This window comes from Lactuca saligna, chromosome 3 (genome assembly GCF_052625555.1).
Source record: "Lactuca saligna cultivar CGN05327 chromosome 3, ASM5262555v1, whole genome shotgun sequence".
Taxonomy (NCBI): domain Eukaryota; kingdom Viridiplantae; phylum Streptophyta; class Magnoliopsida; order Asterales; family Asteraceae; genus Lactuca; species Lactuca saligna.
Window position 1 is genome coordinate 20,175,117 of NC_136419.1, and position 72,089 is coordinate 20,247,205.

Genomic DNA, 72,089 nt, shown 5'->3' on the forward strand with positions numbered 1-72,089 from the left:
GAACAAAATTGACATTCTGTTCAATGAACTTGTCGAGTTGTTCTTAGAACTCATCGAGTTTGGTCCTCCAACTTGTCGAGTTGGTGCGTCTAATCTGATTTCAGATTTTATTTCCTAACTTGATTTTCTAGGTTTATATTTGGTAATTATCTTTTGTTTATTCTGCCATAATCTGTTTTTGGTAATATAAGATAATTCAATAAAAACCCTAAATGTTAAGAGATAATTATGAATTAGATAATGATGATTTATTTGATTATAATTATCCTTATGAATATGGTTAATAATTTAATTAATTGATTAATTAAAGGATAATTAATATATCCATAATTGGCTACTAGATAATTATTAATTGGATTAAATAATTAATATTTTTTGGGTTGTTAGAAGTTTAAAATTAAAAGGATTAATTTTGGAAATTTAAATGAGAAACCCTAAAATGTATCCTTATGGATTTTATAAATCCATATGTGGTTTAAATTTAATTAAATTAAAAGTTTAATGTACTAAAAGATTAAACCCTTAGTATTTTAAAATGTATAAAATACACCCTATACTATATGTAAGATTAAATATTTAATATTACATATATGTATAAGAAAAGTCAGTCAAATTGCCAGTACACCTTATTCACAAAGCCTTTCTATAAAGGGAGTTTAAGGAAGTGGCCTTGTAAGTCCCAAAAATTGCTTGTGTATCAATCAGATCCAATTGATGGTGCAGAATCTCAATCAATTGGATGATGTCAGACCAATATAGAAGAGAAGGAGAAGAAGAAGAAGATGAATCTATGATGTATTGATGATATTGAGTGATGCTCCTTACAATAGATTTTCTCTCACACATACTTCTTCTCTCTAACTTTCTCTTTCTACACTAGCCTTCTCTCCTCCAACCGTACACTCACATGTACTCCTCACCCTATATATATGAGACATGGGCCACCGGCAGCACACAAGTGTACAGTTGCACACGCGTGTGCGGTCGTACACAGGATGTGCGGCCGCACACACATGTTCAGCCGTACACAGTCACAATATTACATATTATATTATAGAAAATATATTTTCCTAGAAAAGCAAAGTATAAACCAATAATTATGACCCAAAAATCTCCCCCTTGGTTTATAGCTTTCTTTTCTAATTGGCCCAACAAACTCCCCCTAAAAAGTAGCTGGCTTTTCTTGTTAATCTTCATTGGGAACTTGGCTTCAGCATTAATCTTGAAATTCTTCACAGCTTCAAGATGAACTTGATGAATCTTCAATAAATGACTTCATCTTGAGCAGTTGGGCATTTCTTCAAGATTTTACTCTGAACGCATATTGGTTGAGGAGGCTTGATGTACTGATTCTTGAAAGATAGCGCTTTCAGAATGAGAATCTTCAGAGAGAATAGAGAGAACGAATCTTCTGGATCACTTCAGCAGGTTCATAGATAGCATCAGATTGATCGAGGAGGCTTGAATGCAAACTGTGACATAATCTTCAAGTACATCTTCACCATGCTTCTGGGGTTGACAGATTGAATGTTTAAAGAATAATCTTCATTTCTTGCTCCTCCGAATGTGAATTCTTCGATGATCACGGATGAAGCCTTGAGTCATAAAATCTCGATATAGCCTCCATGAGTCTTATCTATACCTAAAATCACTTTTCAAGACAAAACAAAACTAAAAGAAAAAATTAGCGCACACAAAAAAAATATTTTTGGATTTTCTGATTTTTCTGAACAAGAAATAACACTATTTTTGGATTTTAATTTTCTGATTTTTGTTTAATTTTTGAATTATTTTTTATTCTCCCCCTAAAATTTGTGCATAGAGAAAAACTATGAACAAATTTAACAAAAGTAAAATGATATCTAACTTTAAGAATGATTTGGGATCAAAGTTTTTAGACAGCCTTTATCCGTTTGTCGGTACCTTCTATCTTCACGTCTTTGTCTGGTCGATCGCCAGTATTGTTGTCCACTTAAACACAAAAAATTGTGACAAAATTAGGATATACTATAAGTGACAAGACAATGTGATCCTAAGTTCCTAGATATTATATCTGAAGGACCATTCAGCTGACGACGACCAGGGATATTGTTGTCCACCTAAATTGAGCAGCGATATCTATAGACAATCTTTGAGTGTTCAATTTTAATTGTACTGGAACATGTTTCCCGCTTCCAGATATGCCCCCGTAATCAAAGACTTCTAGAGTACTCCTTATATCGGGTGAGCAGACAATCATTAAGAGAGAAGATAGATTTAGATTATTATCACTTATAGTTTTAGAGGGATTGAGAAGTAGAAGGTTGCATATGCTGTGTACCAGGTCGGATTGTTAGTCACGCAAAGGAGACAACATATGGCTAACAGATAAGAGGAATTTCATATATATAATATGCAGAGAAATAGATTTGCATATGTTGCAGTCCAGGTCGGATCTCTTCCAATCACGCAGAGGAGGCAACATATGACTAACAGTAAGAAAGAAAGAAAATAATTTTCTACAGACCTAATTCATCGGAATTTACCAGTCGCCCCATCAATACCGGAATTAAGGACAAAATCCGCACATCGATGAAAAGTTAAACCACGGTTCCAGATACGGGTTCATTTAATGTGACGAGTAGATTCCCATATATATCTCCTTGCTCAACCTATCCGAACGTCGTATTGTCAGGCTAAAGAGAACTAACTAGGTCAAGATTTATCAAGTCTCTAGATTCCTTAAGTTCATCTACACCTAGTCAAGTCCGTTAAATTCTTCGTGCCTACCGACGCATCAAACCAGAGCATAGACCCTTCAACTTTGGGTACGTTACGCAGATGGGAATGGATTGTCATGGTTAGTACCTTCATCCTACGACCTGATTACTCCTTTCCACTAAGGGCATCCACCACTACATTGGCTTTACCGGGATGATAGCGAATTTCACACTCGTAATCATTGAGTAGCTCTACCCATCGTCGCTGCCTCATGTTAAGTTTTTTCTGATCGAAGATATGTTGAAGGCTTTTGTGATCGGTGAAGATAGTGCACTTGATACCATAAAGGTAATGTCTCCAGAATTTTAGAGCAGAGAACACTGATCCCAAATCAAGATCGTGAGTTTTGTAGTTGACTTCGTGTGGCTTAAGTTGGCTCGAGGCATAAGCAATAACTTTTCCCCACTGCATAAGCACATAGCCTAGCCCATGATTGAATGCATCACAATATAAAACGAAATCCTCTGTCCCTTTTGGAAGGTACAAGAAAGGTGCGCTACACAGGGCTCGCTTCAGTGTCTGAAACGCAATGTCTTTTTTCTCCCAAACTAAAATTTACGCCCTTCTGAGTCAGGGTAGTAAGTGGTTTAGCGATTCTGGAGAAATTTTGTATGAACCTACGATAGTAGCCAACAAGACCCAAGAATTGTCAGATTTTTGTGGGTGTTCTCGGTGCTGACCAATTCTCGATTGCCTTTATTTTGGAAGGGTCCACATGTATTCCTTCTTCACTAACCACGTGACTAGGGAAATTTACTTTCATAATCCAAATTTCGCACTTTGAGAATTTCACATATAGCTTCTCCGTCAATAACATTTCTAAAACTTGTCTCAAGTTTTGACTGTGTTCTTCCTCGCTTCATGAATAGATAAGTATATCATATATGGATACTATCACGAATTTTTCTAGGAAGGGACAGCACTCCAGATTCATTAAGTCCATAAACAGGGCGGGTGCGTTGGTTACACCAAAGGGCATCACTAGAAATTCATTGTGACCATATCGGGTTCGGAATGATGTCTTGGGATCATCACTCTCCTGGACTTGTAATTGGTGGTGCCCTGATCTCAAGTCTATCTTTGAAAAGTAGCTCGCTCCTTGAAGTTGATCAAATAGATCGTCTATTCTTGGTAGTGGGTAGCGATTTTTAATAGTGAGTTTGTTTAGCTCGCGATAATATATGCATATTCGGAAAGATCCATCCTTCTTCTTCACAAATGAGACTTGTGCTCCCTAGGGTGAGAAGCTTGGTCTAATGAATCCCTTACTGAGCAGTTTGTTTAATTGGCTGGATAATTCATGCATTTTTGTTGGTGCTTGATGGTACGAGGATTTGGCTATGGGGGTAGCTCCGGGGATTAAGTCGATTTGGAAGTCGACTTAGCGTTCAGGAGGAACTCCTGGAAGATCTTCAGGGAAGATATTAGGAAATTTGCAGACTTCAGGGATGCTCTCGAGGTCTTTAACTTCTTGTATTTCGTTAACTATATGAGCTAGGAATGCGTGACACTCATTTCGCGGGTATTTTTGAGCTTTGATGCACGAAATGATACGAAGGTTCGTGTTGAGTTTTTCGCCATAGATTACGAGGGCTTCGCCATTTGGCAGATTATGGAATGTACTCGTGACTACGGTAGGATCTGCTACTACCTCCTCTTGGCCCATTGCTAGCACCCTCCCCGCGATGCCATCATTTGTTGCTTTAGGGCAGTCCCTCTTATAGTACCATGTTTCGCCACATCCATGGCAAGCTTGGCTTACTCATCCGATAGGGTTTTGTTTGGTTGGCTGCACGGGCGTCCTACAGAAACGGGCGGTGTGCCCCTTTTATGTTGTCGTTTCTTGCAAAGCATTTCTCTGCAAACTCCCACGTGGTGGTAGTTACATTTGTTAGATAACGGGAGGTTTCCAGCATATTGGTTGGGAGGGGTAGGAGTAGTGGGAACAGTAGTAGGAAGGGTAGCAGCATGGGCTGCCACTATTTGTCGTTTCTTTGAGGGCTCCTGCGAAGATTGGCCATTTCGCTTGTTCCAGATTTTCTTTTTACTGCCGCTCTCCTTGGGTTGTTCTAGAATAACTATCACAGTGTCTTGGTGATCCATGTGATCTATCAGTGTTTGTGCCAGATGTTTGGCATTGTTAAAGGTAAGGGGATTGGCGGCTAGGACATTTCCTTGAGTCGGGGGAGTTAATCCCCATATATACCTCTCTACCTTCTTGCTCTCCAGGGTGACCATCCTGAGACACAGATGAGTCAGGTCACTGAACCTAGTAGTGTAAGCAGCGACATCAGAGCCCTTCATCTTCAGACTCCAAAGCTCTTGCTCTAGTTTTTGCATTTCGCCATGTGGACAGTATTCGGCTAACATCAATTCTTTCAAATCACCCCAACTCATAGCGTTGGCTATTGGGAGAGTCATCGACTTAACTTGGCTATTCCACCAAGTGAGAGCTCTGTTTGCGAAGGTGCATGCTACAAATTTCACTTTGTTGGTCTCAAATATTAATTAGGTCTTCTCGAACCAACGCGTTAAGGCAATGACTCCTCCAGTGCCATCGAAGGAACGAGGTTTGGCATTGGTTAAGTCCTTGTATGAACACTCCCTCGGGTGTCCATGACTGTCTCCTTGATTAGAAGGGTGGGTGCCACTACCGGCCCTACTAGTGCCACTTGCGTTTATTTGTGTCATAACTGTTGCCACTGCAGTGGTTACTGCTGCTTGGAACACAACAGGGTCGTACTGAGGAGGTGGCGGCGGTGGTGGATTCGTTGGAGGGTTGTTGTTCTTTCTGTTGGACTTCTTCAGAGGCATCTTTCTCTAAAATAATTTACAAGAAAAATTATGATAAGTCCTCTATGGCCGTTATGATTTGGGTGATATTAAACAAGGTATATCTTATCCTGACAATTACAGTGTTCTATTATGCAATTTACAGTAAGTCTATTAATACAAGTAAACAATCGCCATTAATTAATAGCAACACTTGAAATGAAATTGTACAATGCGATTTGTGCCTGATTCCCTCTATAACCACATAGTCTACATAAATTATATATAACTAAGACCAAATAGACATTCGATTAAATTATCCTACTCTAAATCCACAACAAAACAAGGAACATTAAGTAAAGTTAAATCACCTATTCTAAATCTATAAAATATTATTTATATATAACTTATACGTATAAACTTAGCAATTATAGATCTATCAGTAAGAGCTCTTCGTTTTCATGTGTTTGGATCTAGTATTATTGTGCTATAAAATACTCCTATAGTATTTTAATTAAACGTTCAGTTCTATTGTTCACTTTGTATAGAGTTTGATAAGTTTTAGACTTGTTGCAACACCACTATCACTTCACTTATGGATTTTGGTATTTTGTAGGTTGAAAAAATATAAAACCTCTTTTGTACCTTTTAATTTATATTTCTGAATTGAACTACTATGAGGTGGTAGTAATGATAAAGCAAAAGATCCTGTTGCATCTATAGAGATACAGTTTCACATGATTGATGTCAAACCTATTAAAAGAAATGCTACACGAATCAATCTTTGTAAATTTAATATAAAATCTTGAAACGATCTCAAATGATTTTGCTTTATCTTATAAGGGTTCTGATTGATATCTACTCATACCATTTGACATTTGCTAAGACCCTAGTAGGTTTATTGCATCCTAGAAAGCTTATCTATATAAATGAGTTGACAATGGTGTACTTTGATTTTTACAGATTCATAATCAATGTGTCTAAAAATTAAACTTTATGTTTTGAATATAAGTTTTATAATCATATATCATACATTAACTATTTATAAATTTTTAATCGAATAAATAATAATGTTGATAGATCAATTTAGACCCACCTTGCCTGACCCATTAATAAACCACCCAGCCACCCTTTTGTCACATATAATTTAAATCTAGTGAACCCTAAAAAGTAAAAAGAGCATAAACTGAAAGATTCATGTCCTATAGCATCTATCTTTTGAGTTAAAAAATTGCTGAATTTTTTAAGTGAACCAAACACGAAAGCATAAACTGAAAGATTTAGACGAATTTTTTTGGCCAATGATATATCTCTTTAAGTTAAAGAAAATATTCAATCGTCATGTGGGTATGCTCTATATCATAGGATCATGATCCTTTTTTTCATTAAAAATAGTAGATTATAAATTTGCTCCTTATGTTTTCCCGAAAATCTTGTGTCCACTTCAAATAAATCTAATGTCCATTTCAAATTTTGAGACCATATTGGATCTGAAATTCAGATTGTTTGATATAATAATTAAAAGCATTTGATTTGGTCATATAATCTTTGATACGTTTATTAATGGGTCTGATAAGATGTTAAGTCTGACTCAATCAGATCTATTCAATAACTATAAAAAAAAACTTTTAATTTCTTTACGGATATAATATTTTACTAATACAAGATAACTTCAAAATTTTAATTGAACTTGTATTTTTAAGTAAATGATAAGAATAATATCCGCAATAAAATGCAAACTTGAGGGCAACATTAGAATAATTTCAAACTTTTAAACGCATAATCTATTCATGAAACTTTATCATATGGTTTGATACGAATGTGCATTTAAATATTTTTATCTTTAAGAAGATTTTTCTTTGGTTTATTTCTTTTGACAACTATAATATTTGATTTTTAATCAACGAGATTCATAAAATCTATAACCAAATAGTAACATATACTTAAACACTGTATAGAATATCACCTACTACGATATTAACGGACCCCATAAACAAAACGGATGTCATCGATTGAAATTAAGCTCGAAATATCTCGGTTTCATAATATAATATTAGGTGGGGGTAGTGGGGTGACGTGGAGGAGAATGACATGTCAGCAAAAGAAGGGCCTAGAGATGAAGATCTTGTTTAGGGACAACACAACCCACAAAATCACGCGTGGTAAGTTGGGGTTCATTATTTCCTTTAGTTGCATTCCCACTTCAAGTCAGTATTAATAAACAAATGTGTTATATATTTTACATTTATTTATTAGAGTACCACACTTTATTGGTTATAATTTAATTTGGTTTCAAGAGTATAAATATTAAGGGTGTGTTCGGTAAAATTAGCTGGTAGCAGGTAGCTTGTAACGAGTAGTGACTAATTTGTAGCTTGTAGCGTATTGTTAAACACTACATGAAGTAACATTTGAATATGAAGCGTTTTGTTTAAACTAAACGTTAGAAGGTTGTAGTGCCGAACGAGACTTTATGTTCAAAATGAAGCGTTTTGTCAAACATTAAAAGTTAGAAGCTCTTGAATACTCTCAAACGCTCTGTGCTGAACACGCCATAAATAGATATATATTTTGAAGATAATCGATAAGACTAAAGGGTGTGTTATTTTTATCTATGAAAAATGTGTGTCACATAAGCATCATGTAAGCATCTCTCTTTCTTAACAATTTTTACCTACAATAAAGGTGATAAATTTTTTACCTATGAAATTTAAAAATAAAAAAATAGTTTCCAATGGACCATTCGACAGCCAAAATGAAAACAAAACTCAAGTTTACCACCACTGGAACTATACTGACAGTTTAATACCAAAAAAAAAAAAAAAAAAAAAAAAAAAAGGTGAAAAGCGGTGTTATCGTCGGTAAAATTTGACAACTCAGTTTACCGCCAGTAAGCATTTTATGAAACCTTATAACCTAATGGTAATGTCATTCTATGGACACCCCTTTGATTTAGAGAAAAAAAATTAAAACATATTTTTACATTAGGACATTTTAAATTTTATACAGACACCTCTATATTTATTATTTGTTAGATACATATCAAGTCTCTAAACCTTAAGTTAACAAATCGTGTGTATGTGTGCACTCGCACTTTATCCGTGGGAATTGACGGATGCGAATAGTTTTTCTGAATTTATTTTCTAGAAGCATTTATTTATTTTGTGTAAATAGTTTATAACACCAAAACAATTATTAATAAGAGATGTTAGCAAATACAAAATCAGTAAGAAAAAAAATGAAGAGTTAGGATCGTTTACAAATATGTAAGAACACATGATTGATGGATTGTTTTCCAAAGAATAATATCCTATGTCGATTAATTGTATTGCCGTCAGGAGTACTCTTATTCTTTATCTTAGAACAGTCTACACACGCATACACTACTCTACTCCTAAATCTACATCTTTCTACTTGAAGTTCAACCTCTTACTAAAGAGCAACTATTCGTCAACTTATGATACTGTTAGGTTAAAAACCCTTTAAGAAGGATGAGAGATTACAGCTGCTCGCGGTAGCTAAGGGGTTCACAGAATAATAGCCACACACTGCGGACGGAATAATGGCCTCTAACAAAATGATTAAAAGAATGAAAACATCTAACACATTTTTAAGGTTGGATGATATTATATATTGAATTTTATTGATTCGCAACTTACAAAAATCATTACTTTATTTCAAATGGACTTTATAGGAGCATAACCAGAAACTTTATTTTCCTAGTTAATCACAAAAATGATCAGCGGGAATGTATTATTAAGAAAAAAATCATAATTTCTAAATTTATTAAAAAATGAATACTCAGTTCAAATATAGGAGCGCGTGAGGCAAATGGATTTATTTTCGGCCAATTCAGTGTTAGATTATAATTTTTACTGGAATATGATTGTTTAGTAAAGATCCTCTCTTGAAACCAAAAAAAATCCATTTTTCAATGTTTAGTTAGACTTGAGTTTTGTTTTTATTTTTATAAAAAGTGAAAACAATGCAATTTCAACCAATAAAAATATTTCAAACATTAATTAGGATTGTCTAAATGGTAAAATATGGTATCTTTTTAGCCAACCCCTTTCTAAACACATTTCCAAATAATTTTTTGTTATATTTTGTCATTAAAATGTAAAAATCCACGAATTGTGAAGCAAAAAGTTGAGTCAAATCTCAAAAAATATGGACCAAAATTCGCCTCAAAATGAACAGTGATTATGTTATTATTTAGAAATTCATAACATTTGTTATTAATAATTTTGATAGTGCTATGAGAACTTTACGTGTGTTCAAACTTAGAATGTATCATTATCACTAACTGTCCAATTTTATATTTTTTGTTTTCACAGGGAAATTATTTTGTTAAGTTTATGGATTGTTATTATCGTCAGGATTTGCAAGCACAGTTTAATATAATTTAAACGAAATTATTTTGTTAAGTTTATGGATTGTTATTATCGTCAGGATTTGCAAGCACAGTTTAATATAATTTAAACTATTAGACCATTGACATAAATAAAACGCTTTTAGTTGATCAAAGCGTTTAGGGTTTAGAGTTTATAGTTTAATAATATCATACACCCCTCTCAATCAAAAGTTGAGAATTCAAGTTTTGTTGGAGACAAAATGTACAAATTAAAAATAAAATAGTGGGTGTGTGGTGTTCTAAAAAGCATTTTCAATTCTCTCACATAACGATGTAATATCAACAATCTTCCAAAAACCGTACATGCCACCAAATCACCAAAAGCTGTATAATTTATAACAAATACATATTAGTTATCTATATTAATAATTATTAATTTTTAACAATATCATAAGATACGTACCCAAGACCATCCTTAGTACATATTAAAAGCTATTAAACGAAAATATATCAACCACTTCATTTTTAATTTAGCACATATGGATCAAGTGCTTGAATAAAATTTATATAAAAGTTTGGTCTCCAACAGCCTCCTCACGAGCTTGATGTAAAAAGAGAAATTGGTAATAATTTAAACAACAAAAGGATGGCATTAAAATCATTCTATTTAACCAAAAAAAATTTGATAAAACCTTATAGAAAAAATGCATTTGCTAGCTTACCGGAATGTGCAAAATATTTATTTTATAAGAAGCTCATAATATTTATTCTTCAGTATTTGTTCAAGTGGAAGAAAAACAGCTGTTTGTTTTATGGCACCATGTAAATTGAAGAAATAGAATGATTTTCCAATTCTTCACCATGAAATAGCAGTTTTGACTTTGGAATCTAAAGCAAATTGTTTTGAGATGTAAAATTGCTTTTGTTGTTAATTGTTAACATAAAACTATTACTTTGGGGGCATTTGGGTTGTAAACTGATTAGTATATAATATGAACAAAATATGATATTAAAAGAGCATTTGGTTTGTAGAATGATTATGAAAAGAATATAATATGTCAAAATTGGAATCTAAAGACATGTTGTGTTCACGTGTCTAGTTATATGAAACAAAATTAATAATAAGATTTCTATAGATATAAAGTTTTCATTTGTGAATAAATTCTTTATTTTTATTCATTCCAATAAATATATAAAAGATATTTTGGTCTTACCAATAAAAAAAAGAATTGAATTGAATTCCTTGGCTTCCACCCATCCCTAACAATGGTGAATTCAATCCATCAAACATGGAATTTGAAAGAATTGGATTCCTTCCATTTGGCAACCAAACTAACCATGAAATGGAATCAGGAATTTCAATTTCATCATATTCCAACTGCAATAATAATAATAATAATAATAATATGATATGTTGCTAATCAAACCTCATTCATGAATAACAACGATTGTGCTAAACACTTTTGACCACATGCATATGCATATTGATCTCTAACCCATAAAACATAGGCCACATGTTAATAACAATACACCTAAAATTTATATATTTACTTTGTATTATTCTTAAAACATATTCCAAATATTATAGTTTAATGCATAAACTAATAAACCTCATGGACATCAGTCCAATGCATCTTCCAATTTAATTTGACCAACATTTAGCCATGTTGAGTAAGTGCCAACCTACAAAATCAGCAAATAGTGTTCAAGGGAGAAATGGTAAATGCTTATATTGATCTACAACTTTAAAAAACAAAGAGAACAAACCCAGGGTCTAAACTTGATAACTTGAAGCTATCACTACCAGTTAATTGACCATCATATTCAAGAAAAACAATCATGATTTGATCTTTCTACACTAATTTCCTGAAAATTGTTCGACAAAAATATGGCGCTGGGAAATAAAAAAAATTTAAAAATAGAAAGACGAAGATGAATATTGTCTAATCATATTCAATTCCTCCAAAATCAAACCATCCCTTCAAAACTGATTTAGTAAACGAAATCAAATTATGAAACAACCTACATCAAGATATGGCATCGGCCGTCGGTGAAGGTGGGCAATGACTGGCGTCAGTCATGTGTGAAGGAGAAGGAGAAAAATTTTGTAGGCAGAGAAGATGAAGTGGATGATTAGAACAATGAATCTGAGAAGGAGTTACAGGGAACGCGATGATAGGTTTAGGAGGCGAGAAAAGTGTGATTGAGGGAGACTTTCAAACGTAAGATTTTGGTGACATATTTCCATATTCGGGCCTTGATTGGTGGGCTTAATTAAGGAAACCACCTAAGGATTTAATTTTTTTTTATGATGGTATTTTCTTTGCATGTGATATTGTACGTGATGTTTTATAAGTGGTAACTTTTAAATTTCAAGAAAAAATGAATATGTTATATATATATATATATATATATATATATATATATATATATATATATATATATATATATAAGCCGTTTACCCGCACCAAGTGTCGGGTGCGAAGGTGGCGGTGATGATGATGCTCGTTGATGATTCTAGTGGTTACTGCTAACTCTTTTCAATGAGTTTGTTTTTCGATGAAGGTGTACGGTGGTACAGAATACGGTACAATCATTTAGTTAAAATTAAGAGTTTGTTGTTGTTTTGGGTCTAACAATGTACTATTTGTGTTGACAATAGATCGTTTTTAAAATAATTATAACATATTTGAAAAAAAAATCATTTTCTTCATTGAAGTAACCATATCCTCCAACGAATAGTATATAAGCGACAATTAGTTTCCAGATGATGATTAGTTTTCTTTTGAAATATATTTGATACTTTTTATATAATATAATTGTTTATTTATTATATTCGATAAATATTACAAGCTTTTAGTTGTTTAGTAAAATGTTGTTTGATAGTTTTTTAAATGTAACATTTGTGCTTAAAAGAATTTGAATTCTGGATTCCAATTCTAAAGTCTGGAAATCATGTTTGATACCAACCATTACAAGAAATGATACCCATGTGTACATGTCAATATAAAAGACAAAGATAAAGATGTCATGTACTTCCAACATGTCGAGTTATTGCTTGAAATGGTATAAAAATAAGAGCTAAAAACTACAAATAACCACAAGGAGATCAAATGTAAACATGTCATGTATTTCAAAAAAATATTGTAGCATTGCTCTTCTAACAGTGTATCCGTACAAAACAGTAGTGTCATATAGATTTAATATGACATGTTTCCGAAAGGGAGAATAATTGTAGAAATGAAATTATCCATCAAATGAACTAATTACCGAAACAATCTATATGACAATCTATAAAGAACACATTGTATGTTATTTTGGAAAATAATTTTCTTAAGGGTTTCGGGTTTTTGATTTTCCGTTTTAGGTTTAGAGTTTGAGCAAAATTAGTGATATAGTTGTTAAAGGTGTGATCCTATGTGGGTGTTCATTATGGAGATGGTATGGTCAACATTAAGTGAGGAAAGGAATGATTTGTATAGTTGTTAGAGGTGTGATCCTATGTGGGTGTTCCTATGCGGGTGTTCATTATGGAGATGGTATGGTCAACATATAGTTGTTAGAGGTGTAATATTAATAATATATGTTACTTAAAATATTCGTTGATGTTAATTTATCGAAAGCTTAAGTAACTATGTTAAGAAAAGTTTACCATTTTTTAAAACGAAATATGTTTTAAAAATAGATATTTTAAAATTCATTTTTGGACTTAACCTACTAAAATTGAAATATTGTTATTTGCTATTTTTTTCCATAATTTGTAACTTTTAATCCATGTTTTTTTAAAAGTCTTGAAGACATATGATCCAACATCCAATGTATACTAAAAAAACATGGTGATAAAAAATCTCATTATCTACTCACTCGACATTAATAATCGGGGTTTGATTAGAGATTTTCAACTCATCTAGAGAAACATATAGACACAACAACAACAAAAAAAGTATATGATTAAAGTTGGGGTAAATTTGTTTTCGACCGTGTAGTGTTTAACACAACACTAAACAAAAACGTTCACAATGTCCAAATGTGAAACTGAGATGAAATCGATATGAAGTAAAATGGTTTAAGTAAGAGATTTTATTTACATAAACGTGTTAACATAACACAATACAGAAATCTTAGGGTTAAGGTTATGATCAAATTGTTTCAACACGTTTTATATTTCAATTTGATACAATTCCATAACACTAAACGTTTACCAGATATATTTAAAGTTGAACAATATTTTCCTTAATCTCAATTTAAATATATTATATATTATATCATCATACTCACTTATTAAAACATTACATTATAAATCATATCATAAAATTGAACTTTTTACCTACTTTCACGTAAAAAAACGTAATATCGGGAAGTCATTATAATCCCCTCCATTTTGTTAATATATTAGATATATTAAAATAATAATAATAATAATAAACTGTAAAATTAGAAGGAGGATTACATAGTTGTCAAGGATGGGAAATAACCACCAATATAAACTATATTTCTTTATATTTAAAATTATTTTCGTATGCTCTTATTCTTTATTGATGCTAACTAATACACTTTATAATATATTTTGTATTTGCTTGATAATATAAAAAGTTAGATAAGATAAATGAAATGAATTTTATCAAGCAATCAGTTATAACCATTCCATCATTTTTGGGGTATAAGGGTGAAGCATATCATCAATATCTGCATATGTATATTGGTGTATAGATAAGGTCAGAAATGCATTTTATATTTCATCCGCCATTGGTAGATTAAAACCTTTAAGTGCATAGACAATGTCTAAAGATGTTTTATGCCTTATTTTAATACCAATAATAATCAATGTTTACACAGTATGTCAATAAATTTAAAGAGTGACTGTACCACCTGAGGATAAGCAAGGATAATGCCTAGGAAACAAAATATTGAATTGCTAAATTAAACTAATACACATAAAAAAGGAAAAAGAATTATTATTTAGACACTGAATAAGGTAAACAGAAGGAGTATTTGTAATCCAAAAACTCTAAACCAAGCAGCACCAAGAAGATCAACAAACAAAGTCGGCTACACATAGTAGGCAAATACAACCACCATGGGCAATAAATGGTTAAGCCACTGACAAAAGTTGAAAAAGGGCTTCAAATCCAACAATTGAAATTTGTATAAGACTCCATGAATCCATCTAAAGCAACAGAGAAATAGCATCAATAGCTATAGTATGGCATGGAAAACCAAAAATCAGCACCAAGGGCAAAATGGTCAAAATTTGTATATGCAGCAAGGTGCCAAGAAAATTTCAGGGAATTGCTCTGCAGACAATTAAAGACGTTCTTTAAACACCGTACAATGAAAAAAGGTAGCAAAAGAAGGCTTAATATATTAAGTGTAGTTCTAATCACCATACGATAACAATGTGCTTCAGAAGAGCATCCAATAATAGCAACAAACTTAACCAACTTAATCAACAACCCCTGATATGATTCTTGTTTCTATCTAACATCGTATTCTTAGATTCCAAAGCTTGACCTTTCCCCTCCCTTTTAGATTAATGACATTAGTTTTCTTCAGACACTTGCAAAAGCATATGAATGAAGGAAATCTTGTTATTATTAATTCATGATTATAAAAACAAACATATAGAAGATTTATATAACTTTCAAATATTTGGGTACCTTAAGGTTGTCTATTTTATGCTCCTTTAAGTAACCAAAAGGTACTTTTTCAACAGGCATGCTTTAACAATGTATTTTTAAACATTTAAACCCAAAATATAACTGAACATTGCCCAAAGTGAAAAGTGATAACAAAATATAACTCACCTAATTGACCCCCACTTAATCCGTTTCCAACTTATCCGGTATTCAACATAGGGATTATATGGGACTTAGTCAAAAGCCATGAAAATAACCTAATAAACTGTCCTATCATGAATCTATATGAATACCAAATTTAAACAAATAAAATTATTAGAAAGCAACTTATAAAGAAACGTTACTAAAGAAAGAAAGAAAGAAAAGGTAGAATCAAAACAGTAAACACAAGAAATGCATACCAAACACTTTGTTTCACATAATAAACAACATAGATATGTTAAAGTTCATAGTATCATCATAAATTTTCTATCATCGCAGGATAAGTTAAGAAACAAAACTTTTTCATTTTCTAGAAAAACTTAATTTCCTTATATTTACGTGTTCATAACATGCCAAGAATCAAAACTATATGAGTCCCTTTAAGCACAAATCACAGAATGGATGAGGATGGGGCGAATGAGGAGAGAGGGGGAACTAAAAAGCAAATAATAAGAAAAAGAAGAGGAACGGGGTTACCATGGTTGCTCAACAGTGAGGATGTGGTAGTGAGTTTGATGGTGGTGAAAAACAGAGGAGAGGGGTTAGGATTTCCGGTAGGTCTGATAGCGATGGTGCAATGTTCTTGAGTGGTAGGAGGTATGTGGCCGTGTTACGGAGTGAGGCCATGGTGCCGGTGGGGAGTTTCCAGGCGACGGTGAGTAGGCTGATGGCTAGTTAGGGTTACAGATAAGGAGAGATGGTAAAGATAAGGGTGAGAGGATCAGATTCACAAAAGGGGAGCTGTGAGGTTTACCAAGTGGTTGTTAGCGGCATGACCGTCGAGAGTGGTGGTTGCTAGTGGCGAAAATAAGCGGGGGTGATCGTTGGTGATGGATACAATGAGCAGGAGTGGGCTTATGGTTATTATAAGGGAGATTGTGTTGTGGTTGTGATGAAGGACGAAGATAGCTTTGTGGTTGTGGTGTGATGGTTTTAAGAGACGAAGAAGGAGGAAGAGAGACGGTGATGCGATCGGTTATATATATACCAAAGCTGATAATGACAGCAAATGTGTGATACAACAATAATTTGTTTGGAGATGAATGGTTTGTACCTTTGTGGTATTAACTCAATATATATAAGGAAGGCATACCCAAATCACAATTTTTTAGGAGAGATCTTGTGATTTACTGGATTCCACATTGACTCGATCAAGGATTAAAGGGCTCAGTCAAAGCCCGGTTTGAAGGAATTAGAAGTAGTAGGCAATAAACCGGGGATATTGTTGGGCGTACAGGGGTGTTATTGGATGAAAACATTGCATAAACTGGTTGTACATATTTCAATTGGGTTTATACCTCTTAAAATTCAGCAAAAGCAAAATCTTGTAAATGCTTTTTAAGGTATATATATATATATATATATATATATATATATATATATATATATATATATATATATATATATATATTTATCTTTACTACTTATAAAAGAAATTTAATTATTTCTATAAATAGATTGAATATAATAATATTATTTTTTTAAGACGTACAAACGATTAAGCTAATATTACAAACAACCATTAATAAAATAATATTAAATTTTAAATTTGTTTTGATTCCTTATATTTCTCAGCAAAATCCTAATTTCATGGTCATTCAAAATTTAAAACCTTTTCATCCTAATACGCTTCAACAAATATCCTTTAAATGTTGCATTTGCAGCTGATTAAAATATCTCATAGCAGACGTGTGTTTGTTCACTCCACCTTATAAACCCTGCTATAAATCCCACTGCCATGAAGTATTTCCCTTATAAACCCTAATCGTTTTTCTCCCTCTCTTAGACGAAGACAATGTGTTTTTTTTAAGAAAAAAAGTTTGAAAATATTCCAATTTCTCAAAAAAATTTACCCCAAATGCGAAACTGGGTAAAATTTTCCATTTTGCGAAGACTACAGGGATGCGAAATGAAAATTCTGCACTTTTGTCTTTTTATGACCCCATTTTGCGAAGTTGGACCACTTATATTATTTCTTGAAAAGATCAGGTGCCAAATGCGAAACTCTAAGCTTTCTTCCCCAATTCGCATTTATACATTAAAAACTTCGCATTTTCATTCAAATTCTTCGCATCTTGCATCCATCCGTCTTTGAGTTCATTCGCATTTCATCGCATTAACTGAGAAATTAATCAGTTGTCTCATATTCGCATTTCAGTTGTTTGAGAAACCCAGATACGAACCCAAATGCGAAACCCACTGATTTCAAATGCGAACCAACCAAAAATCATCAACCACGTACTTGTGTCACCAAATGCGAACTGAATATCACCATTAAATTCTCCTCGCATTCCATAGATGCGAACACAATCCAGATCTCCGACTCCAAGCTTGCGAAATCAAAATCAATTAACCTCAAACAAATCGTGAACTTCTTATGCGAACTGTTTTGACCCACAAAACCAAATGCGAACTCAATTGATGTCATATGCGAACTGATTTCATAGATGCGAACACAATTGATTTCATATGCGAATCCACATCCATCGATATGAAACCAATACCAGTTACAAGCAATTAGTAGCAACAACCATCGATCCTCTAATTTTCAATTACTCAGCCTTCGCTTTTCATACAACCCGTCGACCCTGAAAAATCGATAAACACCAAATGTCTCATTTTTAGATCGATTTTCTGATTAAATGTCATATTTGAAGAATGATCGATTTTCTGATTAAATGACCCCATTTTGCGAAGTTGGACCACTTATATTATTTCTTGAAAAGATCAGGTGCCAAATGCGAAACTCTAAGCTTTCTTCCCCAATTCGCATTTATACATTAAAAACTTCGCATTTTCATTCAAATTCTTCGCATCTTGCATCCATCCGTCTTTGAGTTCATTCGCATTTCATCGCATTAACTGAGAAATTAATCAATTGTCTCATATTCGCATTTCAGTTGTTTGAGAAACCCAGATACGAACCCAAATGCGAAACCCACTGATTTCAAATGCGAACCAACCAAAAATCATCAACCACGTACTTGTGTCACCAAATGCGAACTGAATATCACCATTAAATTCTCCTCGCATTCCATAGATGCGAACACAATCCAGATCTCCGACTCCAAGCTTGCGAAATCAAAATCAATTAACCTCAAACAAATCGTGAACTTCTTATGCGAACTGTTTTGACCCACAAAACCAAATGCGAACTCAATTGATGTCATATGCGAACTGATTTCATAGATGCGAACACAATTGATTTCATATGCGAATCCACATCCATCGATATGAAACCAATACCAGTTGCAAGCAATTAGTGGCAACCATCGATCCTCTAATTTTCAATTACTCAGCCTTCGCTTTTCATACAACCCGTCGACCCTGAAAAATCGATAAACACCAAATGTCTCATTTTTAGATCGATTTTCTGATTAAATGTCATATTTGAAGAATGATCGATTTTCTGATTAAATGACCCCATTTTGCGAAGTTGGACCACTTATATTATTTCTTGAAAAGATCAGGTGCCAAATGCGAAACTCTAAGCTTTCTTCCCCAATTCGCATTTATACATTAAAAACTTCGCATTTTCATTCAAATTCTTCGCATCTTGCATCCATCCGTCTTTGAGTTCATTCGCATTTCATCGCATTAACTGAGAAATTAATCAATTGTCTCATATTCGCATTTCAGTTGTTTGAGAAACCCAGATACGAAGCCAAATGCGAAACCCACTAATTTCAAATGCGAACCAACCAAAAATCATCAACCACGTACTTGTGTCACCAAATGCGAACTGAATATCACCATTAAATTCTCCTCGCATTCTATAGATGCGAACACAATCCAGATCTCCGACTCCAAGCTTGCGAAATCAAAATCAATTAACCTCAAACAAATCGTGAACTTCTTATGCGAACTGTTTTGACCCACAAAACCAAATGCGAACTCAATTGATGTCATATGCGAACTGATTTCATAGATGCGAACACAATTGATTTCATATGCGAATCCACATCCATCGATATGAAACCAATACCAGTTACAAGCAATTAGTAGCAACCATCGATCCTCTAATGAGGAAACAGTTTCCTATTCGATTGTGCTTTGCAATGACAATCAATAAAGCTCAGGGACAAACAATTCCATATGTAGGTATCTATCTTCCAGAACCAGTATTCTCGCATGGACAACTTTATGTTGCATTGTCCAGAGGGGTTTCACGTTGCAATACAAAAGTATTAGTAAAGCCTAACGAAAATTCAAAAGGTGATGGGGTTTATACAGCAAATGTGGTGTATAAAGAAGTATTGCACGATTAATATTTTGTGTCGTCTTGACTGGTTGCTTTTTATTGGTTATTTGATGCATGATGTAACAAATAACACCATAGTTTGATTATATTGTCTTCAACATGTACTTTTTTTTAACATAACAATTTTGTAATGGAAACATATCACCGAAAGAACTCACGTGCCCCGCCGCTTTGCGCGGGTAGACGGCTAGTATATATATATATATATATATATATATATATATATATATATATATATATATATATATATATATATATATATATATAAGTTCAAATGAGAACCATAAAAAATTAAGAACCATAAGAACCATTATTTTTACCTTATAACTTAAATCATATGATATATTTGATCAATATAATCTCACAAGAAAACTTTTCTCTCACCTCTCTCTCATCTCTCTCTTACCTTCTACCGCTGCCGACCACCACCACCAACGTCGGCACCACTGCCGACACCGTTGTCGTCGCCGGAATACAACAATCTTCAGATTGAGAGTCGCCGTCTTCAGATCTGAAGCATTTACCTTCAGATCTGGTGCATTCGCCTTCATATCTACAACCCCCCGACTTTAGATCTGCCATCACCACCGAGCGCCGCATCCAGATGTCCGACCACCTCTAGATAAATTCAGATCTGATGTAGATCTAAGAATTTGGTGTTATTATAGAAATGTTTTGTTCCAGAACACTTGAACTTATTTTTTTCTCTGAAATGTTCCATCACCGACGAAAATGTTTGTCAAATTTGTAGCAGATCTGTTATGTGTCACCTCTTTCCCATGTATAACTCATTTTCGTCTTTTTCTCTCTTATTTTTGGTCAAAACACCACCAAATTGACATCTGATCTGATGTTTTTGTCCATTTTCAGGTTAGATCTGGTGTGTGTATGGAGTTTACATTGATGGTGTTTACGAAAGGAAGTTCTAAAAAAAAAGATGCGCATAAGGTGTTTAATGAAATGCCTCAATGAAATTTGGTAAGTTATTAAGCTGTGAATTAAGCTGTGAATACATATTTTTTGTATATTAAAATATGAAGTTTGTGTATTTAGCTGTGATATTTGTGTTTTAAAATTGCGAATTGAATGCATTAAGCTGTGAATTTGTTGTTTAAACTGTAAATTGACTATATTAAGGTGTGAGTTTTGTATATTTAACTATGAATTAATTGTATTAAACTGTGAATTTATTGTATTAAATTTTTTAGTTGAAAATATGCTTTTGAATGCATTTTTTTTGGTATTAAACAGTGAATTTTCTATATTTAACTATGAATTAAAAGTTTTAAGTTGATATTATGTTTTTCTACTTGCATTTGTTGTAGATCTCTATTATATTTTGGTTTTTTTTCTGTTAATGTGTGAATTTGATATTTTAATCTCTCATTTGTCATATAATTTTATTAATCTTAGTTTTAACTGCTATTAAATTGTGAATATATATATATATATATATATATATATATATATATATATATATATATATATATATATATATATTTTGAATTAAACTTTAAATTTATTATAGTAGTTTGTGAATTTTATATATTAAATTGTGTATTAATTGTAATAAGTGTTTTAAGTTGATAATATGGATGTGAATACTACTTTTTGTGTATTAAAATGTGAATTTAGTCTACTAAGCTATCATTTTTGTGTTTTAAACTGTGAATTGATTACATTAAGCTTTAAATTTTCTTTGTAAACTACGAATTGACTATATTAAGCTGTGAATTTTCTGTTTGAGCTGTAAATTGACTAGATTAAGTTGTGAATTATGTTTACGAAACTATGAAGTTACTTGTATTAAGCTATGAATTTTGTGTATAAACTCTGTATTGACTATCTAAAGAGTGTTAAGCTGAAAATATGGTTATGGATGCATACTTTTTGTGTATTAAACTTTGAATTATGTGTATTAAACTATGACTTTTGTGTTTTAAACTATGAATTGACTGCATTAAACTGTATATTTTCTTCCTAGACTATGAATTAACTATATTAAGCTGTAAATTTTGTGTATTAAATTATGAGTTGATTGTATAAAGCTATGAATGAATTAACATTAAGCTGTGATTATTTTATAATTTTTTTTTTGCTTTTGAAATAATGTAAATTTTATTCACGACTTAATATATTAAATTCACAATTTAAAATATGAATGATTTATGTATAAATTTTTTTGTTAATTTTTTTTCTGAATATGTTTACTTGTTGTGTTATATAAGTATATAAGAATATATTAGTTTTAATAATAATTTTGCATTAAATTCAAAATGAGTGAAATAAATGGTTTTATTAAACTGTGAATGCAATATTTATGTTATTAATGCATGACTTTGTTTATAGATCTAATTTAGAAGAAAATAATGGTTGCAATGCTGGTATAGGTGGTTGGTGGCAACGTGTGGTGGTGGTAGTAGTAGGGTTTGAAATTTTGATTTCTTTAAATTTGTGAATTAGTATAAAATGGTTTGTATTAAATTGTGAATTTTGTGAATTAACTTACGAATGGACTATATAAACTTGTAATTCATATAAGTTTTGTGTTCAAATATGATAGCATATAAGAATGAAAATAGTATACTGCAAAAATTACAATTTTGCCCTTTTTGTATCGAAAAGAGAAAAAAAAGGATTTTCACATGCTTAACAAGAATATCATGTAAATATTTATTAACTAATGGGGTTCTTAGGTTCTTAATATTTTATGGTTCTCATTTGAACCACTCCCTATATATATATATATATATATATATATATATATATATATATATATATATATATATATATATATATATATATATATATATATATATATATATATAGGTAGAGGTTCATTTGAGACGATGAGTTTTTTGTGAGACATGGGGACAACATATTAGCCTTTGATCAAAATTGATCCTATGGCTCATAAAAAAACGTGATTAAGACTTATTAATGTACCTGATTTGTTAAGTAAGGGCATATTAGTCATTGTTAGGTTAAACAGATCATCAACATACCTATTACAAAAATTAGCTTCATATTCACGTAATCAAGATCTTTATCTCCTTCGATCTTCAAATCTCACACCAGATCATCGTTATGTCGAATAGATATTCATTGATTGATCAATTATCCTTCATATCAAAATCATGACATTCAGGAAATCAAGATCTTCATCGCCTTGAATAGGTATGTATTTATACCAGATCAACGTGATTTTGAGATTGACATTCATTGATTTATCAATTATCATCTCCTATCAAAATCTCAGTTATTAAATTCACGATTTTAGTGATTTGCTAGTTCATCTTCTTTATTCTTTATCTGATGATTGTTTGAGTTGGATTCGTTCAATTGTAATTGCAAATATGAGTCAATATCTTCATGATTTTCTTAATCAGTTTTGTTCAATCGCAAATTGCAAACCACAGAAGGATAAGTAAGGATTGATTTTCTTCAATTCATCATTAAGAAGGAACAATTTCTCCATTATAGAACAATTTCAACAACTCATCATTAGTAGCAATTGATGTACCATCTATTTGAGGACAAAAGAATTGGAGAAGTATTATTTGATACGCTAACTGTTTGATGAAATGCCTAAGAGAATAATCATAACTTAAGTTCTAATGCATTTAAACTCTAGACATGCTCCTAATTAATTGCTATCTAGTAGCAATTTATGGCACTAAAGTGTGAACTTTACATATATAGGTTGAAGATAATCACAATAGAACAAAATAGTTACATCAAGTCAAGTGATTATGCACATTCACTAACTTTGAAATGGAAATGGATACTTATCAAAAGTTTTTTTTTTCCTTTGGTTTGCCTCTAAATGATTAAATCATATTCTTGTTGATATAAATGTTATTCTTTTTCCATCATATTTAGACAATTACACAAAATGGTGCATATATGAAAGATTAGTGTAATCATTATAGGGAAATCTCAGATCATGTTGATGCTTGAAGCTTGAAGATTGAAGCTTGAAACATGTTTCCTCGTTGTTTTTATTATTTTGATTATCTGAGTGAAAGGTTTAGATTAGTTACTATCCTGCTTATCAGTAGCATGTAAAGTAAATGATGAATTTGGATCAGTTTAGCATGAAGCAGAAGTGGTACTTGGTCTCATTTCATCATATTTTTTTTATTACATTACATAATACATGGTATATTATTCTGATTAGAATAATTGAAAAACATTACTCATACGTCCTTACATATTCAGAAAATTAAGTTTAGAATACAATTTTGTAAATATTTATACAATAATAAATATTAATGGAATACTTTTTTGTAGGTCAAATTAATGATGGTGCTGACGAATCGCACTCAAAGCAATGAACTCATTTCAACAAATGATTATTTAGTTTGGATTCTAGATATTCTACATGTACAAATATATAATGTTATAGTCCACTATGAATTTTATTTGTTGAACTACTCAATTAGTTCCATATTTCGTTTAGAATATGATACATGATATAGTGCACATATTTAATGATATAGTCTATTATTATATGTTCTATATTGATGATACCGATATCTTATTGAAGTTTATAATTTTATTTCTAATAATTTATAGGTGTAATATTCTAATACACATTTATAAATGATGATGTAATTGAATGTGTTTTCTTACTATGACTAATATTCTATATCTGATTATTGTTATGTGTTATATTATACATTGATATTTGTGGTTGATATAATCAAGTAGTGTTATATTTTAAAAAGCTAGAATAACAACATATAACATTAGTCTAATAGAATGTTCTACACATACTACAAAATATTTTCATGTAATAAATTAACTTATTTATTTAAAAACCTATAACATAATTCTATTAGAATATTCTACATATACATTTATAAAAACAAATAACATATAACATTATTCTATTTGAATATTCTACATATAGATATTATTTTTATAAAATAAACGAAATTATTTAACAAGAAACTTATAAAAAAATTCAATTAGATTATTAACATCATACATAATGCATTAGATTCAAATAAGACGACCTTAATATTGTGAGGCCGCGAGACCATGAGACCATTTTTTTCTCGTGAAATATTCTAATATTTTAGTGTTCATAAAAATATAATATATGTAATATTCTAATTTTCTAAAACATATAACATTATTCCAAAAGAATTACTATACATGGATATACAATATTCAACATATACATAGTAAATTAATCTTATTAACAATACATATATCTATAAATTCCATTTTTTTTTGTAAAAAGGTCATTACATATAAATCTATAAAAACCAACAAAATTTAACACTATTCTAATAGAATGTTCTAAATGTCAATTTTTTTGAGACCGTAAGACCATGAGACCACTTTTCTCTAGTGAAATATTCTAATATTTCAGTGTTCATAAAAATATAATATATGTAATATTCTAATATTCTATAACATAGAACATTATTCAAATAGAATTATACATGAACATACAACCTATAAAATTATTTTATTAGAATATTTCTTATATACACAGTAAGTAAGTTTTATTAACATCACATATATCTATAAATTCTAAAATATTATTGTAATAATGTCATTACATATAAATCTATATAAAAACAATATTTAACATTATTCTAATAGAATATTATAAATGTACATAAAACCTATAACATTACTCTATTAGAATATTGTGCATGAACTATAACAAAAAATGAACATTTGATCATAAAAGCATGATATTTCAGATTGATCAAAGCATAACTATTTTTTAACTATGACTATTGTTCTGTGAAACATTCACTGGTCATTGAAACAACCATACCTATTGTTCAAAACTAAAAAGAAAGATAACCAGTATTCAAACGAACAAAACACAACCATGTCATTCATAATCAAAGACTTTCAAATATTCCAAAAAAATTATTCACGTCCTTCCAGTATGTTTCTTGTATCGATCCATTCTCTCATCATTTTTAATGACCAATCTTATCAACCTTTCCCTATTCCTTTGCTTCGTCGGTCACTTTCTTATGGAATTGGAATCTGATTGGTCAAAGCATAACTATTTTGTATGCTTCTTATTCTGCAGAAAACCTTCTTCACCCAAGTCAATGTTTCACATTTCCACTTACTGTTCCAGAATAAATTTCCATCTGTCGCATTAAGAACACATCAGAATAAATTTCATTAGCTTTCATTGTGTATCAAACACTAATCCTAGCTACAGTAAATAATTTCAAAAATGTTTAACCGAAACTACAATAAAGAAGTTCATTTCTAGCCCAAGCTATAGTGAATCTGGATTAAACACTAACCATAGCTACAATATAAATTTCAAAAAAATAATTCCTAAATTAGAATAAATTGTTTAACAACTTCCTAAAGCCTATTACAATAGATGATTTAGAATCTACATTATGTAGAATCTAAATCTGAATCAAATATTATCGAACTAAAACATAAAGAGATGAATTCAATTATGTCAAGATAGAATAACAAATTCTCAAAATATATTTTAGTTTTGACTTATCAAAGTAATCATTAACATCTAGCTAATCAATAAAATAACATCTTAAATCAAATTTATGAAGTAACACCTAACTTTACAAATCAGAATACCGAGAATATTAAGTTACCAAAGACTATTTACTAATATTTTTACTGGATCATCTAACTTATCAAACAAAGTAACATCTGATTCAAATTAAGAAGTATCATATTACTTATCAAACTAGAATACTTAGAATATCAAATCATCAAAAAATATGTCACTAAATATTTACTAGATAATCCAATTACTCAAACAAAATAACATCTAAAATCAATTTAGGAAGCAAGTTATGTTTGCATCGACAACATACTATCATTTTCATTCACAATTTTCTTGCAAAAAATATGAAATCATTACAGAGTGCATTATGTCGAACACCTAGCAGACGGTCACTAAATTTACCAAACACCTAACTGACACTAGAAGTATGAAACTAATAAGATAAGCCAAACAAACTAACAAATTATAATTCAAATTCCAAGAATATCTCTACAGACGTTGTGAATAACTTCATTTATGCATAAATAACATAGCTTGGATTGTAGATTTATTAACATTGAAATTGTTAACAGCCAAAGCTGAGTCAATGGAATCTTTTATTACCTGATGAGAAGAATCCTTCCTCAACTAAGAATCATGAGAAGAAGTAGCAGTTGAAGTTTTTTTTTATGAAAACTTAGATCTGGAGCCTTTGATTGAGAATCAACTACTTCTGACGAATCATCACACGAACTAGAGCTAGAATTAGAATCAATTTTAGCAGAACGAGTCACGATTGATGCTCGATTAGAAAAAAAAAAAAAAAAAACCTTCAAATTGGTGTACCGAAGCTTGAAATCTTTTTCATTATTTCAATTTCTAGGGTTTTTGATACCTTCCAATCGAACAAGAAGCTAGGGTTTTATCGACTGATTTTTCAAGATTATCCAATCTAATTACACCTTTTGATAAGAATATAAAATGAAATTTTTTCTTGGAAGATGCTGGGAATAAGATTGAGAGAAATTTTGGATTGAGAAAATTTGGGCGAGAACGATGAAAAAACTTCTGAACGTGAATTGATCAGATATCATCCATTGGAGTACACAATTCCTATTTTACCCCTCCGTGTCATCGAATTAATCCTGAACTTTGATAAATTTTCAAAATTGCCACCGCCTCTTATCAGATTGTATGTTTTGATCTCAGCCTTAGATTATTTTTTATCAAGGGACATAAATAGGTCCCCATGTCTCACAAAATAATGTGGTTTCATATGAACTTAACCCTATATATATATATATATATATATATATATATATATATATATATATATATATATAAACAAAAAAAGTAAATAAGATAAAAATCCAAAATAAGAATAATAATAATTATATTTATTATTTACTTAGATCTTTTCAATTTCTTGGACATCATCTCCACCTCAACCCATCTCCGATCATCCATCTACTTCTTCACTTTTGGTTCAAAACAAATAGATTTCATCGGAGAGAATCCACTTTTTATAGGACTAAAGTCAAAAATATATTTATCTTAGATAATATTTTTGACAATCTAATCCATTTAGTAACTTTTGTTGTCGTCTTAATTAAGGTGGTTACTTGTTAGTTTGAATCTTGATTTTATTAGTAGCTATTGAACTCTTTAATGGAATAATAAAACCTTTTTTACTATAAAATAGATGAGGAACCCTGTATTGTGGGGTATGGATTTGTTAACATAGAAGGTGCAAAGTCATTATCTTTCCATCTTATGGTAATCTTGATCTGATACCAACTGAATCAAATAATGCATTCCAATTTCGACATTGATCTGGAGTTACATAACTTTCAAATTAAAAGTGAATTGAACTTGACAAGAGGTCGTGGAATTACATAAAAACTTATTTGCTTCACTTTCTGTAGGTAAAAACATTTCTATTTTTAAGCTATTGTAGTATAATGACGTTGACTGAACTGAATCAGTGTTTACGCAACTCTATGTTGTCCAACTCTCTGGTGTGTTGAGGTGAAATCCCTGGTAGCAAAAATTAATTAGCTCAAGTATATATGGGTGTTTCTTTTTAATTAAGACAAAAAGGTTTCACATGGTTGAAGGTTGTAAGAGTGGTCACCAAAACATGAACATGAACATCTTTTTCCTTAAAAGGGAAAGAAAAAGAGTTGACATCATTGATAAAAGAAAGATAACATACCTATAATAAAAAAAATGACCAAACTACCCTTCATTAAATTTTTTCTATTTCTTTATTTGTTTTATAAAGATGACAGAGTATACCTCTAAGTGAACATTTTGGTTACCTGTGGTAAAATGAATTTTAGAGAGAGAAGTTTCTCCCTCTACCCACCATATACACATTTGCACCTCTAGTATTATATATAAACAATATTAGTTGATAATAGTGTAAAATTGTTTGTCAACCTAGAATAGTCAATTTTTGTCTATAAAGAATCAAACCTGACACTTTCTAATATTAAAAATATATATAGATTCTATTAGTTCTTCTTGCATACTCTAAACGAACCACTTTACAAAATGTGTGGATAATCCTATCGTGGGTACCAATTGACAACTAAAACTAATAGAATATAAAAAATTATCAAAAAGTAAGTGAATACCGATACTTGGATCAGTAAGAAGGGCACGGATTCTATTCCTGAACGGGTAGCAGTTGACATCACTACCCTATCCTCCGGCTTACGTGATTTCGATTTCTATTCGCTTTGGTTTCCGCGTTCCCCTCCAACTTGTCCAAGTGTCATATTCTATATAATAATAAAAAAAATAAAAAAGAAGTTCCAACTTTAGTTATGACATAGAAGTTGTGCTTAAAAACATGTGGGAATTGTAAGAGTAATAAAAACCTCGTGTAACATCTTTTTGTAACAATCCAATTTTTCCAATGATTTTTTTTTCATTTTTAAATAAAAAAATCATTTCCAATGAACATCCATAACATCAAACATTTTATTTATAATATCAGAGTGTCCCCCAATAAATCAATGGAGAGTGCATGTCGCATCATCAAGTCATGCCCGTGCCCTTAGGCTCTGAAGTACCTGAAACAACCAAGAAACTATAAGCTAACGCTTAGTGAGTTCCACATAGTATACCCCATACAATCTACATAATCATATAACCCATGTTAGCTATATAAGCTACATAAACCACATAAGCCATGCATACATATATATAAGGATTTCGTGGGCTCCCTTCAGCGTCTTATACTTACATGTTATTGTTGGATATAGTGTCTAAGTCCATAACTTTATTTGGTATGAACTTGACCCGACCCGGCATGGTCCATTTGGGTTGCATGGCATTGCAATACTTGGATAGACTAAATGAGAGAATAAGGCACTTATGATTATTAATATAAGTTCTAATATATTAATAATAGTATTATTTAATTAGTATTTGATCAAGTATTAATCTAGAATTAATTTGGTGATCAAAGTGAGACTAATTAAATATATAGGGTTGATTATGACAATCATCAATTCTTTTATGGTGGATTAATGATCCATGGTTTATGGGTTTGGTTATAACCATATGGAGCTCCATGGATAGTCCATGGGAGTTACAAACCCATGGGTCATGAGAAATGAAGAGTCATGACAATTAGGGTTTACATTTGTAACTCCTAATTATGACACACTATAAAAGAAACCCTATAGCATGCAAAATTGGCACTAGAGTATTCTTGTGAGGGCATAGCCGATTTTGGAGTGTAGAAATATTCTCTCTAGTTATTCCAAGGTTGTAGTGTTGTGTGAAGCATTTGAGGCACAACATTTGGGGTGCAAGGCTCACAAAGTCTTGAAGGAATCCAAGCGACAACAAGGTATGTATTTCTACTAGTTCTTTATGTTTTATGTAATCCCCATGCCATGCTAGTTAGGAAATAACCTAGAAAAAGAAATTTGCATGTATATAGAGAAAACATAGATTCAAGGTTATTAGGGTTGCATATACACTTAGGAAGTGTTAGAATGCTCAAAACCCAACAGTGGTATCAGAGCCTAGGGTTGTTTTCTGTATACTTGATGCAAAATTGCTTAAAAAACGAAAAATCTGCTCATTGACGACTGGACTCGCCGAGTCCATGAACAAATTCATCCTACTCGTCGAGTAGGATAATGCACTCGATGAGTAGGTGCGTGTTGGGCAGTCTTTTCGTGTTTTGTTACTGGAAATGGATTAAAATCATTATCCCAATCTGTTTTGGACTTGTAAAATCTATTTTTTCAAAATGATAATGATTATGTTAACCCATTTTACATGACTTTTATTAATTTTCAAGTATTGTATATGTTTATATGATTTCTTGAAAATTGCTTGGCATGAATTTGTGTTCTTATGAGTTTTAGAAGATCATAGGAATTATGTGTAACCTCCATGTGTGTTTAATTCATGATCTTAATGGCAATAATGGTGCCCATAACTTGTCCTCAAGTTATGGACAACTAAAGGTCACTTATTTAATTTGTGTTTAAAGAACTAAAGAGGTTTCATAAAATGAAGAGTCTTCATTCTTATGAACCATTAAAACTCATAAGTTACAAATTGAAGAGACTTGGAATAGTTTCAATTCTTGCCCTCAAGTTTTGGAATTTGTAAAGTCTTACACTTTAATTCCAAACATTTTTTTTAAAGGTTAAAAAAAAAATTTCAAACTTTATGGACTTCATTAAATTAATTAAAGTGTTTAATTAAAAGAGTTAATAATTCCATAAAGACATGGTTTAAGTTTAATTAAATTACGAGTATAATTTAATTAATAGATTAAACCACCATGTATTTTAAATGTTTAAAATACACCCTTATACTATTATTATAATTTTATTATATAGATATGTATAAGAATATGTCGTTCTTACCGTTAGTAGGCCTCATTCACGAAGCCGGTCTATAAGGGGGGTATAAGGTTGTTGCCTATAAAATGGTGGCTTAATGGGTGTCCACTCTCACCCACCGCTTCCTTGATCGGTGGAGGGTCGTTAGCCGAACGGGTAGGATACGACTTTAAATACTCATTAAAAGTATAATGCGTTATAAAGTAACTATACATTATAAATTCTCAATCTTAGTTACTTTAGGAAAATGTGAAATTGGTGCTAGCCCATAAAATTACACTTTGTACCTTACCAAGTCGTTAGTGGAGCGTGTGTGGTTAACCGGCACACTAACATGGACTAGTAAGAGTGGCAAAGGGTAACTTGACTTTATTATAGATCGGTGGAGCGTGTGTGGTTAACCGGCACATCGATTAGGTAATATTGTTAAGGGTACCAAGTCAATTTGTATGGTTATTCACACCTTGTTTATGATCCTCGGCATCCCAGTCACAAACTTGAGAGGGCACATTCGAGATTCAAACATGTCATTGAAAAGTTCAATGTATCTCAAAGGATCTAGGAGTTTAAAATCCAATTAAAACTTAGTTATATTTTGTTTTTCATGGTGGAAATTGGTAAATCGTCATTTACCTACCTTTAACTATTTTATAATTTGGATTACGGCATCCCTCTTCCAGTTATAAATAGGTTATTGGGTCCTAGCCTTAATATTTCATAGTGGGTGTTATATTAAGGACTTTAAATCAACTAACTTGAATTCCTCCAATTATAGACAGCTATGGTCTTCCTAAATCTTAGGAAGAAGCTTCCTAATGAAGATGATATCCCGAATGGCAATAAAGGTGAAAGATCAATCCCTTTGTTGTGCATTAGTGGGACTGAAAATCATACTTCACTTCCTTCACCTACTCCAATAAATCTCCCTATCCCACAAGTTTCAAGACCTGATAAGTTCTAAGTCACTCAATCCCTATTGGAAAACAAAGTCTATATGTGCTTAGGTCTTGGAGATTAAGTCACATATTGACAAGCCGGGAGAGTCGAGTGTCGAAGTCTCAATGTAGCTGGCTATTGACTTGGTCACTCCCTGATGACAGATCACGACATGACCCTTAATGATCTTACCTATTCGCTTGATGATGTTGAATCAACAATGGTTTGGAGCATTGGTAAAGCAAAATTTGATTGGAAGATCAACTTCCCAAACTTCCATGGACATTGACAATGGTAACATAGGAAGTCCAGAAAACCTTTCTCTTCCCAATTGAAAGGGATTGGCCATAGTCAACTCGGTTGACCAAATGGTAAAGAGAAAGGCTAATTCTGTGATAGTCTCATATATCGTTTCCAAAGAGTCCATATGTTTTTGTTGCCAAAGGAAGGGCATTGGTTGCGAAGCTGCCAAATTTACCTAAAAGTCCATAAGGATAGTAAAGTCAAATGTTTGACTCTGCTTTAGGTAAAGTCCATTATCTAACTCTATTAAGTTTCTATTCTGAGATTCTTACTGCATGATGTGACTGGGTCACATATTGATGTTTAAGAATCAAAGAAGAGTGAAGAAACTTAAAGAAAGTATATGTTGATTCTGATCGTGAAGATGGATTTCGATCGCATGGTTCGGTGATCAGAATTTTGAGTTGTTACTTAAGAGTTATGATATATTGCTTAGGAATAGATAACAACAAGTTTTTCATATGGATTGTAAGGATAAGTTTTCCGCAAAGTTTTAAAATAAAAGAAAAATTGTTTTGATTTTATTTACTTTAAGTATCCTTACAATGGCATTTGTGAAAAAGGTTGTTGCTTATATGTTTCCATTGATAAGCAATATGGGTAAATGGATTTGATTCTTTCATTAGTGGTAGTGTCATAATTTACCAAATAAGGAAAGATTCTCATCACCCAAGTTTCATTTGGATAGAAACTTGGAATCATGCAAGTTGTATTGTGTGATGAATGAGAATTTTCATCTTTGGTAAATTAAGACTAATTCCTTGTTCACATTCGCATGTGATTCAAGCGAAGGACTAACTGATCGGGTACATTAAGTTGTGCACTAGTTAGGTCCACCACAAAGGTAGATAAGATTATTCATTATGATTTACTAAAGTTTAGTAAATATGGTTATGCTTACGAGTTTAAGTGTAATTCTGAAACATTGGAAAAGTTTCAATGTATGGCAGAATGAATAAGAAGAATCAAATAAGGCAGAAAGATAAAAGTTTCTCCAATCTGAAGAGATGGGAGAGTACTTGTGTATTTTGTTTTATGATTATCTTAGTGAATATGAAACCATATCACAATTGATCCTCTAAAGACACCTTAGTTCATTTGTTTGGCTAAGGGGAGGAATCATGAGTTGTTGAAATGGTTAAATCAAAAGATAAATCATACATCAAATCTTAGAGTCATACTCCAAGATTGAGCCATTGAGTGACATAATCTTTAGAAAGTTTATAACACTTATCAAATGTAGAGTAAGATGTGTCATACTCTTGTACATTTGAGGTTGGTTAGTTGTGATGTTTTGGATAAAGCAAAGACCAACTAAGTCCAATTATGGGAAGTGTTTAACTTGATAAGAATCCGCACTAGCTCTTGAATATTTTTATTGTCAAGGAATGGTTCTTGACAAAGATAAGTCTTATATGTCAAGAGGACAGTGGGAGTCTAAAAGATTCTGAAATAGTTTCAAGAACTAATCAAGAGTTTTGTTAATCACTAGCTCACGACTTGAGGTTTGTAACTTATCGTGTTCTTATTTCTATGTCTATTCCAGTTGAAAGTTGATTATGCTTATGAGTTCTATGAGTTCTCAATTGTTTGCATAACAACCCGGAAGCAATGGTGGGCATTGTGCTACCAGGTGGCAAGATATTAAGATTGCACAAGTTCAGTCCATATGAATTTGGAATTGTCACTAACCTAGTCATGTGATTATGGTTTTGACAAAATTCACGTGGAAAAGAACACATACACCATAAAATCTAAGTGTCATAAGGTTTCTCTTCGATTCAAGAAAATGATGGTAAGGAAACGCTTCCACTAAGAAGATTTTAAGTAGATAGCGGTTGTGATATTTGCATTCTCATATAGTTAGTGGAGCGTGCGTGGTTAATTGGCACACTAACTAGTGAGAATTGCAAAAGGTCTAGACAAACATGTGAGCTATCTAAGGAAAGGTGTATGTTTTTGATAAATTCTTATCAAAGCAATCTAGTATCAGAAATATGAACTTTGGTAAGAAAGTCAATAAAGTATTGATTTCTAGAAGTCCAGTTGATTTCTGAGTACATGTCAAAGCTAGTGGGAGCATAAAGTGTTATGTTGGTAATCATTATGCTAGTGGGAGCATGATGATTATGTTAAGTATTGCAAGTTAGCAATGTTATTTATAGAAAAACAAAAGTTTCAAGTTGCTTTGAAAGTTGTTTTGCTATAATTAAGGGAGATAATTCTATACTTCACTCCAATTCTACAAGCTTAGATTGAGAATTTAATCTACTTTAGTCAAGAATATATATGAATGTTATGCTGGAATGGTTCAACATAAGGAAATTCTATATATGTTGCGTTCTCAAAATTCGATTATGATTACGGCATCCCTCTTCATATTTCGAATTTTGAGAACATGGCAAATAAAATTTTTATAGCATAAATCATGTCCCATATGCTTTGGGTATAGGTTTGATTATATGTGCTATAATATTCATCCATTCTAAATTTTCCAAATGCCTAGGGCATTAAGATGGAAAAAGGAATAGAACTGGAAATGACTAAAGTGATTAAGCAAAATTATCAAGGACAATCTGAGGTTTACCAAAGATTGGTTGCTCATGGACAATTAGAAGTATAGAGTAAGGACCATATTGACATATTTTGTAAAGAGGCAACTCTTGTTTAGAAGTGATAGTCAAAATGGTAATATGGAATTGTTTCCATAGGTGGAAGTTATTCTTTAAATCTGTGTAAGATTAAAGAACTTAATGCTAAGAAGGATGTTCAAAGGAATGTACTTTGAATTTGAGACTTCATTTCCATGAAATTGTTTCCCATTGGAATACTTTGTAATGTATGTTGCCAAGTCTCTGTGACTTTTGTGCATAGTCGTTACAAGGGGATCATTGCATATAAGTTTAGAATCTAACAGATTACAGTAAATGGCAAGAGTTTGGTATTCTTGCATTTACAACAAGGATTGGAATTGTGAAATGAGCATCATTGGAATATTGACAATTGATCTATTTCACAAAGAGAGGACCATATGTAAACATAGTATGCATACTTGGAGTATGGCATAATTGTTGTTTGGAAAAACATAGTGTACGTGCTTGGAGCATGGGACAACTAATGTTTTAATTCAAGCATAAAGTTGATTAATCGAAACATAAATAATGAGTAATCAATATGGTGCTTAGATAAAAGTTGTTTTATTTACACCCAAGTGTTGGGGCCATATAGGATTAAGTATTATTCTTGTGTTTCACTTTGCATGTTTTGACTTCCAGAATAAATATGTTATGGAATATATCATATTATTCAAACCATCCACAGTCAGTCATATGTTGGAAGTAGATATGAATCAAGACTGTCATGAATTTGGCTTGTATGATTTGTCTAAAGTGCTTTAGACAATGCAATGGTTGCTACAACATTCATGAGTACTCATAAGGGTTGAGTATTAGATTCAACCCACACTCACTTGCATCACTTCATGGACTTTATCTCGAGTAATCGTGAGACGGTAATATCATATAAATCTTCAAACCTAGAGATATGAGTTGTTGACTATGAGTTGGTGTTTCATTGATTGTACGAAAACGCATTGGTAACTCGATGTTATAAAACGTGCCTTTGTGAATAATTCAACAAGTAGTTAGTACAAGCATATCAGTCGATGTTTATCTGTTCCTTCTAGAAATAGAAGCGATATCTGGGCCCCTCGATGATTTGGTTTTGACCTATGTACCGGGCCTGGTCAGAACTTAATTGATGTGTTCAATTTAGTTCTATGTCGAAAAAAACCGGAGATCGAGAAACAAATGTTGGACAATAAGTAAGACCATGTTCCATGTGTTTGTCCGGCTGATATCATGAGAACAGAGGATTATATGATCACTTATCTTAAATGGCGTATCATCATCATCTCAGTTCCGAGAGACTTTGAAAGAGCTACGATTGCTAGTCGGATTTTGAAGTCGTATTTGCAAATATAGTTATTAGACTTATCCAAGTGGGAGACTGTTGGATATAGTGTCTAAGTCCATAACTTTATTTGGTATGAACTTGACCCGACCCGACATGGTCCATTTGGGTTGCATGGCATTGCAATACTTGGATAGACTAAATGAGAGAATAAGGCACTTATGATTATTAATATAAGTTCTAATATATTAATAATAGTATTATTTAATTAGTATTTGATCAAGTATTAATCTAGAATTAATTTGGTGATCAAAGTGAGACTAATTAAATATATAGGGTTGATTATGATAATCATCAATTCTTTTATGGTGGATTAATGATCCATGGTTTATGGGTTTGGTTATAACCATATGGAGCTCCATGGATAGTCCATGGGAGTTACAAACCCATGGGTCATGAGAAATGAAGAGTCATGACAATTAGGGTTTACATTTGTAACTCCTAATTATGACACACTATAAAAGAAACCCTATAGCATGCAAAATTGGCACTAGAGTATTCTTGTGAGGGCATAGTCGATTTTGGAGTGTAGAAATATTCTCTCTAGTTATTCCAAGGTTGTAGTGTTGTGTGAAGCATTTGAGGCACAACATTTGGGGTGCTAGGCTCACAAAGTCTTGAAGGAATCCAAGCGACAACAAGGTATGTATTTCTACTAGTTCTTTATGTTTTATGTAATCCCCATGCCATGCTAGTTAGGAAATAACCTTGAAAAAGAAATTTGCATGTATATAGAGAAAACATAGATTCAAGGTTATTAGGGTTGCATGTACACTTAGGAAGTGTTAGAATGCTCAAAACCCAACAGTTATGGGCTCCCCCATGGTCTTTACCTAGGATGTCATGGGCTCCCCTACATGGTATGACATCCGACTGCCACGGGCTCCCCCAGGGTCTTCCATACAAATAACACGAAGTCAACTAGCATAACATATATCACATAAGTAAATATCATACTGCATAACACACACACACATATATATATATATATATATATGTATATATATATATATATATATATATAATGTGTAGGGATGTTGTGGACTCCTTCCAGGGTCTTACTCCAGGATGTCGTGGGCTCTCCCCAGGGATTTTGACCTACGTGTCATTGGCTCCCCCAAATGGTCTTAAATACTTTCCATGGGCTCCCCTCATGGTTTTTACCTAGAATGTCATGGGCTCCCCCTCATGGTCTGATCTCCGACTGCCATAGGCTCCTCCCTAGGGTCTTCCATATCTACTCAATAAAACACTAGCACATTTATATATATACATGCATATCAGATTTATCCGTAGTGAATCCACAATAAACATTACAACTAACTGAATGGGCTGGCATTGGCGCCTTAGACCATTGGTATGGTGAGGAGACTCACCTCTCAAGAAGTGTTGAACCGGTAAAATTCAAACCCAATGCATAGTTCCAATTTTAACTGCCTACAAACGCAATGTGACTAACTTTGTCAAAATCCCAAAATACCAAAGATACCCTTAAGGTCAATCTTGGTCAACCATGGTCAAAGTCAAGGTCAATTGTCCATGTTGACCAAACTCATCGAGTGCATCTAGCAACTCGTTGAGTTCCTTCAGCGTTCAGAAAACTAGGAAAAACCCTAGCCAACTTGCCGAGTTGTCTCATTAATTCGTCGAGTTCACTTAGTATCCAAAAAGTAGGGTAACCCGACCCAACTTGTCGAGTTGCCAGAGCAATTCATCGAGTTTTCCCAGTCTTAACCTATTTAACCCTTTTTAGTCGAATCTAAAGCCCCACTCTACAGATCCAATCCCCTAGGGTTAAGTTAACACGTAAAGTTGCTAACTTTACATGCATGCAAGGCAACAAAGGGCTAAAAATGCTTAAACAAGCTTATCAAGTGTCTTAGAGCATGAAGGAGGGCCAATACTTGATAAAGTTGGCAACTTTAAATCCACAAAGGCCCTAAGATATCCATATCGGAAGCCAAATCTTTATATCATGCTCATATCCAAGAATAGTCCCAAACTAGGCTAATAGTGGCCATAAACTTTCATATAAGAAGATCTAAGCAATAAAAGGCCAAGGTTTCGACTTTATACCTCAATGTAACTGCAACACTGGAGGAAATCCCGGATCTACTGCCTTCTACTCAACCTAACCTTTTCAAGCTTCCAGTTCCTTTCAAAAGAGCACCAAAAGTCACTATCCAAGCTCACACACACACACACACAATGAGAGGAAATGGGTGAATGAGGGTTCTCTGGATGATGGGGGCGATAAGGGAGACTACTAATGAGGCTTAAGGCCTTTAAATAGGGTACAAGCCCTGAAATTTAGGGTTTTCCTTCCCAACGTCAACTCGTTGTCTTGGTGCCTTCCAGCTCGTCGAGTAGGCCCTTAATCCTGCTTCCAAAATGATCCCTACACGACAAGTTGGAGCTCCCCAACTCATCAAGTTGAAGTCAGAAACCCTAAAATGCTTAAAATTGAATAATAATTGAACCAATTCTTACACTTTTGATTAGGGATGAGCAAATGGATCGGGGAACCGGTACCGGAACCGGAACCAGAACCCGATGGAACCGGTCGGGCCGGGACCGGGACGTTATTTTTGTGGATTTTTGGAACCGGGAACCAGTAGGAACCGGAACCGATATAACCGGAACCGGTAGAACCGGCAAAAACCGGAACCGTATAATGCTATTTTTCAAGGACCAGTTCCAACATTTGAAGACACGACAAGAACCGGAACCGATAGAACCGTCGGGCCGGTTCGGTTCTTGATTTTGGCCGAAGCCGGTTCCGGTCCGGTTCGGTCCTTTTGCTCATCCCTACTTTTTTTTTTTTTCATTTATGCAGAAGCTACACTTACAGGTAATCTCAGCTTCTTGGGAGGCTGCAACTATTTTAACATTTTCAAGAAAATTTCAATTGTTGTAAAAAAAATATTATGAAACTCACCTTTCCACCAAGACAAACTACTTTCTTGTTTTCTAAAGCCTTCTTTTATTTCCATGTCATATGGGATGGTCCTAAATTACAGAATAATTAAATGTATTACATTATTTTCAATTGTGTGAATCCACTTCACACCAAGATAGTGAAGTTGAGAAACATTAAGGGATTTATTTAAGTAAATTTTATCTTAATGTGGCGCGATAAATTTTATATATCTATTTAGTAAACAATAATTTGTATAATTATGGCCTTTGTTGCAACAATCTTTGTCGGATTATTATTACTTATGTTGGCATATGTGTGGATTATTATTATTCATATTCGTGAAAATAGAATTTGGTATCAAGATACATCAACCAACAAAACAACTTGAAATATAAACTGGATTATGAAGATTGAAGGGTAAGATTGTCATTTTGTCACATTGAGAGACTTCGTTAGTTTCAAAACTTGTTAGGAAAATATATAATTAGAGCCTTAATGAGAGAAATATTTGCTTGTCATAAAGCTGCTGTCATAAACTCACATAAATCAAAGTTACATACGAATCAAAACTTGGCATTTTCCGACAAATTGAGTCGCCCTTAAGATTTTATAAAGAAAAAGGGCTATTTGCCGGCTTCGATAATATTGGGTCAATTTTGATAAATATTCAAAGTGGATTGATTCTATCAAACGAAACGAACGAAATGGAATATCTAGTTACGATTACAACTATTATTATTTATTTAGTAAATAATGGTTTTCACAATATGCTCAAAGGTCGGTTAGTATTCTAGTCAGACAAATCTTCACAGTACATATATTCATACAATATTGGACGCTTTAAGTCATGTAAGCGTTATAACTAGAGTCTCCTGGAGGGAGAGCGGAAATTTGTGTATAGATCTATACGAGGTTGACACCTCGCACCTTCGCTGTTCGCTACTGCTAGATCGACCAGTCTAGGGTAACAAATGTCTTGAACAAAACCGACGCCTGAAGAACGTCATAACAGGCACTCCGTCACATCAATATGGTTATAACGACTCACTATAATATATCAAAAATGTGTTATACAAAATTCACTTTCGGCTTATAAACAACTATGTTTTGAGCACCTCAACGAAACTTTTTTTTCATACAAGTGTTATACTTTCGTTAAAACTATTATATTTTTATTTACATAAGAAAATATAGGGTTTTCTGGAGGAGAACGGTTTATTATGATTTCGAATAATAATGAATTGAGACACACATGCAACTATACTCATAATTGAAGCAAGACTCACAACTATTTTGATAAGAAAATATTGGATTTTTTGGATTTTCTAAACTATCATCGAAGTTTTATACAAAAATGCTTATGAACTCACCAATATATTTTATGTTGACGCTTTTCAAACGACTTATATTCTCAGGAAATCAATAAGTAGGTTATGGATCGCGGACTGAAGATTAATTTGCTGTGTTTTGGAAATTTGCTTACTGATGTCTCTTTTGTGTAAATTTTGAGAACATGAACATGATATAAAACAATGTAAGCTTGCTATATTGATGTATGATGTTGGGTTTGGTATGTATCATTTATATACAATTGTTATGATACTGCACAATGACGTCAACCCCTTCCGGTCGTTTCCGCCGTTCTGGTCCGGAGGTGTGACATGGGCCCATTAAAGGGACTTAAGAGTCCTATGTAACATGTCGTAATGTCGTTAAGAGCAAATCAACATCATCTCAGCTTCATGTTATATTAAAATATGTTGGTGTTATAACATCTTGAAACAGAAAAAACTATTGGCTGCATATAGTCTCTCTCTCTCTTCTCTCTCTCTCTCTCTCCATGTTTTAACATGAGAATACCACCTTCTTTTCATGTTATAACATAATAGTGTCATGTTGGCATGTGACAAAGTTTGGGTGTTATACCACCCCACCCATAGTGAGTAGTCTTATGTGCATGTTAACGGGACAGGGATCAAAATATTAAAACAAATCTATATCTAGTGATCAAAAGTCAGAAACAAGATGCTATGGACTAAATGTGCATATTTACGAACTGATATGACAATTTTTTATGGTTCATACTGTTTCTACTTAGGACATTAAGACCCCTGGAAGTTTTATGACTTGACAAACCCATTGTTTAACGGAGAGATTAAACTCTTTTCGCTATTTGTTCCTGGCGTTAACCCTTCGGGATTTGCGTTTCCCAAATTGCACTAACCACCAGCTGCAAAAACTCCAAAATTGTTGTTTAACCCTAAAATTACAAAGATCCCCAATTTCAACAAAGATCATTTCCTTTTAAAATCTGTTGATATTTTCTAAAAAAATCTCAGTTATTTCCCTTAAGATTGAAGATCGATCGAAATACCTTCTCCACCAAACTGGCATTCATCCGATAAAATCGAGGAGAACCCAATCCTAATCGATTGGAATCGAATCTAAAGATACAAATTTGGTTGTGTATATATATTACACATATAGAGATCATTTCAGTCTATAATCCGAGACAAATTTTGAAATTTCTGTGAGGCAGCGGTGGTAATGGTAATGGCGATAGGCGGCATCGGTGGTGTTGCCGGCGGAGAAGCCCGGAGGGCACATGCAGCGATGACAATGGTGCAACTTTTCGCCGGAGGATCGCATGTGATCACAAAAGTAGCCCTGAATTTTGGAGTTAGCCGGCTTGTTTTCTGCGTTTATCGTGACGTCCTTGCTCTCCTAATCCTCGCCCCCATCGCCTACTTTCGCGAAAAGTTAGTCAACTTCTCCTAGATCTAAAATTTTCAATTAGACAGCGAATGCCTGTTTGTTTTGTTGTCAAGATTTGTGTTATCAATGTGCTTTTTTAAGTCAGGGATCATATGATCTTAGATAACGGTTTCATAAAAATGAGATTACCAAACAGTTGTTGCTTTAAACCCTAAAAAAGTGGTTCAATTTTGTATTCTTGGTGTAGATCTTTTTATCCCCCCCAAAAAACCTGCAATTAACGATATGGATTTGTTACATTTTGGGGAAATTCTTTGTTCCAATCCACCAATTATCATCTGCCTATAAAGAACTGTTGTATACCAACTGCAAAATCCAACAAAACTAAAGCTGTGGTTCTTATTTGTTATCTTGTAGGAGAACCAGACCACCTATAACCAGGCGTTTCCTCCTCTCATTTTTCTTTCTTGGGTTAACAGGGTAACTTCACAATCTCTATATCTCTCCAAAACTCCATTTTTTATATCTTTCTCACGAAAATATTGTTTCTTTTCAAACCTCGAATAGGATCTTTGGAAACCAGCTTTTGTTTCTTTACGGACTTGGCTACACAACTCCAACATATGCTGCAGCTGTACAACCTTCAATTCCTGTATTCACATTTATATTCGCCACGATTATGGGGTCAGTTCAACACCACACTCTTTTTCACCTTGACATTAAACAAACTGTCTAGATGCATATATAAACATACACACACAAACACATATATCTATTTCTTGGAGTCCATATGAAGTGGTTTTACATGCAGTACAGAAACAGTGAATATACTAAGAACTGAAGGTCAGGCAAAAGTCGGAGGCACATTCGTATGCGTTTGTGGAGCCATTTTCATGGTTATGTTCAGAGGACCTGTCATATTTGGGTACTCAGAGAATGACCTGTCACATAATGAAATCAGTGCAAAGGGTCAACCAGAGCCAGCTGGATGGTTGTTGTCTATTTTTATTGGTCTTGGGTTTGACAACTGGCATCTTGGTGTCCTATGCTTAATTGGGAACTGCATGTGCATGGCAGCTTTTCTAGCCATTCAGGTGCTCGCTCATTCATTCCTACATGTATTGGATGTATTTTCTTTTTCTTTTTATTATCTTTAAATGCTTATGACGTTGGATTTTGTAACGAAAAATGAAAATTCAGGCTCCAGTGTTGGCTAGGTATCCTGCAAGCTTATCTGTTACAGCATATTCGTATCTTTTTGGTGTTATGTTTCTGGTATCAACAGCGTTCTTCATGAATAATGAGTCAACAGATTGGAGTTTGACTGAATCTGAGTTTTGGGCAGTGCTTTATGCTGTAAGCATCTTTTATTTATTTATTCATTTTCTTTTTGTTATTTGGACATTCAAAATAATAGGAAAAAAAAAATCAAAGTATGATGCTATAATAAACAAATCAACAAAAGTACATTCCTATTTCTTTCAGGGAACCATTTCATCTGCATTAAATTATGGACTTTTGACCTGGTCAAACAAAATCCTGGGACCCGCTTTAGTTGCTCTTTACAATCCACTCCAGCCTGCTGCATCCGCGTTTTTATCAAGACTTTTTCTCGGAAGCCCAATTTACATGGGCAGGTTTGTTAATCACCATTATTATTATTTTTGATCAATTAATTAATTTTCATGTATGTATTTTGACTTTTTTTTTATTTTATAAAAACAGCATTGTAGGGGGGTTATTGATTATATCAGGGCTTTATTTGGTGACATGGGCAACTTATCGTGAAAAACAACAGGCAGCTTCTGGAGGTCGCCATGTTAATAAGCCATCTGAGTCGCCATTGATAAATCACATTTTTGCGGGCCCACCTCCTCCTTTGTTACCGAAGATTGTGGATTAAATCTTGAGGTGCAAAATCATGGTTTTTTTTTTTTTATTATTATTAGGAAAGAAAAAAGAAATACTTGAGTAGATTTTTTTTTTTTTATCTTAGGATTTTATACAAATTGATGAACGGGATGCATATGCGCCAACGCTAACTACAATATTATTTCTTTAATTTTAAGAATTTGGTACTTTGGTTATATTACATTGGGCACATGAAATGTGACGTTTTGAATTTAAGTCCTTTTAGTCTTTTACCTTTGGCTTTCTTCCCTTTTCTTCTCAAGTTCTCTCACGTTAATATAATATTGATTAATATTGTGAAATTTGTTTTTTGGAGTTTAATGGGTAAAATGGTCACTTCATCTCATCCAAAAACTTTATTTAATCTAGAAAATAAATAGGCTTTATGTATGTAACACTTTATAGTTTATCCAATAGACAACATTATTCGTTCGGCTCTTTTACCCATAGATAACTTAAGTAGGGAAAAAAAGAAAATTGGTTATGTATTCAGATTTCACATCTTGTTTCTTGATGTTAAGGTCTGGTTTTCAATTTTAGAGAAAATGCATTTAATGACTTAAATATAATTGCTCTTTGAATGTGCATCTCTATTTAAGACGTTTAATTCTTATGTAAATTTATACTTAACGATGATCTTCAATTCTTGTTGTTTGCCATTTTGATGTTTTCTTTAGTTTTAATACGTTTGTATACTAAAGCTCAAGTATCTTGTTATTTTACAAGAAGTCTAGTAGAATGGAACTTGTATAAAAATAGAACAAAGGTGGAAGGTTATGGAATCTACTCTAAGCAGCAAAAATTTCAAAGAGCGTGCAAAATTTTTGAAGAGCGTGTGTATTTAAAGCAGTGTTTTAAAAACCGGTTCGAACCGGCCGGTTGAACCGGTCGAACCGAGAACCGGAGGTGAGGGCGGTTCGATTTGGACCGGTTTTATAATGATTTCCTGACCGGATTGAACCGGCCGGTTTTGGTAAAAAACCGGTTCAACCGGCTAAATTGAACCGGAATGGACCGGGTTGAACCGAAATGGACCGGGTTGAACCGGACATTCTTGGATTTTTGTGTTTGTTTTGGTCTTCTTTGTTTGATTTTTATTTCTATAATGATTGTTTTTATATGTTGCATTCTATTTACGTTTGTAATACTAAAAAGATGACAAATTTTTGTAATCAATGTATGCAGGATAATTAAAAACATATAAAAATATAGAACCGGTTTGATCATCCGGTTGAACCGGAAAACATCACTCGACCGATTCAATTAAAAAACCGGTTTTTAAAACAATGATTTAAAGTTTTGTGAAGGTATTCACATACAGAGATCTAAAAGGTTTGCAATAGTTAAAAGACTTGAAAAGTAAAATAATTTCTCAAGGTAAAACGGATCTTCAAAATCATGACAATAACAATAAACTTTTACATAATCTTTGGTATGTGTAACACCGTAAATTTCAAGACAAAATTTTCATTTAAAATAATCATTTTACTCTTAGAAACACTTGTTTAAAATCTTATTCATAGTCGATTTACAAAACATAACTCCATTTTCACTTGCATAGAAAACCAAGATACTCCAAAATATGACTCTTTCTCTGGTGTGTACAATCAAGCCGGTGCCGTCCCGTGATACTGAAAGAAACCTGTAAAACATCAAACAAAACACTGTAAGCACGAAGCTTAGTGAGTTCCCCAAAATACCACACATAACACATATTAGCCACTCGAGGCTATAACTTTGTGGGTCCGTGCACCCAAACTCTGTGAACCCTCAGGTTCTAACTCTGGGAACCTTCCGGTTCCAACTCTATAAACATGCACAACATAAATCACATAGAAATAATGCAGTACAACACATCACGTACATATAGCATACAAATACTCTAATCACATAACTCTGGTTACCTACTCAAGGTAAAGTATAGTGAGAAGACTCACCTAGAAAGCAGAAAGCAGATATCCCCACACTTGAATCTCGAACTCGCCACCGCCTAACACGTAAGGCAAATACTCTCATGAATATAACTCTCGAGGCTAGAATAAATCCTCTCATAACACCCTCTTATGGGTAAAAGACTATTTTACCTCTCTCTTGGCCCAAAGGCCACATCGCTGTCCAAACCCTAAAACTCAACGTCCAACCCTTGGTCGAAATCAAAGTCCTCAGTCTAGGTCAACCCTTGACTGACTCTACTCGCCGAGTCAACCCTGTGACTCGTCGAGTTCCCATAATCAGAACTTCCCCATATCGCGACTCAACTCGTCGAGTCACCACGAGACTCGTCGAGTCACCACGAGACTCGCCGAGTCCCACAACTCTGAGTCCACTCACACCCAACTCACCGAGTCATCCCTTGACTCACCGATTCTCGACTCAACCAGGAAAGGGACTCTTCGTCAAGACTCGTCGAGTCCAAGAACAAACTCGCCGAGTCTACGGCTATCTTCAACCTACTCGCCGAGTTGTTCATACAACTCGCCGAGTTCCAGGCCATCTTCATCCAACTCGTCGAGTCCACCCATGTGACTCGCCGAGTATCGCCGGTCTGAATACATTCCGAAGCATTCCAGGCCAAGCAACTGCTCCAAGACATAGATCTAGCCTCTTACCACTCATCCATCACGTAAAGTGGCAAACTTTACGTGAATCCAAAGAGATCTAAGCCGTTTGCACATTGGGGCTAGGGTTTGGGACATGCAAGCTTCACTAAACACTCTAACATAGGGACTTTCATGCTCTCTGATTCTTCTCCCTTCCAGATCTGAGGTAGCAACCTCAGATCTAACCTCTAGACTTCCCATTTCATCCATAGACAATTTCTCACAAACCCCAAAATGAAGAAACAACATAATCAACAGGTCAAAAACGAGATACTACCTCTAAGTGATGCCCCAACTGCAATGCAATTCGAATCCAAGCAAAGCCCCTTGCTCCAAGCCTTCAATCTTCCCAAAATTCCTTCAACCATTACTTCTCCAAGCTCCAATCCACTCAAAAATGGTGCTTCTCCGCGATTTAGGGTTTTCTGGGGCTCAAGGGGTGATAAAGAGGCTGGGAGGAAGACATAATGATCATTATATAAGGCTCAACCCCGAGAATTAGGGTTTTCTCCACTCAGCGCCTACTCGCCGAGTCCAATACTCTGACTCGCCGAGTCGGCCACTTAACACGCGACCAAGTCGCGACTCTACTCGCCGAGTCCACACATGGACTCGCCGAGTCGCTCTTTCCCAATTTACTCTTTTAGCCCTTCAACTCTACTCTTGATATTTCGGGATGTTACAATTCTCCCCCACTTAAATTAGGCTTCGCCCTCGAAGCCTACAGTAACTCAACTCCAGAATTACTCCCACAACGTGCCACCTGGCCTTAATCGGACCAGATCTCACAAGGCATACCCATCGAAACTCGAACACACTTTCCCTTTCCTTACGGTGACCATTGTCTCGAACCGGGCACCGGATGCACCCTCTGAGGACCACACACATCGATCCGAGAATTACCCATGAAGTATCACTGCCCCAAATCTCAACAATCACTCGACCCATAAGGGTTAGAAGACATGAACCATCGGATCCCCGATTCGAATCCCTCTCTATCCAATCCGTGACGACGGAAAGACCCACTCTCAAATCCCAGAGCAACTCCCATGAGTCCTCTTCTTGCAATCACACACCCATGCCGCACCAACCTTCGCACTCTCGGGTTAGGAAAACCCATCACAATGATGAAGTCTCTAACATCCCCAGGAGAAACCACCACTACGCACACAACCCTCGATCAGAATCAAGTTGGGAGTCCCAGACTCCATCCCTACATCCATCCTGAGACTCTTGGCTCTACACCCGCGGAATCCTTCCGCGTCCTCAGCAGACATCCCATCATGATGTCATTCCATACCACTGTCACAGAGACAGTGTTCGACCACCATACTCCAAATCATCCATTCTCACTACAACTTTCACTTCCGCGAATCAACACTTTCCCCAGTAAATGAGGATCCAACACTTCCTCCCATACAACAGCACAAAGGGTGGCATACCAATGCACTAATGATGGCTGTTGAAATAGGATAACTCAACCAAGGATAAATACGTGCCGCAACACCCTCCGAAATCTAATACACATGCCCGAAGCATGTATTTGAGCGTCTGAATCGTTCACTCCCTCTGAGGTGTCCTCCGACATCATCAGGATAAGCTCTAGCTCATCACATATCCCTCTTCGAGACTGAGCACCAGGTCAGCTTTTGACTCCACAGCTGAGCCTCCAAAGGTCACCCAAATCATGATCCAAATATCCCACTAACTTCCTCCCCATGACCACTATCCCGGCCCCGTGACACGCAAGTCACGAAATTCTCTTTTCCTTATGCAAGAAAGTACAATCCAACCGAGGATCGTCTCCACTCTGATCTCTGGTTTCTGCGCGCATATCCCTTGCCATCTCACCACATTCCCCGACAGAGACGGGGACCCCAGTCTCGCCCCCGGTCCAACATCCAGGCTCCAAAAACTCAATACTAGGGCTACTCAAGCCCAAAACTCTTCTACATCATACACTGATCGGAGAACATTCCATCATCACACTCTCTTGCCATTTAGTGAGCACTACGACTCCCCGCGGTATCACAACACCCTCTGACTAGTGAGTACTACGGCTCCCCGCAGTATCACAACACCCTCTGACTAGTGAGTACTACGGCTCTCCGCAGTATCACAACACCCTCTGACTAGTGAGTACTACGGCTCCCCGCAGTATCACAACACCCTCTGACTAGTGAGTACTACGGCTCCCCGCAGTATCACAACACCCTCTGACTCCACTAGCTCGTGCTCCACAGACTATCATAGGCGGCTACCCATACTCGTCTCAAATATTCATCACATACTCTGGAGGCAATCGTCATAACAGATGCCCACCCTTTCGAAGATCCACTCTCTCAAGTAATCTCCCTGGATGCCCATACTCGAAGGGCTATCACTAGTTCCATAGATACCTGATATACCACAAGTCGTCTCAACTCAGGATTCACGAATAACTTCGAAATAAAGATATCAATACCCGGATACCTCGGAACACCCCCACCGATCATCACAAGATCCTGCCACAACCACAGGTTCCCTGCCCCCAAGCACCATATAGATGCAATAATACATTCCCTCTGAACCCCATAACTAGATCTTCATTTTTCCCAAGTTGCAACTTCGGTGTATTCAATTTCCCAACTGCAATACGAAGAAACGCTAACGCTACGAAATACGCTGAAAATTCTCCGAAACCCTTTTTCCCGCCACTCAAAACCCAAACAAGGATACGCATACCAACCCGGGAGTTGGCTGCCCAATCATTCTTTATCTACTTGCCCCAACACTGACCAATACCAGATTCCTGACTAATAAACACCTGTCGTGGAGACATTCATCCTTCTTAAACAAGTACTTCCCGCATTAACTCACTCCGACCCCTTTCCTCGATCACCGACATCTCTGGTCTCATGATTTCTTACCGCATATCTCTATACTCCACTTATAACTGCTCCTGACAAATCTCTACTTTCTTACATACGGCACCCGGTTCTCCCCCACTTAGGGTTCAAACCGTCATCAAATAGCACACAACTATTCCATAACTATATTCTCCAGCAAAATCGCACCTGCCCCCGGAAAGTGCTACACAACGCCCGATAATCCCCCTTACGGAAATGATTCGACTTCATATACTCTGAACCTCGGATGAACTCCTCAAGAACTTCTCGTCACGTCTGCCTCTAGTCGTTCCAAATATCTTACCAATCTAGTACCAACAAATCAACTGCTCAATAACATCCCTGGCTCATAGACTGAACCATAAAATCACCGTACCCCTCACCTCAACTCATCAACCAACGCCCCAACACCGGGATCACCCCACGAACAAGGACCCACTCCCATATTCAACACCCCATGGATAGAAAACTCTCTGCACCGCTAAACTCGACTGAACTCCCCACTGATACCACTACCATACACCCGACTATACTTAATTAGGTATAGCGTGGCCCTCGACTATCTTAGTCCCAACTGACTATCTGCTCATGATAGATCACTGCCTCGCGGCACACATGTTACCTGATACTCTGGGGGGAAATCATCATCAATGACGACCTGCAGGGTTTACCCCTAAACCCAAAACCAAAACATCATGCTTCTCATATTCTCACACTTACATAATTAGTACCTCCCCGATCATAGGAGGTGACATCTCCTTTATCGACTGATCACTCAACTCAGATCGGAATTCTCCCTTCCACTGACTCCTTACTAGAATACTCTGAGGGACTCTCAATCTCCCTCTCAAGGGACGCCTCTTCGAACTTACTCGTGACCGAATAACCGGAGAACCACAAACATCATTCACTACGAACCATGGTACTCCTTCCACGACATCTCTTCTCAATATGCCCCGATGTATGGTACCCTAACCATGACATCACTCCCCAATTCGCTCCGATGTATGGTACCCGGACCATAACATCACTCCTCAATCTGCTCTGATGTATGGTACCCGAACCATAACATCACTCCTCAATCTGCCCTGATGTATGGTACCCGAACCATAACATCACTCCTCGATCCGCCCTGATGTATGGTACCCGAACCATAACATCACTCCTCGATCCGCTCTGATGTATGGTACGCAAACCATGACATCGCTCCTCAATCTGCCCTGATGTATGGTACCCGAACCATAACATCACTCCTTGATCCGCTCCGATGTATGGTACGCAAACCATAACATCGCTCCTCAATCTGCTCTGATGTATGGTACCCGAACCATAACATCACTCCTCAACCTGCCCTGATGTATGGTACCCGAACCATAACATCACTCCTCGATCCGCTCCGATGTATGGTACTCAAACCATAACATCACTCCTCAATCTGCTCTTTAGAACCTTCAGAATACTCCCTGTATCAAGTATGGGTCCTCTGCTTTCAGTAGTACGGGCCCATACTACCTGCCACATCTACCCATACTTTCCACACGGACCATCCCAGAGCTTCTAAATAGCTGCTCGACCTGCTCTTTCACCAATCCCATCACGCGTGCTCGCTCCCCAGCGAAATTCTCTATTCTACAAGCGCACTCATCTGGATAGGGTTATTCCCTAGGCTCTTCCGTCGTCCTCCCACTTCTTTGCTATCAACTGCTGAAGAGCTCCTAATGATGCCAGCCATCTACCTCCTGAATATCGTCATATTCACTTGGTAGCTGACTCCCATCATCGAGAGTTCCACAAAGCACAAAGCAAGCAGCATTCGAGCATCGAAGGATACATAGGACTCCCTCTCTGTGATAACTCCACCTTCTCATCTCATCCTCGAAAGTACCACCGAACTCTGTAACTCTACCCCTCATGGGTTCTAACTGGATACTCTCACTCATCACATACTTAAAACATAACACATATAACAATGAGTCCTAGGCTAAGGCATCACAAATCAGGCCACTCTAGTCCTAACATATGAAATACCTAGCCAGTCTCTAGCATGCAATAATATCTCATAAAGTGCATCATACATATCTCATAACACAAAAATAAGGGTATTTTGGGAAATCACCGTTCGGGCTCTGGCTGATTGTACACACTGCTCCTTCTTGCTTTCTCTTTGAACTCTTATTCACTTTTAGAAAATTATTTCTTTAAAAACTTTTCGTACTTCCTCAGTTTGAGTCCAGATTTACCCGAAGGCGCATCCGAATCCCTCAAACCAAGGCTCTGATACCAACTTGTAACACCGTAAATTTCAAGACAAAATTTTCATTTAAAATAATCATTTTACTCTTAGAAACACTTGTTTAAAATCTTATTCATAGTCGATTTACAAAACATAACTCCATTTTCACTTGCATAGAAAACCAAGATCCTCCAAAATATGACTCTTTCTCTGGTGTGTACAATCAAGCCGGTGCCGTCCCGTGATACTGAAAGAAACCTGTAAAACATCAAACAAAACACTGTAAGCACGAAGCTTAGTGAGTTCCCCAAAATACCACACATAACACATATTAGCCACTCGAGGCTATAACTCTGTGGGTCCGTGCACCCAAACTCTGTGAACCCTCAGGTTCTAACTCTAGGAACCTTCCGGTTCCAACTCTATAAACATGCACAACATAAATCACATAGAAATAATGCAGTACAACACATCACGTACATATAGCATACAAATACTCTAATCACATAACTCTGGTTACCTACTCAAGGTAAAGTATAGTGAGAAGACTCACCTAGAAAGCAGAAAGCAGATATCCCCACACTTGAATCTCGAACTCGCCACCGCCTAACACGTAAGGCAAATACTCTCATGAATATAACTCTCGAGGCTAGAATAAATCCTCTCATAACACCCTCTTATGGGTAAAAGACTATTTTACCTCTCTCTTGGCCCAAAGGCCACATCGCTGTCCAAACCCTAAAACTCAACGTCCAACCCTTGGTCGAAATCAAAGTCCTCAGTCTAGGTCAACCCTTGACTGACTCTACTCGCCGAGTCAACCCTGTGACTCGTCGAGTTCCCATAATCAGAACTTCCCCATATCGCGACTCAACTCGTCGAGTCACCACGAGACTCGCCGAGTCCCACAACTCTGAGTCCACTCACACCCAACTCACCGAGTCATCCCTTGACTCACCGATTCTCGACTCAACCAGGAAATATTTGGGACTCTTCATCAAGACTCGTCGAGTCCAAGAACAGACTCGCCGAGTCTACGGCTATCTTCAACCTACTCGCCGAGTTGTTCATACAACTCGCCGAGTTCCAGGCCATCTTCATCCAACTCGTCGAGTCCACCCATGTGACTCGCCGAGTACCGCCGGTCTGAATACATTCCGAAGCATTCCAGGCCATGCAACTGCTCCAAGACATAGATCTAGCCTCCTACCACTCATCCATCACGTAAAGTGGCAAACTTTACGTGAATCCAAAGAGATCTAAGCCGTTTGCAAATTGGGGCTAGGGTTTGGGACATGCAAGCTTCACTAAACACTCTAACATAGGGACTTTCATGCTCTCTGATTCTTCTCCCTTCCAGATCTGAGGTAGCAACCTCAGATCTAACCTCTAGACTTCCCATTTCATCCATAGACAATTTCTCACAAACCCTAAAATGAAGAAACTGTTGGATTAATGTCTAAGTCCATAACTATAATTGGTAAGACTTGACCCGACTCGGCATGGTCCATTTGGGTTGCATGGCATCATGCACTTGGATAGACTATAATGAGAGAAATAAGACACTTACGGTTATTAATATATTATAAGTTCTAGTATATTAATAATAAGAATAATGAGATTATTTAATTAGTATTGATCAAGAATTAATCTAGAATTAATTAAGTGATCAAAAGAAGACTAATTAAATATATGGGTTGATTGTGTAAATCATTCATTCTTATATATGTGGGCTTGTGATCCAAGATTTCTTATGTTGGACTAAGTCCATGGGGTGACCCATGGATACTCCATGGAGGTTAAAATCCATGGAGCATAAGGAATGGGTAAAGTCATGAGTTACATGGTGTAACCCTAATAGCCACCATATAAAAGAAACCCATGGCTCAAGAAATCGTTACACTAACACACTATGTGTATGTATGAGGGCTAGATGATTTCATGAAGTGTTCTAATTTCTCTCTAAGTTATTCCAAGTGCTTATGGTGTTGTGTGAACCATTTGAGGTGTCACACTTGGGGCACTAGGCACTCAAGCTTCATGAAGACAAGCACTATCAAAGAGGTATGTATTCTATCTTGTTATATCCATTATTTTGTATGCTAGATTAGGATAATACCTTGGATGTTCATATTTGCATGTATAATAGAAAAAAAACATAGATCCAAGGTATTTAGGGTTGCATGTACACTTAGGAGTGTTAGAATGCTCATAACCCAACAGTGGTATCAGAGCCTAGGCTTGTTTTCTTGTTATACCTGCAATAGAAGCTGAAAAATCGAGTTTTGATGCTGTCAGCCCAGCTGACTCGCCGAGTCCATGAAGGGACTCGACGAGTCCAAGGCAAAATGCATCCAACTCGCCGAGTTGTGTTCATGCACTCGACGAGTTGCACCCTAGACAGCATATCTTCGAGGTTTTTGGCTAGAAATGGACTAGGAACATTACCCTAAGTTGTTTTGATCTTATAAACTTGTTTTTAAATGTGGTAATGTTCATGCTAATCCATTTTCAAGATAATTGTCAATAGATTCATGTTTTGTATTAGTTTAAAGGTTAGACTAATTACATGAAAAAGTTTGATTTGAATTATCTTGTTCTTATGAGTTGCTTAGATTAATAGAAAAGTTGAGTGAAAAAGTTGTTTTCAATCCAAATTAATCTAAGAGTTGAGTATAAAATGTGTTTGTGTAACTTATCCTTAAGTTACATGAAGAGTCACATTAAAGACTCATAAAACTCATAAAGTTGGCAAAGGTTACAAAAAGATGAAGAGTCTTGTCCTTAAGTTATGGAGGTTCAAGAGTCACTTCATAAATAAATAAATAAATAAAATATGTAACCTTAATTAATTTCATAAGTTATAAAATAAAGAAAAAGTTAATTCTTTATTAGTTTAAAGTCTTCCATAATTTGTCCTCAAGTTATGGAACTTGAAGAGTTTTTGGATTAAAACTACTTTAAACATATAAGTTGTGGAATTAATTAGTTTTGAATAGTTTCAAAACTTGCCCTCAAGTTTTGGAATTTGTAAATTTTTCTCTTATGAATACTTTAATTCCAAGTTAGCCCTTAGAATTTTAAAAGTTAAAATTCAACCCTTATACTTTATAATATTATAAGTTAATAATATTTATATGTATAAGAGTAAAGTCGGTCTTACCGCTAGTACGCCTCATTCACGAAGCCGGTCTATAAGGTAGGTATAAGGTTGTTGCCTATAAAATGGCAACTTAATGGGTGTTCACTCTCACCCACCGCTTGCTTGACTGGTGGAGGGTCGTTAGCTGAACGGGTTTGACAGGACTATAATTCTCCCTTCATTAAAAGTATTAATGATAAATACTAAGTAACTAAACTCTAAATAATACCCAATCTTAGTTACTTAGGAAAAATGTGAATAAGGTGCTAATCCATGAAATTACACTTTGCACTTTGTTTAAGTCGGTTAGTGGAGCGTGTGTGGTTAACCGGCACACTAACTCGTATTTAACAAGGTAGGCGAAGGGTAACTTAATGTTTATCATAGTATCGATGGAGCGTGTGTGGTTAACCGGCACATCGATTGAGGGGTAAACACTTAAGGGTACCAAGTAATTTGCATGGTTACTTCACACCTTGTTTTGTGATCCTCGGCATCCCAGTCACAAAACCTGAAGGGCACACTCGAGATTGAAACATGCCATTGAACAGTTCAATGAATCTCAAAAGATCTAGGAGTTTCAAAACCAATTAAAACCTAATAATACATTTCGTTTATCTTGGTGGAAATTGGTGAATCGTCATTCACCTACCTTCAAATTGTTTTATAGCTTGGATTACGGCATACCTCTTCCAAGTTATAAAATAATTTGTTGGGTCCTAGCCTTAATATTTCATATTGGGTGTCATATTAAGGACTCAAAGATCAACTATCTTGAATATCTCCCATAACATGTCTGAATTAGACACTTATGATCTTCCCAAATCTCTTGAAACAAGCTTTCCTAATGAAGATGATGTCCCATGGATATCATACTTCTCTCTCCTCCTCCAATTATTCTCCCTACCCCACAAGTTCTTTAAAATTTTAAAGTCACTCGAGCCCTATTGGCAAGGCAAGGTCTTGGTGTGGTCACATCTTGGAGATGTAGTCACATATTGACAAGCCGGGAGAGTTGGGTGTCAAAGTCTTGAGAAAGTTGGTAGTTCAATCACTTTCTAAGTCACATAGTGAGTTCCTTTGGGACACCTATGAAATAGACTATGACAAGACCCTTAATGATCTTATCTAAGATCAACTTCCTGAAACTTTATGGACATTGACAATAGTGACACAGGAAATCCAGAAAAAGCATTCTCTTCCCAATGGAAAGGGATCGGCCATAGTCAACTCGGTTGAACAAATGGTAAAGAGAAAAAACTAAGTCTGTGATAGTCCCGTGTACCATTATCAAAGGGTCCATATGTTTATATTGCCAAAGAAAGGGTCATTAGTTGCGAAGCTGCCTAATTTACCTAAGGATGTTAAAGTCAATAAGATTGACTCTACTTCAGGTAAAGTCCACTACTCTAACTCTGTTAAGTTTCTATTCTGAGATTCTTGATGCATGATGTGACTGGGTCACATGGTGATGTTTTAAGAATCAAAGAAAAGTGAAGAAACTTAAAGAAAGAATATGCTGAATCTGATCGCATAGATGGATTTCTATCGCGTAGTTCGAAAAATCGGATTCTTGAGCTAATTCTTAGGAGTTATAAGATATTGCTAAGGAATAGATAACAACAAGTTTTTCATATGGGTTGTAAGGATAAGTTTTTCCGCATAGTTTTAAAATAAAAGAAAGTTTTTGATTTTATTTATTTTAAAATATCCTTACAATGGCATTTGAGGAAAAATTGTTGCTTATATGATTCCATTAATAGCAAAAGTGGAAATATGAAATTGATTCTTTCATTTGTGGTAATGTCTAAATTTACCAAATAAGGAAAGATTCTCATCATCCAAAGTCTCAATTGGACCGAGACTTGGAATCATGCAAGTTGTATAGCATGATGAATGAGAACTTTCAAGTATTGGAAAAATTAAGACTAATTACTTGTTCACATGGATGTGTGAGTCAAGTAATGGACTAAGGGATCGAGTACATAGTCATGTGCACTGATTAAGTCCACCACAAAATATATAAGGCTATTCGTCATAGTTTACTAAAGCTCAGTAAATATGATTATACTTACAAGCTTAAGTGTAACTCTGAGACATTGGAAAAGGTTCCAATGTAAGGCAGAGCGAATAAGAAGAATCAAATTAGGCAGAAGGATAAAAGTTTCTCAAATCTGAAAAGATGGGAGAGTACTTTAGTATCAGTTTTGTGATCATCTTAATGATTAAGAAACCATATCAAAATTAGTTCTCTAAGGAAGTCTTAGTTCATTCTTATGACTAAGAAGAAGGGATCTTGAATTGTTGAAATGGTTAAATCAAGAAGATGAGTCATACTTCATTCCAATACAAGTCTTAGAGTCATACTCCAGGATTGTAACTTGAGTGACATGTCTCAAAGAAGGTTTAAAACACTTATCAAATGTAAGAGTAAAAGTTTTCTACTCTTGTACATTTGAAATTGGTAAATTGTGATGTTTTGGATAAAACAAAGACCAACTTAGGCCAATTGTGTGAAGTGTTTGTCTTGATTAGAATCCACACTATCTCTTGAATGTTTGACAAGGAAGTCTTATATGTCAAGAGGACAGTGGGAGTCTTATAGGTCTTGAAAGTCTCAAGAACTAATCAAGAATAAAACCTAAAGTTCTTCACTAGCACACGACTTAAGGTTTATAACCTATCGTGTTGACATATTCTGTGCCCATTCCAGTTAAAGTTGGCTTTGCATATGAGTTCTTAGAGTTCTCAATGTGTTGCACAACAACTTGGAAGCAATGGTAGGCCCTTGAGCTGCCAGGTGGCAAGAAATTAAGATTGAGTTCAATCCATATGGTTTTGGATTTGTCATTATCCTTGTCTTGTGATTATGGTTTTGACAAATTCATATGGGTAGGAACTCATACACCAATAAATCTAAGTGTCATAAGGTTTCTCTCTGATTCATGAAAATGATGGTGAGGAAACACTTCCACTAAGTAGATTTTAGCTAGATAGCAATTGTGATATTTGCATTCTCAAAGTCGTTAGTGGAGCGTGTGTGGTTTACCGGCACACTAACTTGGACTTGTGAGAAATGACAAAGGTCAAAACAATCAAGACTATGATTACGGCATCCCTTTTCATAGTTCTTAAAATTGTTTTGACACACCCATGAGCTATCTAAGAGAAGGTGTATGTTTTTGATAAAGTCTTATCAAAACAATCTAGTATCAGAAATCTGAACTTTGGTAAGTCAATAAAGTATTGATTTCTAGAAGTCCAGCTGATTTCTGAGTACATGTCAAAGCTAGTGGGAGCATAAGTGTTATGCTAATAATCATCATGTTAGTGGGAGCATGATAATTACAATAAGTATTGCAAGCTAGCAATGTTAATTATAGAAAACAAAAGGTTTCAATTGGGAAAAGTTGTTTTGCTATAATTAAGGGAGAGGAAATTATACTTCATCTCAAATCTATAAGCTTAGATCATGAGGTTTTAATCATTTAGTCAAGGATATATATGAATTTCATGTTGGAATGGCTCAACATAAGGAAATTCTGTATATGGGTCCATTATTTGCGTTCTTAAATTCGATTATGATTACGACATCCCTTTTCATAATCTGAATTATGAGAACTTGGCAAATTGAAATGGAAATGTTATAGCAAAAGACTGGTTTAGTCTTTATGTGAGACATCATGAATCGTGTCCCATATGCTTCGGATATAGGATCGATTACATGTGCTATATTCATCCTTTCTAAAAATTTCCAAATGCCTGGGGCATTAAGAATGGAAAAGGTTTAGAACTGGATATGACTAAAAGGATTAAACAATTGTCGAGGACAATCTAAGGTTTACCAAAGATTGGTTACTCAAGGACAGTTGGAAGTATAGTGATAATTCTGGAAGGACCATATTGACATAATCTGTAAGGAGGCAACTCTTGTTCAGAAGTGATAGTCGAAATGGAATCTGGAAATGTTTCAAAGTTAGAATTTTCAATCTGTGTAGGATTAAGGAAACTTAATGCAAGAAGGATGGTTCCAAGGAGTTGATCTCCTTTGGAATGCTCTGTAATGATTGTTGTTAAGTCTTTTTGACTTTGTGCATAATCATTACAAGAGGATCAATGCATATAAGTTTAGAATCTAACAGATTTCAGTAAATGACATGAATTTGGAATTCTTGCATTTGCAGTAAGGATTTGGGAGTGTGAAAAGAGAATCATTGAAGATTATGTTCAATTGATCTAGTTCACAAAGTAAAGATCATAGACAAACATAGTATGCATACTTGGTGTATGGCATGACTATTGTTTAGAAAACATAGTGTACATGCTTGGAGCATGGGACAACTATTGTTTTAAATTCAAGAATAATGTTGATAGCTGAAACAATATACAATGAATAATGTGTAATCATATGGTGATAAATAAAAGGAGTTTTATTTATATTCATAAGTTCTGAGACCATATTGGATTCAATTATTATTGTGTTTCACTTTGCATGTTTTGACTTCCCGAATAAACTAGGTTATTCTTCCGGAATGACTAAGTTATTCAAACCATCCACAGTCGGTCATATGTTGGAAGTAGATATGAATTAAGACTGTCATGAGTTGGCTTGTAGAGGTCTAAGTTGTTGGACAAATGGCTACAACACTCATGAGTGCTCATAAGTTCTGAGTATTGGATTCAACCCGCGCTCATTGGAATCACTTCATGGATTTTATCACGAGTGATCATGAGACGATAATATCTTATATTCTTCAAACCTAGAGATATGAGTTGTTACTATGAGTTGGTTGTACATTGATTGCACGAAACATCATTTGGTAACTCGGTGCTATAAAACGTGTCTTTGTGTATGATTCAACAAGTAGTAGAACAAGCCATATGAGTCGAAGTTTATCCATTCCTTTTACCTTCGGGATAAAAGCGATATCTGTGGGCCCCTCGATGATTTGATGATGACAAATGGAAGTGCTCGGCCGGGCCCGGACTGATTTGATTTGTTCAATTAGTCAGTCGTCATGAATCGGAAATCGGGAAACAACTAATGGACAGAGAGAATGATTATAATCCATGTCTCAGTCCATATGATATCTAGAATGGAGGAATATATGATCCCTTATCTAATGGACAAATCGTTGACAAAGATCAGAGTTCATCTACAAGGTCAGAGTTCGACAGAAGCTTTTGAGAGCTACGATTTCTAGTTGGTTCCTGAAGTCATACGCAATAATAGTTTTAGACTTATCCAAGTGGGAGACTGTTGGATTAATGTCTAAGTCCATAACTATAATTGGTAAGACTTGACCCGACCCGGCATGGTCCATTTGGGTTGCATGGCATCATGCACTTGGATAGACTATAATGAGAGAAATAAGACACTTACGGTTATTAATATATTATAAGTTCTAGTATATTAATAATAAGAATAATGAGATTATTTAATTAGTATTGATCAAGAATTAATCTAGAATTAATTAAGTGATCAAAAGAAGACTAATTAAATATATGGGTTGATTGTGTAAATCATTCATTCTTATATATGTGGGCTTGTGATCCAAGATTTCTTATGTTGGACTAAGTCCATGGGGTGACCCATGGATACTCCATGGAGGTTAAAATCCATGGAGCATAAGGAATGGGTAAAGTCATGAGTTACATGGTGTAACCCTAATAGCCACCATATAAAAGAAACCCATGGCTCAAGAAATCGTTACACTAACACACTATGTGTATGTATGAGGGCTAGATGATTTCATGAAGTGTTCTAATTTCTCTCTAAGTTATTCCAAGTGCTTATGGTGTTGTGTGAACCATTTGAGGTGTCACACTTGGGGCACTAGGCACTCAAGCTTCATGAAGACAAGCACTATCAAAGAGGTATGTATTCTATCTTGTTATATCCATTATTTTGTATACTAGATTAGGATAATACCTTGGATGTTCATATTTGCATGTATAATAGAAAAAAACATAGATCCAAGGTATTTAGGGTTGCATGTACACTTAGGAGTGTTAGAATGCTCATAACCCAACAGAAACAACATAATCAACAGGTCAAAAATGAGATACTACCTCTAAGTGATGCCCCAACTGCAATGCAATTCGAATCCAAGCAAAGCCCCTTGCTCCAAGCCTTCAATCTTCCTAAAATTCCTTCAACCATTACTTCTCCAAGCTCCAATCCACTCAAAAATGGTGCTTCTCCGCGATTTAGGGTTTTCTGGGGCTCAAGGGGTGATAAAGAGGCTGGGAGGAAGACATAATGATCATTATATAAGGCTCAACCCTGAGAATTAGGGTTTTCTCCACTCAGCGCCTACTCGCCGAGTCCAATACTCTGACTCGCCGAGTCGGCCACTTAACACGCGACCAAGTCGCGACTCTACTCGCCGAGTCCACACATGGACTCGCCGAGTCGCTCTTTCCCAATTTACTCTTTTAGCCCTTCAACTCTACTCTTGATATTTCGGGATGTTACAGTATGTAATACTAAAAGTTTGAATGAAATATCGGATGACTATTTTTTCTTTTATTCTTATTATACCATTTAGGGTTAAGAATGTGATGTTAGAAATTTAGGGTTTTTGGTGGAGATCTTGATACCAACTTGGATCATGAGAACATTTTCCGAACTGATATTTCTATCTTATGCCTAGGTTGCAAGAAATTCAGCCTAGAATAATCCTAGTGGACACTTACGATACTAGGCACAGAAACCGTAAGTCAGATTGCTAGAAAGATTATGTGAAAGTTAGAAGAACACAAGAACTAGATTTCATGTCTTGCTTTTGAGATGGAAGAACCGTTTATATAATAAACGAGATTAGGGTTTCATTAGGGTTAAGCTGTCATGAATTGTTTTGGAAGCAAGTCAGGGTAATCCGGATTTTAATGAGGATTTAGGGTTACCAAAACTAACGAGTTTCGTTAGTTTTACCATAATCATCATCAAGAATCCTAATTTCCCACTATGTTCTCATATGTAAAATTCGAAGAGGTTTTAGGGTGCTGACCCCGCTAGGGGCGCTACCTCTAGAACCCGTCAAAGGGCACTGCCCCTTTGGAAACCCCGGACCTAGGGGCGCTGCCCCCGGACCCCCGACTTGTCGTCAAACCGGCTTCTAATTTGATCTTATACATGCGTGCGCTCCGCACAAATCCGTACATATATTAGAATACAAATTATGAAACACCTTAGCTAACATATTAATTCTAGTTACATAAAATGACACGGTGACACCAAAATCACCATGTGATTCTTAATTTTTAAGAATATAATGGAATGATTAACTAAGACTATAAGTTTACTTTTAGATACATAGTTATCGTTTAACAATAATACCAATGTTTTGTTCTTTTAAAATCCATAACATTTATTATACTAAATCATCTTCCACGTAGATACTTTCAACTAAAACACACATACATAGTGCACCCATCAGTTCAAAGATTTTGTGCTTGATAGTCATCGCTATTATGCCCCCGAATGGAATGTATGTCCCTGAGTATAGTTTAGTCGTTTCTCGAGGGTTGATTTTTCAATTTTAGATGTAAGAAGAAGCCATAATCTTTGAGTCAGAAGATACCTAGATAACATGGAAAGTAGAATCATATTTTATTTAGTTTAGAAGGTTCTCTCATCTTAAAAAAAATTCAAAATAAAAAAATAAATACATATGCACATATGTGTATATATACTCCCCCCCCCCCTCCCTTTTTTTATTTTTTTTTATTTTTTTATTTTAAATAACACTTATGACCAACGACGCATAGAACAATCCGTTGAATGTTTGTACATATATAATATGGATGCACATCACCTAGGTTGAAGGTTATACAAATTATGAAATTTTGGATGGTAAAACTTATCCAAATTGAAGCTTGTCTAACATATCTTTCAAATTTATTAGAAGAAAAAGTTAGCAAGAAACTAGACCAAAGAACAAATTACATAACATTTAGTGGGGTTTAAAGCCAACCAACTCAATTTGTATGAGACTTATGCGTATTATTACACCAAATAAACGACTGGGTTATGATATTATAAAAAATAAGAGCCTTTTTCGGGGAACCTTTGGCAAACAACAAGCTACTGCGTAAACTCCAAATGAACCACCACATGACCCCAAAAAACACTTTCCAAGAAATCCTTAGCCTCTTTCCTTAATCGCAAACCATCGAACCACCCAACCCAATCTTCATAAAAATAGATAACAGTAATAGGGATATCCTACCACTTCTGTAACATCCCAAAAATATAGTCTAAAAATTTCTTTTTAAATCATTTAAGAAAAACCCCATTATTCATTAAACAACATAATAAAATCACAAGTCATGTATCTCAAACATCATATCAAAATACTATATCAAAAACCATTGTTGGGTCTAAAACATGTGTCAAAATATCAGAGTCTAAACATCCCAGGCTGAAAACTGTGATGTGTGTCATGCAGTCATCCCGAGCTCTTCCCCTTGCTACCGGAAGTACCTGAAATCAAAACTGAAAACTGTAAGCACAAAGCTTAGTGAGTCTCCCCAAGCTACCACATACCATACACATAAACACATAATAAAATACATTGGGCCTTGCCCACTACATCGGGCCCCACCCGGCATCGAACCGAAGTCCGGCATCAGATCGAAGTCTGGTATACATATAACATAGCAATAGACATATAACACATAAACATATAACATAAGCATATAAACATTCCTTAGGCTTGCCCTGGCATCGGACTGAAGTCCAGAACACATAACACATAACTTACAAGCTAATAATTCCTCGGGCTTGTCCTGACATCGGACCGAAGTTCAGAATACATAAACAAACACATGCAAGAATCATGAAGACATCAGGTATACAAACATTCCTCGGGCTTGCCCCGATATCAGACCGGAATCCGGAACATATAAGCTACATCAGGCTAACCCCGACATCGGACCGAAATCCGACATATGCTAACATACATAAACGGCCCGACATTGGTGCCTTCGACCTGTTCATACCGGAGGAAAACTCACATCTCAAGATGGCTGCTGAAATCTCAATTGAGGAATCTTTGATGGCTACTCCAACGACTCCCCGACTATAGGTTCACAAGGAACACTTAGTCATAAACTGAAAATCCTTTTAAGGGTAAAATGACCATTTTACCCCTGTTCAAAGTCAACATTCTGGTCAAAGTCAACATTTTGGGTTGAACCAACTCACCGAGTTGCTTCATCAACTCATCGAGTCCTAAACCCTGAAATTGTGATCTAACTAGTCGAGTCACCCCCCGAATCGCCGAGTCCCCTAACTACTAATGGTCGCGATTTGGCGAATCAACTCATCAAGTTACCCCCGGACTCGACGAGTTCTACCATCACAGAAAACAGGAAAATCACGACTCAATTCATCAAGTTCCTCTATGGACTCGACGAGTTCCTCTGTCTGACTAGGCCATCTTAATGGGTTAAGCCTCTACTCTTCATATCTAAACACCATAACTCCTCTAAGTACTGGAAATGCCTTCTTAAGGGTAAATTTTGCAACTTTACCCGCTTATAGTCCTTCTTAATGGGTTTAGTTCAAACCCTAGTTATTTAGGACATAGATCTTTGTCTAAAAGCCTTATTACTCCAACCCAAAGCATGAAAACCCAGATCTAGGTCCTAAACACCCAATGAACACGTCAAGTCTTGGACTTTACTTCCATGCATGGCTCTTTTGGGCTTAAAAGGCCATATAAACGTCCTTAAGCTTGCATGGGGTTCCATGGTCATAAAGTTTTCACCTTTATGCCATGAAACCCCTTTTAGATCCCAGATCTGAAAGCTAAACCACTTGGGGCGTCCATATCCCAAGGATCAGGGTTCTTGAACCAAACCCTCCCTATAAATGGACATAAGAAGATCTAATGAACTAAAAGCCAAGATGGAGACTTGATTACCAGAAAATGATGAGGATGGAAGGAAGTTTGTTGATCTACTATCTTCTCCTTGAGCCTTCTAACTCCTTCTTCTTCTTCTTTAAGCTTCAAGAACACACAAGATTACTCAAAAATGTCTCACACACTCACAAAATGCTCTAGGGTTTCGTGTATTAGGGTTTAGGACTTGGAGGCTGGAAACGAGGACATAAGGTGAGGATTAAGTTGCTTAGATATGGTGCGAAACCCCGAAATTAGGGTTTCATTCTGGCAGGTCTACTCGCCGAGTTGAGGGCTCTCAACTCGTCGAGTAGATGACTTAAAACCCGCATCCAATCTCACTTCTACTCGACAAGTCTAGGGCTTCCAACTCGTCGAGTAGCTCTACAAAAATAAACGAATTTCAATTAAATGTGTACCAGGAATGAGGCGTTACAACCTCAAAACTTAAGAAGTCAAGGACGAGGCCACCAAACCATCCCATTATCACAAAGCGGACACATAATAGAAGGAATATACAAACCTATTTTAGAAAAGTTAAGGAGAGCAGTAAGGCCATCCAAAGATAAACATCAAGCAAGGATATTGATATTAATAGGCACTAGACGGACCCATTGAATAGCAATATCAATTGAACCTAACAAGTACTCATCTATAAACAACCGAGCAGATACATCTGAAAAGTCATCGGAATCACTAAAATCCCAAACCCATCGATCCGGAACCTGTGTAAAGAAATCGTAAATAGCAGATGACGCAAAGCCTCCCATTGCTCACTTTCGGCCCCTCTTCTAGGACTCCTGCGAAAAAAATCATAAAAAATGCTCATGACTCCACTTCAAACTGATCGAAATACTAGTATCTTTCTCCAAGGCATACAATCTAGGATAACATACTTTTAATGGCATGTCACCCAACCACAAGTTTTCTCAGATTAAAGTTTGAGAGCCATCCCCCACTTTTCTTCTACAAAAAGAAGGCAAATCCACACCTCTACTTCGAAGGTGTAATGTACCCTTAATTAAATCAATCCAAGTTGAAGAATAGTTTAAAGGAACCGCACGATCTAATAATTCATGAACTCCATACATGGCTGTAATAACCTTAGGCCAAAGATCATGTTTGGGTGACATTTCTAAACATTTCCCTTTCTCCCAAATCTGCTCCCGAGAAGAAATTATTCCGAATAGACTCCAACCTTCTATAACATATTTGTCTGACATATCTACAACATTTCTTGCATATATATAATTGTAAATATGTTCATAGGGATTTAAATTTCATATCTAAAACACACATCTATAAATACAATTTTATGATCGAAAAAGTTAATACTTACAGTGTTGGTTTCAAAAGTCGGGTGTAGACAGTAGACAACAACATACGTGAACAAAATAAAAGTGAGTGTATAGGGAGTAAATTCAACCAAAAAGTTATAAAAGCACTTCACAACCACAACAAATCTTTAAACATTTTCTTTGAAAAAAAACACTTTACAACCACAACAAATTTCGCTATACATCTAAAATATATGAAAGATACGTAATTTTCAAGTAAACATAATTAAAAGAAATATTTGCATGTATTGTCTCGGAATAATTTTTTGTTGTAATACTAGTTAATCAATAAATATATTATTTCAATCAATTTTAATATCCAAAATTAGTTAATTTCATGTTTATAATTGAAAATAAAATCTTTTTGAGCCGGAAGTAAATCGTTTTTAATATATTTTACTAGGATGTTATTGGATGGATATATGATGGCAACATGCATAATGTGAACTTAAACATTAATTAAGTAAAAATGAGAAAATTTAAATAATTGGTCATCTTCTTTATTCTATAGCATTTACATTTAAATTTTAGAAGGGTCCCTATGGTTTAGTGAATATCACAGTTTTATTCCAAGTTTTTGATTTGTATAAATTCCGTCTCCTAGTTTCCAGTTTTTGTAATGTTGCTCTACCTCCGTTAAATGTAATTGCCAGTTAGGTTTCATGTATGAGAGAGAAGACAAGATTTGAAAGTATTGTTGTGGCAATGTGTTTTAATGTTTTTATAGTTATTAGAGTTTTCTACAATGCTACAATTCATATCAATTATGAAGTTGAAATTCACCTGTTCAAACTTAGAAATTCAAATTTATAAGTATTTATTTGATATATATATATATATATATATATATATATATATATATATATATATATATATATATATATATATATATATATATATATATATCCCTATCTAATAAAGCAAACTAAGATGCCACGTGTCCTTTCAAAAAACCTTATTTCATCCAATGTTAAATACCTTTTTTGCCCTTCATTGATATCACCTTCTATAATCACGTCCTATAGCTGTCGAGGTTAAAACAAATCTTCAACTAACATCCGATTTTTATGGTATATAATTTCTATTTGAATTTAATGTGATATCATTTGAAATAAATACTCAATTCACTCCTTTAATTTCGTATTAAATGCCTTTTACCTATCATCATATACAATATACAATCCCTAATTAGGAACGTATAAGATATTATATAAATTGCAATTAAGTTGATTTAGGCAATAACCCAATCAATTCCATGAATTCACGAGAAATCAGCAAGTCATTGTCTCCAATTTTGAAAGGGATTGCTATATACATGCCTCTAAATACTCCATATGTACTCAACGACTCGTGATTCTTTTTATTGTTGATTTCAAAATTCAAAATTGAGGTTAGTATATGTATCTTTCTTCTTCCAATTTACAGACGAATTCTACAAACCATTGATGAAATCTTTTTTTTTATTAATGTGTATGTACGTCTGTGTATGAATTTATTTTTTGGATTTTATATATTCATGGTTTTTTCATGATTTCAATTTTTATGTAAACAATGAAAGGTTTCCAATAGAGAAACCAAGTTGTGCCCTTCTAATTACTGCTCAATTTGTAGTTATGGTTGCTCAATTTGTAGTTAGAGATGTGTTACGTTATCTTGAAAATCTTCTTTTGCCTACCACTTGCTTGATGGAATGCATAAGAGAAAAATATCCTGTTAATTTATTGGATGGTTTAAATTATTCTAAAGTAGATATATGTAGTTTTAATTTAATTACAATCAATCTCATTCAGGTGATGTGTTGATTCCAACAAAGGGTTGAAAGATGTTAAATATGTTAATGGATGTCGCCATGAAATGGACATTAGTTTGAAAGAAATGGAAACTTTGGCAACAATCATTAAGACTGTTCTGAATTAACCTCATTCAACTTACGGGCAATGGATTAGAGTTCTGTTACTTGATCAAGAACGAAGAGGTTCTATTAGATATGGCTCTTAAATGTTGGAGCCTGTTAGATAGGACCCTATTCTGATAATCATATTTTGTTGAAATTTCCAGGTATTTAGACTAAACTTGGATCAAAACCCAAGCCTTGAACTTTGAAGGACATGCTTTTTGAAGCCCTGTGGATACAAAAGGTAATATTGTGGATACAAAAGGTAATATGGTGAATTGGTGATGTTATGCTACAAAAACGAGTCCCTAACTCGTGAAGGTACACTTGAAAAGATCTAATACAATGCTATTGTGAACAAGCTGACTATTTTTCAGTTAAGTTTTCTTCTTGCTTGTTGAAAGTTCATCTGCTCACTGATTGACTGCTAAAAGATAATTTTTGTTCTTAGAATCACCAACGGGCTTTGCATTTTGAGTTTCGGTGTCTTGATTGTTTGAATTGTTAATTTATTTTGATAATTTGTGAATAGGGCATTTGATTAGTGGGTTTAGATATGTAATTCTATTCATGTGTCCATTGTTTGAATTGCTAATTTTGTTATCTTGGATTTGGCAACAACATCATCAGTTTCGGAAAGACTGATATTTCATATCAATACAAAATGAAGCAAATGACCACAAAAGTTTATGTTATGCATGCCGATTAATAATTCACACTCACTTGAATACATCTAACGTTGTTACATTATATTAACTATAAATGGACGTTCATTTTTAAGCTCATTTAATTTTTGTTCACAATAGAACTCTTCAAATGTTCGAATGCGAATACAAAATTAAAATATGAGTTTGATTTTTTTTGGTTTGTGGGTATGCAATAATTTTTTTAGTAATCATTCACATCATTAATTTATTTAAACATATTTTATTATAACCTTTTGTTTTTGTCTAAATAAAACTTATATATTATTAGTTTAATAAATTTTTATAAATCTTTTACCCGTGGTTTTCACGGGTTGTAACCTAGTATATATATATATATATATAGAAAGAACTATGAATTACCACTAAAGTTAACTTACCCCGAGGAGAATAAGGTAATTTCTTGTGAAAATTTATCAGCACATCAATTAAATAAGCTATCAACATCTTCCTGTTGGTTGAGCTTTAAAATCTATAAAACCAACTCATAAATGAGTTAATCAGTTAGAAATAGGGCACCTTGAACCCGCAACTAGTAGCCAACTTAGAAATGAGTTTGTGGTTTATATATAATAAATAAGTAACTGCAAATTTGGTCCATGTAAAATGGTCAAAAAGAAAAGTCTAGCTTCGGTTCAGTTAGACTTAACGACAAACTTAATGATAGGTTGACCAAATTTGCAAAAATTAAAAACTATGAAGTCGAAATTGATACAAATTAAAACTTAAACTGAAATTATGATATTTACTAAACTACAAGGACTACTTTTGAGTTTTAATCTAGCATTTATCTCTAAACCTAATGATTGGGTAAGGACAATACATGGAATGATGGAATAACACCCCACCCATTGTTTTGGTACCAATTGGCCACATGCCATAATGCGATATGTTTACTCACCTATCAATTATGTCACATACAAAGTCATTCTCTATTATGATAATGACATGAGGTGTGCAACATGCTAATCCCTCCTTATATTAAACTATTTGTGTAAGTATTATATATTTTATATAATTAGGATCGTAAATTTGGATATATGAAAAAATTAGGTATATGCTATAATTAGATGTATAACTAGGTGTAGAAGGCTATATTATTGTATCCACACATTTACTTTATTGATAATGTTTCATAATAGTATAAAGAATAAAGAATATTTGTATATAGCTTATAATGTTTTATAGCCAAATAAATCCATATCTTTTTGGTGTTGGGTGAAGGAGTACGATTATGATTGTTATGGAATAAATTATGAAATTAGATCTCAACTGATTTTAAACATAAATTTAATTATAGGCATACGATATTAGTTGTGGGAATATGTACAGATTTATTCTTGGGATTTTGTACATATGATTCTTTACAGGACGTTATTAACATGGTGATGTGATTGTAATTTACTAATTCCACATTCAATGAAGAGAAAATTATTGAAAAGCAAGTGGGAGTCTTAAAAGTATAAGGATAACCACCTTTATTTTTTTTTTAATGCTATTTGGAGTATATTCCGTGGTAGATTAAATGTTAATATTGATAATCATTTTCAAAATTTGTTTAAGCTAGTCATTAACATTTGAAAACGATAAAAAAAATTCATAGAGTTTAATCTGAAGTAATATTATTCTTATTATGATAATATTATTCTTAATCTGAAGTAATAGTAGCACGACCAATACTATTGTCTATCTCCTCTACCAACGTGTTTGGAACACCAACTACAAAGTAACTTACGTTTTATAAGTTATTTTTAAGACAAACAAGATGAAAACAATAAAGAATTCAAGTTATATTATAAAAATTCGATTTCTTCCATTCCCCAATGAAAAGGCCATCATCTGCATAAAATTCGAATTATAGTATCACTGCATGAAGATTCACCATGTGACTCAATTGGGAATTCAAGTGAAAGAATGAATGTAAGACAACCCTTATAGAAAAGAGACTACGTATTAAATGACGAACCTTCCAAAGAAGATGTTGAAGCCTAATTTGTCATGTATACAAGTTTCGATCCTATTAGTTTTGAAAAACAAAATTATGAATGATTAAATAGAATAATAGAATAGTAAATATAAAGGAATTAATGGCACATGCAATCTCATGGACTTACCGGAATGAGCGAAGACTATGGGAGTGATATGGGTTTATAAGACTAAGTTCGATGAAAATGTAGAGGTGGTTTAATATGATTATACATAGTTATTTACAACACAATATAGACAATTTGTTGTGTTATAGCACTTGCAACTCAAAAAGGATGTATGGTCTATCATTTTGAAAATGGGTCAGGGTTTTACGTGGTCATTTATATTTATGCAACAGACTATTTGGTTTTGTGAAAAAAGAAACGAATAGAAGGTCTATATGCTAAAACAATCATTTTACGGCTAAAGCAAGCATTGCATACTTTGTAAATAGGTTTTCAAAAGGGGTTAACTAAAAAGACACTTTTCTTTTTTCCAAGGAGTTATCTAAACACAAATATAAACTAAATGCTTGGAACTTTAGATTTAAAGGATTATTTGTTTGTTTGGTAGTTTGCTAATAATTTCAATATTATCACAATATATTATTTTTGTTAATTTAGTCTTGTTCAATTAAGGATTATCAATTAAAAATGTATTAATGATATTTTATTGATTTCTAGTTAAGTTTATTATGAAGTTATATTTTGTAGTTACTTGCATACTCAAATCAAATAACTAAAGGAACCCAATAGTCACATCTTTAGATATTCAATAAATAGTTTGGTGCAAATCTTTTAACTTACAATGCCAATAAAGTTGTGATGTTGTTATTATACAACAAATATGTAGTCATGTTCAATTAAATATATTACAAATTTGTATGTTTGAAATTGTGATATTCTAAGCAAAATTTCTTGTTAGTTTATCCTATATCGTTGCAAAATAGTTCTATAAGTGGCTATATATGTTAGATTTTTCATTTTTTTAAAATAATTTTGGACTCCGCATATGACATCTAACACATCATATCCCTATTTATCTTTATCAAACATGCCTCTCAAGGGAGTTACAATATCTAACATCTAACATCCCATATCAATTTCTATCCTTATCGACCATTTGTCTTTCAGTGGAGTGTTAATACTTAATATATCTTGCATTTCTGATATAAAAATCCATAATGCACATATTTGGATATCCAATTTTGAATACCCCTAAGTTTAATATTACACCACACCCAACACCTTAAAATTCATAAGTTGAAAAAAAAGGCTAAAGGGGCA

At 34.5% G+C, this 72,089-nt stretch overlaps 2 protein-coding genes and 1 long non-coding RNA gene across 5 annotated transcripts in view; 1 reads left to right on the forward strand and 2 right to left on the reverse strand.

The window, feature by feature from the left end:
- Positions 1-10,104: 10,104 nt before the first annotated feature.
- LOC145033440 (uncharacterized) lies at positions 10,105-12,118 on the reverse strand. The gene is made up of 3 exons (XR_013677554.1): positions 11,913-12,118; positions 11,101-11,569; positions 10,105-10,270 (listed from the first exon to the last, which is right to left on the reverse strand). It is a non-coding gene; the product is annotated as an uncharacterized LOC145033440 (long non-coding RNA).
- Positions 12,119-41,642: 29,524 nt separating this feature from the next.
- LOC145034668 (WAT1-related protein At4g19185-like) lies at positions 41,643-44,302 on the forward strand. 2 transcript variants are annotated; one of them, XM_078983141.1, is made up of 7 exons: positions 41,643-42,259; positions 42,633-42,695; positions 42,783-42,899; positions 43,027-43,309; positions 43,416-43,571; positions 43,701-43,852; positions 43,941-44,302. In XM_078983141.1, exons 1-7 carry the CDS (start codon positions 42,048-42,050, stop codon positions 44,116-44,118), a joined length of 1,161 nt encoding a protein of 386 aa, XP_078839267.1. In that variant the 5' UTR covers positions 41,643-42,047; the 3' UTR covers positions 44,119-44,302. The 2 variants fall into 2 exon arrangements, with proteins under 2 accessions (XP_078839267.1, XP_078839268.1); XM_078983142.1 differs by having other exon boundaries at positions 41,645-42,259; positions 43,032-43,309.
- A 27,763-nt stretch (positions 44,303-72,065) lies between these two features.
- The window catches only part of LOC145034669 (uncharacterized), a 3,010-nt gene continuing 2,986 nt past the window's right edge, over positions 72,066-72,089 (reverse strand). For both annotated transcript variants that reach the window (XM_078983144.1, XM_078983143.1), the window contains exon 9: positions 72,066-72,089. This exon is cut by the window's right edge and continues 230 nt beyond it. The gene's annotated coding sequence lies outside the window, so the exon portion shown is untranslated.

Bases quoted from the DNA above. Each gene is read 5' to 3' on its own strand.
- LOC145034668 (XM_078983141.1), top strand. From the start codon at position 42,048: ATGGTAATGGCGATAGGCGGCATCGGTGGTGTTGCCGGCGGAGAAGCC. The intron at 42,260-42,632 runs GTTAGTCAACTT...GTTATCTTGTAG, and splicing joins ATCGCCTACTTTCGCGAAAA to GAGAACCAGACCACCTATAA. The intron at 43,310-43,415 runs GTGCTCGCTCAT...ATGAAAATTCAG, and splicing joins CAGCTTTTCTAGCCATTCAG to GCTCCAGTGTTGGCTAGGTA.